General features: G+C 29.5%; 6 protein-coding genes and 1 long non-coding RNA gene across 9 annotated transcripts; 4 read left to right on the top strand and 3 right to left on the bottom strand.

The window, feature by feature from the left end:
• Nucleotides 1–7,401: 7,401 nt before the first annotated feature.
• LOC146888967 (uncharacterized) lies at nucleotides 7,402–11,304 on the bottom strand. Of its 2 annotated transcripts, none has more exons than XR_014994503.1 (4): nucleotides 11,163–11,304; nucleotides 10,801–10,922; nucleotides 10,620–10,705; nucleotides 7,402–8,303 (listed from the first exon to the last, which is right to left on the bottom strand). It is a non-coding gene; the product is annotated as an uncharacterized LOC146888967 (long non-coding RNA). The 2 variants fall into 2 exon arrangements; XR_014994505.1 differs by having other exon boundaries at nucleotides 11,120–11,259.
• LOC114173371 (putative inactive patatin-like protein 9) lies at nucleotides 11,121–12,687 on the top strand. The gene is made up of 2 exons (XM_028057718.2): nucleotides 11,121–12,159; nucleotides 12,319–12,687. Exons 1-2 carry the CDS (start codon nucleotides 11,233–11,235, stop codon nucleotides 12,502–12,504), a joined length of 1,113 nt encoding a protein of 370 aa, XP_027913519.2. The 5' UTR covers nucleotides 11,121–11,232; the 3' UTR covers nucleotides 12,505–12,687.
• Nucleotides 12,688–31,292: 18,605 nt separating this feature from the next.
• LOC114177824 (ARM REPEAT PROTEIN INTERACTING WITH ABF2-like) lies at nucleotides 31,293–39,533 on the top strand. The gene is made up of 22 exons (XM_028063390.2): nucleotides 31,293–31,389; nucleotides 31,474–31,559; nucleotides 32,685–32,714; nucleotides 34,124–34,336; nucleotides 34,434–34,621; nucleotides 35,193–35,365; nucleotides 35,532–35,652; nucleotides 35,726–35,800; nucleotides 35,901–35,995; nucleotides 36,172–36,247; nucleotides 36,339–36,446; nucleotides 36,894–37,022; nucleotides 37,317–37,385; nucleotides 37,535–37,594; nucleotides 37,700–37,823; nucleotides 37,913–38,058; nucleotides 38,150–38,213; nucleotides 38,319–38,395; nucleotides 38,515–38,579; nucleotides 38,649–38,766; nucleotides 38,864–38,988; nucleotides 39,079–39,533. The coding sequence occupies exons 4-22, from the start codon at nucleotides 34,129–34,131 to the stop codon at nucleotides 39,164–39,166; spliced, it is 2,109 nt and encodes a 702-aa protein (XP_027919191.1). The 5' UTR covers nucleotides 31,293–31,389; nucleotides 31,474–31,559; nucleotides 32,685–32,714; nucleotides 34,124–34,128; the 3' UTR covers nucleotides 39,167–39,533.
• A 1,213-nt stretch (nucleotides 39,534–40,746) lies between these two features.
• On the top strand, nucleotides 40,747–45,015 carry EMB3129 (GTP-binding family protein). Its single transcript, XM_028066447.2, has 9 exons — nucleotides 40,747–40,980; nucleotides 41,145–41,294; nucleotides 41,387–41,503; nucleotides 42,518–42,661; nucleotides 42,751–42,837; nucleotides 43,266–43,381; nucleotides 43,850–44,031; nucleotides 44,277–44,334; nucleotides 44,446–45,015. The coding sequence occupies exons 1-9, from the start codon at nucleotides 40,861–40,863 to the stop codon at nucleotides 44,567–44,569; spliced, it is 1,098 nt and encodes a 365-aa protein (XP_027922248.1). The 5' UTR covers nucleotides 40,747–40,860; the 3' UTR covers nucleotides 44,570–45,015.
• A 536-nt stretch (nucleotides 45,016–45,551) lies between these two features.
• Nucleotides 45,552–48,081, bottom strand: CYCP1;1 (cyclin p1;1). Of its 2 annotated transcripts, XM_028066468.2 has the most exons (4): nucleotides 47,686–48,081; nucleotides 47,307–47,396; nucleotides 46,396–46,800; nucleotides 45,552–46,060 (listed from the first exon to the last, which is right to left on the bottom strand). In XM_028066468.2, exons 3-4 carry the CDS (start codon nucleotides 46,791–46,793, stop codon nucleotides 45,805–45,807), a joined length of 654 nt encoding a protein of 217 aa, XP_027922269.2. In that variant the 5' UTR covers nucleotides 46,794–46,800; nucleotides 47,307–47,396; nucleotides 47,686–48,081; the 3' UTR covers nucleotides 45,552–45,804. The 2 variants fall into 2 exon arrangements, with proteins under 2 accessions (XP_027922269.2, XP_027922260.2); XM_028066459.2 differs by lacking the exon at nucleotides 47,307–47,396 and having other exon boundaries at nucleotides 47,686–48,077.
• Nucleotides 48,082–60,261: 12,180 nt separating this feature from the next.
• LOC114179390 (GRIP/coiled-coil protein) lies at nucleotides 60,262–62,402 on the top strand. The gene is made up of 6 exons (XM_028065719.2): nucleotides 60,262–60,441; nucleotides 60,520–60,657; nucleotides 60,771–60,884; nucleotides 61,253–61,477; nucleotides 61,559–61,723; nucleotides 61,887–62,402. The coding sequence occupies exons 2-6, from the start codon at nucleotides 60,535–60,537 to the stop codon at nucleotides 62,214–62,216; spliced, it is 957 nt and encodes a 318-aa protein (XP_027921520.1). The 5' UTR covers nucleotides 60,262–60,441; nucleotides 60,520–60,534; the 3' UTR covers nucleotides 62,217–62,402.
• A 756-nt stretch (nucleotides 62,403–63,158) lies between these two features.
• LOC114195272 (uncharacterized) lies at nucleotides 63,159–65,761 on the bottom strand. Its single transcript, XM_028085688.2, has 5 exons — nucleotides 65,582–65,761; nucleotides 64,275–64,775; nucleotides 64,104–64,181; nucleotides 63,920–63,991; nucleotides 63,159–63,498 (listed from the first exon to the last, which is right to left on the bottom strand). The coding sequence occupies exons 1-5, from the start codon at nucleotides 65,627–65,629 to the stop codon at nucleotides 63,322–63,324; spliced, it is 876 nt and encodes a 291-aa protein (XP_027941489.1). The 5' UTR covers nucleotides 65,630–65,761; the 3' UTR covers nucleotides 63,159–63,321.
• Nucleotides 65,762–72,089: the final 6,328 nt, after the last annotated feature.

The raw sequence follows: 72,089 nt of genomic DNA, 5'->3' as shown, positions 1-72,089 counted from the left end.
ATTAAGGAATTAGGGTTTGAGTAATATTGTGGGTTGACATTAGCATATTAATGAAGAGGATGTTAAATTGTAGTTGCATGAGAGCATAGTTGGTGAATTCTAACCCCGGCAATATCAAGTCATATCATTTCTAATCTTTTCCATTCACTAAGTGTCTTTAACTTCCAAAGTTCAATTTTAATTATTTATGCAAAGTTTAATTTCATACATTAAAACTCAAAATATGGATTTATTCGTTAGTTTAAATTAGTCACTAATTACGCAAATATTTAGTATACACGAGTCTCTTGGGAAACGATATCCCGATCTTACCGGTTACTACTTGCGCGACTTGGTACACTTGTCAAAGTCCTAACAACTTGCAATACAAGTTTTCGAATAATAAATCCTAATCAGAGTATGGGATTGCACTCATCACCTTATGTTGCTCACATAATGTGTTAGTCGCTCAAGCAACGTGGTATATAGCTCAAGCGACAAGTTGTAACTTTAGCAAGAGAGATGCTAAGACAATTTTCTTTCCTTTGAAAGCATATCATTCATGTGTTCTATAGTCAAGCAATATGTCTTGTGGCTTAAGTGTTGTGTTGGATATTTCACACATGGTTTAGGAGCTCAGGTGCTACGTTGGGCAATCAAGTTCTGAGTTAGCTACTCAAGCTACCAAAGGCAGTGAAATTTTTTTATGAAACTTGTTAAATTCTTCCAACAAGTGGATGTCACCCAAGTAATGAAGTGGTTGTTAGAGCAAGGAGAGAATGGAGAGGTTGTTGCTTTAGTTTATTTTTTCTTAAGTGATGGTTGTTGCTTTTGGATTCATTTTACTTGTGTCACTTAAGCGAAAATAGAGGTTAGTTGATGAGGTTATTGAACCGAGAGGAACTCACTTAAGTAACATTATGTTGAATCGATGATGTTATGCCTTGATGTTATGATGTCTCACTTGATAATACATCACGCTTTATGTTATAATGTCTTGATTATGTCATGCTTGATGTTTATATTAATGTTTATGATAATGGTACAATGGATAAAAGCATAGATTGATTATATATGTTTTAGATAAATGTATAATTGATGTTGAGATACATGATATGATGTATACATGTGATGTGCCAATTTGGATGATCCTTTTTGGGTGATACATCCTATTTGATCACTCATGTACATGAATATGAATTTGCTATAATAAAGTTTGATCCTAAATGAGTCACCTGATTTAGTGATTGCAAACCCTTTATGAGTAATTTAGGAATAATAAGGATGGTATCAAGTACTGGATGATAAATTCATAACTCATGCTGAGAGTATTTTGACATAGACAATATTTCAATTAGTGAGAAAAAGAAAAAGACTTACATATAAATTAATAGCAGGTATACATGTGACATACATTTTAAGAAAACATTACTGTTAATATATATTTCTACTATAATCATATTTAGTATAGGAATAATTTTTATACATGTGACACAGTAAAAGCGAAAATTCTTCCAAAAGTACATTTTGTTATGTATTTTTAATTTATTTTGTTTGAAAGATTTATATTTACATACATGTGTGTTATCATGGATATAGCTTTATGATGTGTTACAATATATTGTTTAATATTAGTAGTTAATATTACAAATCATCTTCTTTTAACTTGTTTATAGAAATTATAGGTTCATCATGGGGTTGCTTTGAGAAGTGAAGTCGCACATTTACATTGTGTTTAGATGAAGCATTTCAAAAATGTTGAGCAATTGAAATGCATTGTATTTGAATTACTTGCAATTAAATTTCCTTCATTTTCTAAATAATTTGTTTGGATAAATAAATTAAAATACCTTACATTTAAATTTCTTGTTTGGATAAAACAATTGAAATTCTTATGAGATAAAATTTTATTTTAACACTGTTTATTTTAGGTTTAATTAGTTTTTGTTCATGATAAAATTGGAAACGAGCTTGACGACCCAGATAGGCCAGGCCGACCCGACTACCCAGTTCGACCTGGTCTACCTGGGTCATTGGCCAAACTTAGCCCCACTAGGTCGTCGGACCTGCCTAACCTGTCTGGGTCGTTGGACCCGTTTGTCTAAACAAGCATGTCCGACTAGTTTGTGTCATTGGCTTGTCCGGCTCAACTAGGTCGTCGGGTCAGTCGGTACCGCCAGGTCGTTGGGCCGGTCTAGGTCGTCAGGCTGATCAGGCCCGTTTAGGTCATCAGGCCAATCGAGTAAATCTAGGTCATTCGATCACTCGAGCCCGCCTAGGTCATTAGGTCGGTCGAGCCTATCAAGGTGGTTAGGCTCGTCTAGTGGCTTGGCCGACGGGGTTATCGGGCACGCCTGATATTTTTGGGTCGTCAGGCCCCCCGACCCATTTGTGTCGTCGAGCCAACCCAATTCGTCTGGGTCGTCGAGTCCACTTGACTTGTTTTGCTCGTCGAATCGTCAGCCAGGTTCGTCGAGCCTGCCTTTGGATGAGGCCAAATTGACAACTCTACCTGAGAGTCTAGAGTTTGAGGTTGAGTGAGAAGAATTTCAAATTCTACTTATTTTGAGGGTATTTGAATTTCTACTAATTTAGTTAATTGAAATACCTCTAAAAATTACTTACATTTTAAATACTTTTTAATTTCTCTATCCAAAAAAAATATTTTATTAAAAAAATATAAATTTTTTAAAAAATAAATTATTTCGTTAAAATACTTCATCCAAGTAAATTCAAAATGCTACTACAAGGTACGCCAAGTTTGGCTTTCATTGATGAATGATTAATGTCCACTTTCAGCAACTCATGAGAGTGAGAGATCAATTGAACTTTGATAACGTAAAACCAATTATACAAAAGTGGATAATCTTATTCTTCAAACTTTGAATGCTCTCATTTGCCGCTGTTGAGTGTTGAATGTCCAATTCCGAATACCTAAACGTGATAAACACCACGGTTCTAACTTCAATCATTTTTTCGAATTAAAGACTAGAAATTTTGATGGTTAAGTACCCTTTATTTGGTGCTAACTTATAATATTATCACACGTCTAAGATTCATTGTATTAAACTAATAATAAAAGAACTAAAAGTTTAATAATCAATGGTGATATTGGGTTGTAAGTCACAACAACTATATATATAGGAAGCGTAGCGTGAAGTGAAATAGAAACTTGGTGGATTTTTTATTCTTTTTGGTTCTTTTATCAATTACTATCAATTGTCAAGGTACATATTTTTATTTGACGGTTTCCACCAAAGAAAAGGTTACGTTAATTATTACATTCTAGAAAGAGAATCCGCGGATCCTTCACCCATCACGTCAATTTGAATCAATTTTCTTCCCATTCATGCATACTTATATAATGATTCATGATGTTACTTTTATTATTATATTAAAGAAAAGGGTCATCTTTAATATATTTTTTTATTGAGTCAATAATACTATTTAAAGTTTTTAAAAGGTTAAATAGTTTAGTTTTTATACAAAATTGTTTAATTTTAAAAATAAAATTAACTTTTGTATGCTTCATCACTCTGACTTTTACATACGAGGGAAATATGGAAATAATAGTACGAAACCAATCCATTGTATGTATAAATAGTAAAATAAGCGCAAAAGTTTAGATTTCAGTCACGAGTACTTGAAACATTTTCGGACAATATGGTTAGGTACGGTGATTGACTAATTTTAGGTATTTGCACTATCATGATATTGGAGGATTTTATGAATAATAAAAGTTATTCATTTTTCACTTAGTGATGTGTCGTTTTGGGTGAAATTTTTAAAAGTAACTTTTAGTTATTTTTTAAATCGTTGATTTAGGCAATTTTAGGGATGCTGGAAGTGAGTGAAAATGATGATTAAAGTTTTGTAGTCTTTTTTCACAACAAATTAAAGGAGAGACTAGGATTTCATTTGAAGAATGTCTCGTTCATTATTCTTTTGGTATCTACAATTTCTCTTGGTCTTTATCTTTTCTAGCAAGTCCAAAGACGATTAACCATCGTTCAGCTAATCCTTGTTGTCAGTATCAATAGCTGCGCATTGTCACTCGTAATTGGAAGTGTCACTGGTTTGGTCTGAGTCGTCATCAATTTCGTCTTTTTTCCATTGATGGGTTTGGAGTTGTGATAGAGATTTTGTGTTGGATGTGGAGTGGGGAGCGTCAATCCACCAATATGAGAAATAAGTTGTTTTTGAAGGTAGAATCCACAATCTTTGTACTTCGCTAGCATCTAAGGTGGTCACCGACGAAGATCGTTGCTGTTAGAGTAGTGGCTCGCGAGATCAATGTCTCCTTTTCTTGTTCCGCGTGAAAACCCTTTATGTTAATACAATATCACTATATCAATGACCACCACATTAAATATCTTTTTGTATATAACTATATGTCTTATCTTTGTAATATTTTGCACATAAGGACGTTCTTCTCCAATTAATTAGTTTCTTCAACTGTAAATTATTATTCCCAATAAAATATTAATTTTCATTAATTATTTCACGAAATCATACCACTAAAACACATTTAAAAGGGTCATCTCAATACCACAGTATCAACAACCCCATTAAATATCTTTTTTTGTTAATTTTTTTCTTTTTAATATTTTCTACACATGAAACTTCTTACTTAATTTAGTATTTTTTTAACATCAAATAATTATTCTTGATACGATATTAAAATTGTTTTAAGAAACAAACGTCCGCTGATAAATACAAATGCACATTTAAAAAATTTATCTTAATACCACATTATCAATAATTGACCCCACATTCCAAATATGAGATAAGAAATGGTAGGAGAAAGATCCACTTGTCTTATTTGTTTATGATTTTTGTGAATATTGATTTATGTACATGCTCATTAAAATATAAAATGAAGCTTTTAAACGGTTTTAATTATATTCAGTTGTTAATTAATAGTTTCTACAAGCAAAGTACACATGCATGAGCATGACAACAACAGAAATTAGTAAAATACTTTATTTATTTATTCATTTATTAAAGTTAGCTTGCATTGTTGACCTAATCTTCTTTTTTCTGCGTATATATATAATATTAAAACATTAAAATGTATTAGTGGGTAACGAACCGATTCGTTCAAAATTAAAATAATGAAATAATAGTTAACTAATTAATTTAATATGTTGAATCAAAGTTGCCTTACTCCAAAGAACCAACTAGAAATACCATACTTTTATGTGAATATGATGTGGAGTTGGCAACCGTTGATTGTTCCACGTTGGAGTAACATTATAAATAATAATCTTGATTTTTGTGTATCAGTAGAAATTAAGCTTAAGAAACCTGTCTATTTAACTAAACTAGACTCCTTTACAATGTTTAGCTCAAAATTTATTCAATATTGTATTCAAAAAATATGAAAGTCACCATGATTAGAAAAATTAAATATTAAATCTTTTCCCAAGCACTTTGAATGTGTATGGCGTGTTTTATTCGATAGAATTTCAAATATATCTGTTTGGTTTCACGTTGGAAAGACTCGGAATCAATTTTCGATACATATGAGATAATCAAAATACCGTTATATTAACGATTAAGAAGTGATATATTAAAAAAACGTATCACTAAAAAAGATACCTTTAAACGGAATTCAATAAAAAAAAAAAAACTCATTATATTTAGGAGAATTCAAATATAAACTCCAAACATTTAAACATACTAAATAATAAATACATTATGATAATTTGGTAAAAGGTATATTTTATTTTGATAAACCGTTTGCAATATAAAAACATAAAGGGGAATCACTGCGAGAAAAAAAAAATCAAAATTCGTTTGGACTATTCTAAACTTTCTACAATCATTTTAGTTGCAGACTTTCTACACCATTATTTAGTTCCTCTCCTTAGCAAACAAAAAAACTATAAATTAACTTTAGTCACTCTTATTTTCTCTTCATTCTTTCACTGACATTGTGATAAAATAATTTTTTTACTCGTACTAAACGCCAAAGTAAATGATTTTGTAAAATAATACATGAGTTGAAAAAAGGCAATAACTAATAGTGAATGCTAATAATAATCCCAACCACTAATTAAAAGTATTTTCAGTTTCCATAAGTATAGTTTTAAACTTTATTCAAATATCAAATAATCCTACCATACACAAGAAACTATTTAGTTGAGTATAATACAAATTAATGCAGAACTAGTATACACTACTTGTATCCAAATATTACCTTAAGGAAAACTTCATGAGAAATTCGTGGACTGTTTTATGATATGATTCCTATAAGCTGATGCCCAATTAAATGAGACCTTCAATAGGGCTTTTCTTCCTGCACGCCCAAATTTTCTTTCTACACCTCCTAAATTCATATATCCCAATTTTATCCCTTATAAATTTGTAATCAAATATGAGAAGTTAACCTTCTCTTCAACTTCTCCCATTGTGGTGGGGTGTGTTGCGTTTGAGATATTTTTCAGGCTACGGAATGCATAATTCAAAATACATTATCGGATTTTGAAAACATGTTTCATATTAAACATTTTGTAATATCTTTGTAAATATGTACATTTTGTTTTGAACAATCCCGAATATAATTCCAAGTCCGGTTCCGGTGTGACATTACAAAAAGACGAACATATTTTCTGGAATATCTGATCCAAAGTGTTTCATCATATTTAGGAGTGTATTCCGAATTGTTTAATCCGGAAGTGATCATTTGCTTAGTTCTTAAAGCCCCAAACCAGAAAAGAATAGTTCAGATGATCCCAGCGATCTTGTACGGGCTTTCCTTCTCTCGCCGGTGCCAGTCTCTTTTCTTGACCCCTATCATCTTTATATTTTTATAATCAAATCTTTTGATAAAATTTAGGAATGTTAAGATAAAATGTTAAATATATTTTTATTTTATAAATTTTTATGTAAAATTTTAATTTATTATCGTCTGAAACTTTAATACATTTTAATTCTCAACTTTAACGTAGTTCCTTTAAACAGATTTTATAAATCTATAGATTTGTACAAATGGATTGTTATTGTTTGTTGTGTTCTGTTGCAGTGATTTAGAATGTGAAGACAGATTTATAAGATTGTATAAAATCTTCATCCTTGCTAAAATGCGAAGATTGGAAAGATAACAAATGATTTTACCATTTAACCATCTTTTATACTTTCTTTATTTCATAATATTTCAAATATTAATAATTATAAAATATATTATTTTTAAATTATAATAAAAATAAATATTATTTATAATTATATACAATTACTATTATTTTGATTATTATTATTATTAATTTATTTATTATTATTACTATTATTTTATATATATATATATATATATATATATATATATATATAAATAATAAAATAATAATAATAAATAATATATTTATATGCATAATGTATTATGAAATGTATATAAATCCACACAAATTCATCTTCATACCCTTTCTCAAATCCATCTATCCATATAAACACAGTCTAAATGAATTAATATAATCATTTTAACCTAATTACATTGTTTTTTTCATGTGTCAAATACGTTTTTCAATATGTTTAAACGGGAACATATAAGATATCATAAACAACTCAAATGTTAGCAAAAAAGACGTTTACATATTTTAAATATAAATTAAAGTAATTGGATTAAAAAAACTAGGGTTAAATATGTTTTTGATCCCTTAACTTTCAGTGAATTTTGGAATTAGTCCATTTTGAAACTTTGAACCAATTTAGTCCTTCATCTTTTGAAATACGTAGATTTAGTCCTTTTAATCAAATTTTGTAAAGTTTATTTGACATTTCAAGCGCGTTTCACAATAGTATTTGACTTAACATTAAAGCAAAAATGTGTCAAACAATATAAACAACTCAAATACAATCCTAAAATGCGTACGAAATATCAAATAAACTTAACAAAATTTGATTAAAAGGACTAAATCCACGTATTCCGAAAGATGAAGGACTAAATTGGTCCAAAGTTTCAAAATGGACTAATTCCAAAATTCACTGAAAGTTAAGGGACCAAAAACATATTTAACCCAAAAAACTATATCCATCAATTTCTAATGTTTACGAAACAAACTATATTAAATTTTGAAATAAAAACAAATTTTAATTTCACATCAAAACTCAAAAATTAAAAATATTATATATATTTTTTACCTACAGAAAAAAAAAATGTTGGGAGGGAGAGGGTGAGGGGGGCCATGGCCCCCTATACGTACACTATGGTCCGCCCCTGCCATGCATCATCTTCCATATCCTTTCTGCATCACGTTTTTCAGCTGACACAACTTTTCAATCCATTGTCAATCCTCACACCCGAAGCCTACATTGCTCAATCAACCCCCCTTCACCAGAGAAGGTGTTATGAAGGTTAACTTCTCATATTTTATCATAAATTTATATATATGAAATGCGATATGTCAGTTTAGGGAGGTGCAGGAAGAAAAGCCTCCTTCAAGATCCAACAAGTTTATGCACACAGAAAATACCAGAAAATAGTCAGCTTTTATATGTTGTGCCTGGGCCAAAGCCTGCCTTGTAGGTTGACAGGGAAGACTAGCCCAAAAAGGCTGCACACAAATGAAATAGGCCATCAGCTGATTATATTCCCTACTGGGCTACTATTCTCACCCTTCTTTCGGCTCTTTCACCCTTACTTACTGTTCTCTTTACACTTCTCACCTTTACTCCTATTTATTTCATACTGAGGTGGGTTCAACAAAATAATAGATTTATTAATATTTTGAGGTACAAATAAAGAACTCTACGCATAGATCACAACAATTAAATTAATTAATCACCTTTAAATCATTCTTCTGTCATCCTTTTAAATAATAAATACTTTCAATTGAATACAGTGTAAGAGTAAAAACCTTCTTGAACTTCTACAAGGTGATATATTTTCTTAAATTTCCAATATAAGTGGTACAGTTGTTTTTGAAGTAAACTGCGAGGTTTTGTAGTAGGTAAGAATGGGTATAACTCTTGTGGGTTTTGTAGTAGGTAAGAAGTGGGATTTGTAGTAGGTAAGAATGGGTATAATAACTCTCGTGGGTTTCATTTGCCAGTGAACAAGTGTTTTTTATCAAATTTGTTTAAGGAGTTCAATGTATATTAAGTTTGAACAAATTAATATAAAAAAAAATTTACTTAAATTTTTCCTTTTAAGCACCCCGTTGTCTAATTGACCAACTGGTTGAAGATTAGAGTAAAATGACAAAAAATATTATGTTTGTGTCTTAAGTATCAATATGTTTACTAACTAATTCACGAAGATAATTTATAGTGAAATCATTTAATTTCAAATAATAGTTTACTTAGTTTATTTTTGTAACAAAAAATTAATAATTTTTTTTAAATATGTTTTTGTCTCTTAATTTTTCGAATTTTTTTTTTAATTTTTGTTTATTTTAGTTGTACTTTAAAAAATATATAAATTTAGTTATTCTAACTAAATTTTATAAAATTTATTTAACATTTAAAATTTTTTTTTCTGTCAACATTAAAATATAAATTTATTAAATGAGATAACTAATTCATATACTATCACAAGATGATGAATATAAAATATTAGATAAATTTAATAAAATTTATTTAAAAATTTTAAATTGACATATTTTTAAGATTGAAAAATTAAATTGAACTAATATTTAAAAAAGAAATCAATTACAATTGAAAATTAAAGTACAAAATCACATTTAACCTTTTTTTTTTATCAAATTGGATCCCTTTGACTCCGCCTTATATATTCAACTCAACTGATTCAGTGCCCACATGTGTAACTCTCAGGCCAATCCATGTGTTTTTTTCAGTATCAGTCTCTTCATTAACCATCCTTAGATACGCATTAATTGAAATAAGTCAGAAGTAAACACATTAATTATTATTGAATGTTGCCCAATAAAATAAATTATGATACCCCTTAAAAAATAAAGTAGAATCATAAAAAGTCATTTCCAAAGATAAAACAAATTAGTTCCAAAGACAAGTAAAATCATGACCAACATTTGGATTTGCATAGTGGAAATCATTAAAAAAAAAAAAAAATAGATGATAAGGTAACAATGAAACTGAAATTTCCTATTTTCAAAACTTCCCGAGTTCAAAATTGCTCATCTTAAAAACGAATGAACTAAAACCAAGCCCTTAAAATCATGGAGATCAAAATCGAGTTTACACAGTACTAGGGATGAAAAGTGTGATTATAAGGTAATATATTGTTTATAATTCCTTATTGTTTTCAAAGTTTTTAACTTATTCATGTGTTATATTATAAAACAACTAACAATTCCTCCAGTTTATCATTATTTATAAACTACATTCAAAATTGAAAATGTAGCAAGAAAAATTTGCTAATTTAGATAAAAAAAAAAAAAAACCTCAGTCTTGTGCATCAAAGTCCAGCAAAAGATACATGAATTAAGGTAAGCCATTATTTCTATGAAAAAATACACATCAAATTTTCTCTTTTGTGCACGTCCTTTTCCACCCAGGTGATAAAAAAGAATATAATAGTTTAAAGTTTAGTGACACGTTTGTTTTGCGTTTCTTTTTTAACTGTAGACGGTTAATTCAGACAAAACTCTACAACATTATGCTAACACAAGAATAAACAGGTAATATGAGTAGAAGCTGCATAAAAGTTTAGGAGGAAAACTCACTCGATTTTCTACGTTCTGGAAACGTCACGGAAGATTCTGAGATCATCCTCCACATCTCAGTGGTGTGCAATACAAAAAAAAAAAAGCTGGCAACAATAATTAAAATTTAAAAGGAAACTCTAACGAACTCACTCCAAAACACGAATTTATGAAAAAAAACAAGAGGAACACAATGACCAACCTTAAACATATATTAGGTAGCAGAGAAGCGACTGATATGGCGAGTTCAGCGCTTCCCGCAAAATAACACCCCACTTGCACGTGCAAACACACGTCTAACACGTAAGACTCTCACCACGCACTCTGCAACAATAGTAAACTGATGTAAGTGGCAACACGGGTAGTGTAGTGTAGTGACTAGAAGATGTGGAGTGAAATAAATAATTGTTAATCTGTGAATTAAATATGCACAACAAAAACAAAAGGCAATAATAAATAAATAGACACACTAATAAAAAAATAGAGGAAGAAAAAGATCAACGACAAGGATGAAGAAGGACCGTGTATGTAGAACCATTATAACTACCCCATTGCCAAACACACCTTTCACTCCCAACCTCTGCTTCTAGCGCACTCACCACCACAACAACAACGCACGCCAAAACTCTACACAATGGAGCTTAGCAAAGTAACGCTCGAGATCTTCTCCAAACTCGAGCAGCAATGGCTTTCCCACTATGAAGCCACTTCCAAAACCCGCATTCTCAGTATCGACGGCGGAGGAACCACCGCCATTGTCTCTGGGACGGCCCTCGTCCACCTCGAGGACCAGATCCGAGCCCATACCTCCGATCCCCACGCGCAAATCGCCGATTACTTCGACATCATCGCCGGAACCGGCATTGGGGCCATCCTCGCAGCCATGATCACCACCGACGACGGCTTTGGCCGGCCTCTCTACACCGCCCGCGACGCTGTCCACTTCGTCGCCGAGAGCAACGGTGAACTGTTCAAGCCCAAGCGCGCCGGCGTGTTCCGCCGCCGCCGCAGATTCTCATCGCGGAGCATGGAAAACGCGCTGAAGCGGGTTTTCCAAAGAAAAGAGGAAGAGCGACGGTTGTTGACTATGAAGGACACGTGTAAGCCTCTGCTCATCCCTTGCTTTGACCTCAAGAGTTCTGCGCCATTTGTGTTCTCCCGAGCCGACGCGTCCGAGTCACCGAGTTTCAACTTCGAGCTCTGGAAGGCGTGCCGAGCCACTTCTGCCACGCCTGGCCTCTTCGCGCCCTTCCATTTCGCCTCCGTCGACGGTAAGACCTCATGCGCCGCTGTTGACGGCGGCCTGGTGATGAATAATCCTGCCGCTGCGGCCGTCACCCACGTCCTCCACAACAAGCGCGACTTCCCGTCGGTGAACGGTGTGGAGGATCTCCTCGTGCTCTCGATCGGAAACGGAGCGCCGGCTAAGAGAGTAAACACCGCCGGTGAGTGCTCCACATCGACGGTGGTTGACATTGCGCTCGACGGCGTTTCCGAAACCGTTGACCAGATGTTGGGGAACGCCTTCTGTTGGAATCGTACGGATTATGTCAGGATTCAGGTACGCCATTAATGCTCTCTGTAATTGAAATTCGATTCAGTTAATCGCCTCGGTCTCAGTGAACTGAACTCTACTTCCTCATTCTAATCAAATTGCAATATAACCATTTTCTTTCACGTTGTGTATCACGGAGTTAATTGACGGCGTCTGATGATGCAGGCTTTTGGTTTGGGAGAAGGAAAAGAAGAGAAGGTGCTGAACGAGAGAGTGCTGGAATCGTTACCGTTTGGTGGAAAACGATTACTGCAGGAAACTAACGCTAACAGAATCGAGAGCTTCGTGCAACGTCTTGTTGCTACCGGAAAGACTAGTCTGCCACCTAGTCCCTGCAAGGTGCCGCCGTAAGAAACTCGCTAACGGCGTTTTTTTTAATATTTTTACGCTTTGACTTGTATCAAGATTAGGCCACGATTAAAAAAGGTCCTGAAGTTTTTTTTTTTTTATCTGTTGTTGTCGGAGTGAATAGCAGTTAATAAAAATGACATGGTAGAGCTTCCCTCTCTCGTGTTTCCGGTTTGGTTCCCTTGATTCTGATTTTGACTAACTTGGACGGGTGAAAGTTGTGTCAGACATTATTTCTTATTTCCAAACGGAGACATGATTTTTCGAGTTTTTTCTTCTTTTTTTGTTTGTAATTACGGTTTCTTTTCTGGGACATGTTTTAGTAAACGGTGATTACAGTTCCATGTGACTGTTAATTCCCAAAATGGCTGCGTGATTCGCGGATTTGGAGCACCACGACTACGCTCGTGATCAATCACTTTTTCATTTCAAGATAAAATTTGAAACAAAGTACTATCATGCAATCCAGGCTAAAAGCTCCCAAATCAAGTTTGAATTTGTTTTATTACTTTCTTCAGATTTTTTTTTTTTAATTTTTCCAAACATGTTTCCATTTTAACTTCCAACATATCGTATCAATTCTATTCTATAATAAAACAAACATTTGATATGTTTCCAACTACTCCGAGATTCTTTCAACATTAATTCATACACACCATACGAAAGAGTACTTATGTTGATTTTATAGAATTTTGGTTAAAAATGAAAGTTGAAATGTGTGAATATAGAACTTATGTTGATTTTATAGAATTTTGGTTAAAAATGAAAGTTGAAATGTGTGAATATAGAACATTCATCATCAAATATGTGATTTCTCTCTTCAAGACTCCAATCCTTATAGAGAGGACTATGATAAATGTTAAAAAAGATTTCATTATAAAATTATTAACCATTTAGTTTCTTAAATTTAAAATATTTACTCGACCATACATGAAACAGTTAATACAAGTAATGGATATATCCTCAGCATCACATTCAAAAAAATTAAACTTTAACGACCTATATTGTATGTATTACACAGAGAGAAAGAGATTGGGAAAAAATAGCAAAAATTTTTCATAAAAGAAGGCAGAGTCCAAACCAAACCCATTTGTTTTACGTCAAACTGATATCATAGGGTGTTTTGCAAATAAGCTTTTAGGTTTGATTAATTCAAGTTTTTCGGAGTTTCATTTATAGCATGGTTCTCTGAATTATCCCCGTCCTTGTTTTGGTAGGTGAGTTTAGTGATTGCAGTGTAGTACTTCTTCCCCACTGCTCATTGCTGGCATAACACACACAGCCACCCACTGGTTTCTTATGCCACGGCATTAAATAGCCTGTAATTTCAGCTGCTTTATGTCACTGTCTTTCTTGGTTTTTCGTTTTTTTTTTTCCATTGTGCTACGTGTCTGCTATTTTCACTGCCTTTTCTAACTACAGGTTACTTTACATTACGACACCTTACACAAAACCAGTGTCGCAGTGAACATATATATGCTATGCTCTTCTATTTTTTTCATCATCAAAATAACAACGCCAAAACTCACGGCTCAACCCTTTTTCATCATCATTTCCATTTCTCCCATTATTATAGCAGGTGCTACTCAGAAACTCTGCATTCAGTAAAGTCATACCGCCAAATTTCTATTATATGACTGTATAAATAATGTATGCAGGAACATTCAGTCAAAATTATAGCATACTCTATAACAACATTTCGTCTTTGTTAACCTTAAATGTGGTCTGCTTTTGTTAATATAGAATAAATCTGTTCTGTCTATCCATTTTGCTACCTTTCACCAAAAAAATCGTTAGATTGTTTTTAGCAAAATGCCTTTTTTAATCGTGTCGTTCTATCGGAAAAGCAGCTGATCAGAGTGAAGTAATATAGTTAGAAAAACAGTAAAATAATATTTCATATAGTTTTAAATATTTTTTTTATCTGAAAATAACTAATTTTTGGTTCTTATTTAAATTTAATAACAAAATTACGTCACAACTCTGTAACATTTTGCATGTCATGGCTTTGGAATCCTAAGAACTTATCTTAAGAACTTTAGCGTGGCAGAGCTAAGTTACATCTTTTCACTGATTTACCAATTGGATGCTCTCTCGTAGTAGGAACAATTTAAGGCGTTCATGTGAGTGCGAGAAAACAACTAATAGTTTTATTTATAATGGTAACATGAGATATTATAATACTCTACAAATCACAGAAACAAAACATTTGTAATAAAAATACATTAATTTTTCGGTGGAATCTAGCAAAATATTAGAAAAAACGTGAGCACACATGCAAATGTTTGAAGTAGATATTTGATAGTATAATGTGACAAAATTTGAGAAAATAATTTAGGGTATGAAAATTATGAATGGGACATTTAAGGCACGTGCACAACACATATAACTAGATTTGATTAATCATAACCGACAAATTGAGTGAGATTTGTCCTACTCGTAGGAGGGGCACGAGGGCTTGATGTTATGCCTTTCAATAACTCAAATATGAGAGTACACTTATGTTGGAGAAAGTAATGGCAGTTCTAATGCTCCAACTACAACCTTACTCTCTCAGGATTTAACTCATACTTAAACTACATTTCACCATACAAACTCAAATTTCTAGTTTAGGAATTTAAGAATGACGTGGAAACACTATATTCAACACAAATAAATACAATTAGAAATTAACGACCTCAAAGTGAATTTGAAGATCAAAATTCTATTTTTTTTTTTCATATGAATTTGATTGTGATTAACGTAACCAGTGGCATAGCTTCATTGGGGTGACGTGATTTTCACCCTTGCCTGATCCATGGAAAAAAGATAGTAAAGTTAGATTAGTGTTTATGGTGATTAAAGAGTTCACATACAAGTAAAGAATATAAGAGTAAGAAAAAGTTCACACCATTTATTTCGTGTGTAAATAAATTTTAGTAAATTTGCGTAAAGATTAGACATTAAAATTATATTTAATTTAAATAAAAGATTAAATATGTTTACAATTTATAAATTTAGATGTAAAATTATAATTTATTTTATTTCAAATTTTTATATATTTTAGTTTTCAAATTTTAAAAAATAAATAAATATAATTATTTTAACGGTGATAATTTTATTTTTTTGCTTTAAAAATATGGTATTTGAGCATGTCACTTTAAAACATCTTTCAAAACATAAAACATAATTATCGCATTTATATTACAAGAAGTATATTTTTTAAAAAAAATAATGTCAAACTATATTAAAATTTAAAATATAAATGAGTTAGAAACTAAACATATTTGGCCCTTAAACAGTTCTCAAAGATCAAGATCTACTGCCACATAGATTCAAATAGATACAAGTTCAATATAAAATCGGAAGAAAACAAAATTATGATATTGTTTTGCTAAAATAGTATATATTTTACACTATGGTTTAAATAAATACCAGATAGAAGAAAAAAATAAAAAAATAATTGTAATATCTTTCTTCTGGTTAGCATTGATTCGAAAAAAAAAATTGTTCTTGAAACAACAAAAGATCTTGAGCCCCAAATTTTTGCAATTCGTGCTTGGGGAAAACCGAGAAGAACATTGTTATATATATATATATATATATATATATATATATATATATATATATATATATATATATATATATATATATATATATTTTGCTTTTGTTTTGTATACTTATTTTTAATGCAGATATCTGTGTAAAACAATGAAATGCAAATGTTAATTTTCTTCTTTTCTCACTGTTAGCATTTTATTTGTCTTTTTAACAGTAAGCATATTTATTATTGCGAAATTTTAATCTTATGACTCTATTAGTTAGCTTCTTTTATTATTCGAACTTTTGTTAATTTTTTTCTTTTTTGGTGACAGACAAACTATTAACTGTTTTTCTTTATCCCTTGGGTTCTTTCAGTATTGTTGGAAGATAAGACTTCAAATTGTTTTTGATTGAATTATACAGTGTAATTTCGGCGTAGTAATAATTGTCACAATACAAAATTTATTTTCACATTCATTCTAACAATATTTCAAACATTTTATAACATATTACCCATCTTCAATGCTAAATAACCTAGAATTCTTACCAGTTTATTTCAAAAATCAAACAATGTCCGGGTTCCTTTCCCATAAATTTTATTTTTACATAATTTTTTTCAAAGATAACTTTCAAGTATATAAAAAATCATTTCAAAACAAATTAATCATTTCTAGATGTACACCACTAAATCTTTACCTATGTACTAGAACTTTTCTTGTATTTTTCTTTTTTAAATGTAAAGAATGAGATTGCAGTAAATTTTGCAAAATCTCATTAAATATTTGTAAGAAAAGTTTTATAAAACATGAAAAATTATAACAGAACTAAATTATAACAGTAATTTTTTATTTTATATAATATATATATATATATATATATCAATAAATATAATACAGCTTTACAAAAATTTACAAATAAATCCACTTTATAAAAAATTTAGTATTAAATAAAAACTTTTTTGTCATTGAAAATTAAAAATGATGATTCATTATTTTATTAGTCAATGGAAGAGCCCCATGGTTTGACGGCTTAAAGTTGGGTGCTTGATGTGGTCGCGTGGCGGGGTACGTAGGGCAAATGTGTTGAAGAACAAACAACACCTGGACTCGGACAAAATACTAAAGTGGGTCAAATCTTAGAGAGATCCCTCCTGTCTGATTCACTTACATTATATTTCATAATTCGCAAGGTAATTTCACATATTTTATAGCAATTAAATTAGTGTTTTAAATTTAAAATAAATATTTCCTATTTATTAAGCCCATTTCAAAGTGAATATAATTATACCACTATGATAATTATGTAGAAATGATGCAGAGTAATTTTGAAGAAGTAGATGGATTACATAGAGATCCCCTGACTGGTTTACTCTTTTCCCGTGTATGCTGTCTACAAGTCAGAATTGTGCAAGAATTTGAACCATTTTTGTCCAGGCCTACCTGAAACAATTATACCTCTTCTCTATCTCTTTCTTTTTATTCCACTCTTGTTATCCTGATTAAATCATAGCCTAAATCATAGCCTCCTTGAGTTTGTCGCTACTTTCTAGAGTTCTAACATACTCATACATTGCCATAAAACTCACTTATACAAACTACTAAAATTTAGATAGACTTGTTTATAATTAACAAAACCAAATTTTGAGAGGAACCTAATCTAAGCAACAATAACATAATTTGTATTGTGGAAAAAATATTTCTACAAGGTCTTGGATCTTCACTTTAATATTCTACAAAGGTTCACTCAACGTTTTTTATTCCTATTGATTTTCTAATTTCAAGTTCTATAATTCATCTTGACTGTCTGGATGGTACTAACATGAGGTACTCTGATGTTCAAGTCAAATAAAGTGTATTTATACTTTTATGTTAAACTTTTATCTTTTCTGATGACCTAATCATGACCCAAACATATCATAATCTTCGTTTAGTGCTTAATATGTGTTTTAAGTTGCTAATTGTGTTTTACCTTCAATTAACGATTTTATTTGTTGATCGATTATCATCATGACCAACCGGTCAACAAAGAGACTAAGAATTTCATATTATACAAAAAAGTTTTCTCAAGTTAAAGATTTTATAATGAACTAAAAATTATATATAACTTTTATTTATAAACATCATAATTAATTTAGTTTAAAATATATTAATAAAATATTAGTGGTTCTTCCATCTTCCAAATTGTCAAGCCTATCAAAATTAGAAACATTAATTAAGAGTAGAGATGTCAAAAATATTCGTACTTGTGGATGTATGCGGATAAAACACGTAACATGTAGGAAATGGATATGGTAAATGAATACCCGCAAATAATGGGTATGAGTATTTTTTTTATACCTGCATGTTAACAGCAGGCATGTGTATCGTAGTATTCATACCCGTTGACACTCATACATGCTATATTCTAATTTAAATTAAAAAACACATAATTAAAATACTCACATATTGATTTTGAATGAGTTATTTTTTATCAATTGGTTTAAGAAAAATCTCTATTTATATGTAAATTGTTATTCAACACTATTTAAATGCGTTATTTGGACTTTGTTTTAAATTTATAATTGTTATGTATTATATGTTATTTGAATTTATGGTTAAAATATATTAAATTTATTAAATTTTTTTGTAAATACTTGTGAGTATTCGTGAATATTCGTGGATATTAAAAAACATATACGAGTATTCTATGACAGATATCCACACATCTATATAGATGAGTATGAAGTAAATATTTATCTCATATTAAGATATAAAAGTTACTATCAGTACTTTACTCATCTCATTAACATTCATAATTTAAGAGTTAAGAATTCAATCTAATAAGAAGAAGTGTATGAATTAAAAACACATACCAATGGGGTTGTAAATTTCATTTGATAAATAGAATATTCTCTAAAACATATCTGTATGTTTCTTCCTGTGTTGTTCTAAGAACATGCGTCACAGTATAACAAAATCTGTACTTGGTTAACTTTGTTATTGCCTTTGAAATTATTATCTCAACCTCGATTATAATCCGTAAACTACCAAACACAGGTTTGAAGTTGAAAGCTTGAATAGATCAGGCTAATTATTTCCCGTCTTTACTTATGACAATGTCTGATTAGAATTTATGTATAAGCTTTAAAAACTTTACATATTTTTTAATGGCTTTTCATTAATGCTTATTTAAGGGCTGTTCATTCTTTTGGTAAAGTAGATTCTAAAGTCGGGCTATGCTTTAAAGACATGCTCATAATTTAAAATGCAGCATAATGGGTTCTGCATCTTTAACTTACGGTTAGTTTGGTCCATCCATTGCATTTATTAATTTCTTTATTTATTGTAGTTTGGACCGAATAATTATTGAAAATATTAGAATAAGGAGACTCGGAATTAATGTGGGGATAAAGGATAAGCTTACTAGGTTAAGTAATTGGTGGCCTATCTTGTTCCTAATGACGAATTTTAGTGACGGCCAATATTTCAAGAGAATTTGAAAGAAAAGAAAAAGTTAAGTCATTAAAATCCTATCTCTAAACTGAGACAAATAAGTATTCCGTAAAGTTATTTTGTTTAAAATATTAGTCTAAATTGAGATAACATTTTAAATTGAAGTTAAGAAAGAAGCAAAGGAAGAAAATGAAAGTTTGTTAGTTCATTTTTTTAAGTGATAATTTGGAGAAATAAGATTGATCTCGTGAGATTTATAAAATAGATTTGTGAGATTGTGAGTTCAACCTTTTCAACTAACAAGAACTAACTGCTAATATCATCGATAAAAAAGAAAGAAGATATAATTATTGATTTGGTATCCTAATTGTTTTTAGTTTGTTTAATTTGGTTTCCAAATTTTTGAAATCTTCAATTTGGTATCCTTATTTTTTAAAATGGATCAATTTAGTACTATACCAAATAACTTGATCAATGATACATTAATAGAGAGACTAAAATGATGTTAACTACATCTAACAAACAAATCAATCCAATTAAAAACTTCACCCAAGTTTCTATTGCACCGTAATAGTTCACCAATATACAAACGGTGTTAACTGGAATATAACATGAGGTATCAAACTGAACCACTTTAAATAATAAGAGTACAAAACTGAACCTTCTAAAAACTCAGGATCAAATTGAACATTCCAAATATTCCGGGACCAAATTAAACAAACTCAAGAAATTGAGAGACCAAATCAATAATCATAAAAAAAAAAAAAAAACTGTTTTTTAATTATTTTTTCATTTTCACATAATTAAGATTAATAATTACATGCAAAATATTGTTTATTAGTGTTCACATTTTGGTCATGATTTTGTTCTATTTAAGAGATGTCTTGGAAATTAAATGAATAACATATATTAATTAGCTTTAACTTTGTTCTTCTTTTTGGAAATCCCATGCATTTCCTATGAAACCAAACTGCACCGAAGTTTTATTATGTAATTATTTGATACAACAAAATGCCAAAAGAGTAGGGAATCACAATGATCTGATGCGTCCAAACAAGTTCAAATCAGTGAGTCACGTTTGAGGCAGATGGATGGCACATTGAAGAAATCCATTTGTAGGCTCAAAAAGAATAAAATCTTATAGACGGCGTCACACACTATTTCACTATTTCTTAGGAAGGAACATATGAGATGTGGACATTTTCTTTCAGTCAAAAAAGCTATGCAAGTTTTACCTATGGTGAAAGTCAAGCCATTTATGTTCTCATTAATAACGTAAAAGGAATAAAACATATTGGTTGGCATTTTTCTTTTAGGTGGATATATATAAGTTAATGATTGGATAATAATATGAACAACCTCCTTTTATTATGATTATATTCTAATTTAATTAAAAAGTAGTTTTGAAGTTTTATGATTAAACTAATTCATTGTATTCCCAAATTGTATATCCTTAAGGAAATAAGGAAGAAGCTAAAGAAGAAGAAATATTTTAAGTTGTACGATATCTCCTACATTTATATGTGAAACCATATCACAATAATTGATGTGATCATTCAAAGCCATTCAATAAATTAAAATAAAGGAAAGCAAACAATATCATCTAACAAGTTGTAGATTAACATAAACAAAAAATATAAAGGTAATCTTTAATGTGAATCCACTCAATGATGTTCTTCTAATAATAAATTGTGTAGAACAGTTTAATAATGTTTCTCTCCATTATAGAGTTTTTCACAAATATTCTTAAACTTAATCCGTAAAAGATACTAATAGATTTAATTCATTGAAACAAATATTATTATACAATTCAAAATGTAATCCGAACTCGATCAGAACATTTTAAAATGAAATTTTACGTAATCTATGAAAACCACCAATTATACAAAATTAAATATGGAGATACCACTCGCAACTTATAATAACCGCAACAATTACAATTCAAATCCTAAATTATCCTCGACGTCCATGATCATGCACTCACTAATTGAAAACATTAAGCATCAAACTTTAAACTTGTACACCAACAAATAAAAAAGGTAGTCATTTCAAACAAACCAAATCACAAATTTAATTTGAAATTACCACTTAATAATTTAAACAAAAAAGACATTTATATAATGAATAGTTAATTATACACACATGCAATGGCGGAGCTTAGTGGGAACGATGGGCCTTGGCCCCTCCCCAAATTTTTTTTATATTAATTTATATATAATTTATTTTTTTAAACACTTTAAAATATTTTAATATATTTATTATTTTAAAAATTTTTATACATTTATATAAAAGTGTTAGTATTTTTAATTTTTTTATTATTGATTTTTAAATGTGATTAATTATCACATATTTTTTTTAGTAATTACATTTCACATTTTTTTATTGGACTATGATAAATTATTATTTAGTTTCAATTTTTTTAAATAGGTATATTGATGAAAAATAAGAATATATTTATTTTTTAAAACTAATAAAAGGAGAATTATTTGTGAAGACGAAAACAAGACAATACAGTTATATATAATGAAAATTTGTGAAGACTTATCGAATCAATATATTCACATTAGTAAAATGAAGGATGAATTTATTGTTGACAATGTGGTTATGTACATTGAAGGAAAAAAAATAACTGAAAATTTTAATTTTAATTCAATTATAGATGAGTTAAAAAATCTAAAAAAAAAAGGACAATCATTCATATATGTATGACTTATTTTACAATTACAATTATATTAACGTATATATTCATTTTTATTACATGAGTGAATTTAACATATGTAAATCTTGAATGTATTATTTTGACTCCTTCAAACATATTTTTTAAGATCTGCCACTGCACACACGTTTACTTATTAAAATAATAAATTAAAATTAACCACAAGATTGTGTTCTTTTTTTGCATGGATTTATTATTAAGAGACACATATTTATAATTTTATTTGTGTTTGTTTTAACATATGTGAAAGCGATGGCGAGAGCAAGAGCGGATTTAAGGGACGAAACCTTCTTTGCAATATCACTTATTAGAAAATGAAAGAGGGAATCGATTCTTTTTATTGGCATTGATTCCATTCTTTTTCAAATTGTTAAAATTAGTTTTGTCTAAAAATTAGGTTTATATATTATAAACAATAATAATGAATATAATTAATTACTAAATAATAATAATAACATAAATAATTATATCATTATTATAAAGGAAAAAAATAATCTCATATTTTAATGTATTAAAACATTTATTTATTCTATTATATCTATCAAACTTTTTGAGAAACTTCACTTTTAATTCTATTCAATTTCAACTCCAAAACTCCTAAAAGAAATAAATTGTACACTCAAATTCATGGATTCACTTTCTTTTAAATTCATTTTCACAGCAAATTCACATTCTAAAACTTCATCCCCTAAGGCAAGGTTTGGCTTTGTTATAACGAAATGAGGATTTTACTGTATTCACCTGTTCCACTATTAATTAGAAAAAAAAAATATTAAATTTAAGAGAGAAGAAAAAAAAATATCGGAAGATCTTTGTTCCAAGAATATCAGTCGCCGAGGGCATTGATCGATATTCTTGATTGAAGATAGACACTATAACACCTCAGAGTACTACAAGGTACTGTCCTAACAACTCTGTCCGAATACCAGTTTCATGTTCATGTCAGGGCTTGCATTCTTACACTGGGGCTCCACCCCATTATTCAATCTCTCAATAAAATCGTGCTCGATCTTTCTCAACCCCTTTTCTTCTTTACGCAGTACATTTATAGATTTAACTACACTTAAATGGTGTGGGCAACAACAGAACTTCACTCAACAACTGTCATCTAAAGTTACCTTCCTCTCTGACACCTTTGTTCTTGGCAATGAATTGGTTCTGGGCACGGTTTAAGTGAGGGAGGAGAAGGACACAAGAGTTAGATGCATGCAATCAATTACCATAACATTCTATGATCAATTCAAGCTCCATTACCGCGTAAATTCTCTCAGCGTCTGCATTTACGGTTACGTACTCTGCAAACAAATGTTTGATAAAATCCCCCACTTCATATTATTGCACACAACGTGTTTGATTGTTTCACCGACACAAGAGGCACCTCTTTTTATCCTTATTCTTTTAAAACTTTGCTTTTCTTTTAGTAAAGCTTTCTCCATTTTATGGGATATCATATCTCACCTAATACTTTCATACACTTTGTTGTGTGGATAAACTTTCATTACCCTACGATAAATATAAATAATAACATTTATTTATATATATCATCATTGCATGATTCCAATAGCTAAAAGCTTTGAACCAGCCATGTACACGTCTCAGCCCCCTTTTTCCTTTTTTTTTTTTTATTTCCTTATTCTGGACTTTGTACTTAAATCTATCTATATCACATAAAATATATTATCTTAATTTGTATCCATTGAATCTTATTATACTCCAGATATATACTCAAATAGTAGTTTATTATATATATATATATATATATATATATATATATATATATATATATATATATATATATATATATATTCAAAAAGGTTATGTTGTCATGTATCAAACATTAAATGTATAATAGTTTATTATATTATTGTTTCATCTTATTTTATTTATCCTGCATTAGAGGATCAAACCATGTAAATTCTAGGTTAACTCTTGCTTTAATTTATATATATAACTACTATTTTAATATACTTTATCCTACTGATATTAAATTTATAGTTTATATTCCTACAATCAATATGCAAAGCTGAAAAAAAAATGGTTAAAACGATCAAATCAACCTGAATTATAAGTTGGTGAATATTTACAAATGAAAGCTTTATGGATATTTAATTGTGTTGGTGAAACTTTTTCACAAGGATGTTTAATTTAATTTGTGTATTAGTTACATGTATTTAATTCCTACCGATATTTTTTTTTTTTGTAAAACTTATCTCTATATATTTTAATACTATTAATGTTGAAACTATACTATGTGTGCATCAGCACAGGTGAATGATACAGTAAGTAATGTTGTGGAACAGTTCTTGAACTCATTTCTGAGCACTCATCACAGAACCATTTCTTCTTTGGGTGTATTATGTGACACTCCTTTTGCAACATCTGCCAAATATAGTTTTTCATACAACTTTTGTATATAAATGCAACTTTTGGGACAACATAACTTTGATATGGTATATCAGTGATTGCATGCTTCTAGATAAGTTTTTTTTTTTTATTATTTGTTTTACCAATTCTATCTCCAAGTAAAGTAGACTTTGCATCTTGTGCTTGTAGATTATTTATGATTTTTTACTTTGATTCTTAATTGTTTTATCTATAATGGATTTATCTTATTATTTTGATTTATTCAGAAACAAAATATCAGTATTAAAACACTTAAAATTTGATTGTTAAAACTTCTTGTCATTAAAAACTCCATCTTAAGATGGTTTAACTCAACAATATGTGAGCAAACATTACATATCTTTGTATATTTTTCGTGTTTCACAAAAGTTAACTTTACAAGAAAGGATCTTTGATTATTGGGCAAGATTATTAATTGTTTGCTCGATAAAACAAAAACAAAATCTTAGTGAAATTAAAGCAGTCTATATATTAACACAAATTGGATAGTCAAAATGTAAGAACATAATTCATTATTGAATAACACAAATCCAAAATGTTATACATAATTCTAAAAAAAAAATGTTACATTTAATTATTTAAATAGCATGCTGTTTTGATGCATAAATATTATTTCAAAAATGTTTAAATTTATATTTTTCATATACAAACTAAAGATTAGTTCTAGATCAGTGTTAGTTGCTCAATTATCTTCACAAAATATCATCATCTTACATTTTCACACGACAAAACTTCACCAACTCTGCTAACCCTTTTTTCATCATTTAAAACTTATTTTCACCGATTAACAACATGAATATTGAGCTAATCAAGACCTAGTGGACCATGAGGTCCAGTAGAAAATTACAGCAACTTTAAGAAATATCCTATCACGTGTGTTATTCATATATATGCATTAAACCTTCATTAAGGAATCTTCTTGAAAACATATGATCATTCACTTCTTGGGAAGCAACATCTATGATATTTTTTTCGTCCATTATAATGTTTTATGTGTTTCATTTGGAAGTGTAAAAATAAATTGTAACTTGTCAGTCAATCTTATTTATTACAGGTATGGTTTGTATTCAATTGAAGTCTTCTTAGAAGATGTGTATGAAAATGTTCTCCAAATACTCTTTTTCTCATCACAATCTCATCTCCACATTTCTTTTTCATTTTTGTTGTCGTGGCTTTTGTTTTTTCAAATTCCAATTTAGAACTCTTAAAAGTCAATTTCATCAAATTAAATTGTTTTAATGTACACACTTAATTATTAATTTATCTTATCTCAATTCTTAATACCGTTTATTTGAAAAAATATATATATTATTTTTCATGTTCTCCTTCGATATTTAACTATTTAGTATCCACCCAACTTACTCAAATTATTAAAACAAATTTTCTACTACATTTTATAAAAATAATAAAAGTTATAATTGTTTATATTTAGCATAATAGTTTTTTATTTAATATTTTTATAAAATAATTAAATAATATTTGACACAATAAAAACCCAAAATTTAATATTAGTATATATATCTCGTGTCCCACAAAAACATAAATGAAAATACCTTTTTTGTGAAGTCAACCAAACGCTTATATTTTATAAGACGCATAACGACACATATTTCGGTGTAAGATTTTCTTGTATATCCTGAACATTTTACATTTTACTCTTATATTATTTTCTTACATTGAAATACAAGACTTTCAGATGACACACATTTTAATGTAAGATCCATCATTACAGTATGATAAATTTGGATACTCATTCCAATACTATTGAACATCCTAAGTCAATAATAGATTCGAGTCATACATAGTATTAAATTAATATTATTCATGAAAATTTCCTGTAAATGAACCTATATTAAAATACATTGAAAGTTGTTTACAACTTTTGCGTGATACATGACATGCAATATATTAAACTATAGAGGAGGTTAGATCCAATTCAAACAATTGACACTACACTTAGAATATACTATAATTAACTGAGTTACTCATAAATTTTAGTTGTGTGGGTTTTTTTTTTATGTGGGTACACACAACCGTACAAAGAAGAAAAGGACAAACTAAGATGTTTGGGGCAGTGAAAAATGGCTGCAAAGGTGGTTCGCAGATACAGCATGTCCTTTCGAAACTTATACGAAACTTCTTTACCCTCGCCGACAATTCACAATTACGTACACAGCTTCACACTATACACTACTTACACTGTTTATATAATATATATTATTTACTTGCAAAATGTTTTATACTGCTGAATTTTGCGTTTTTGGAAGGTTTCGAAAATTTATAGATCAATCCAAACATACGTGATAACTACTTTAAATTTATTGGAGAATTTTAAAGACATTGCAAAATTATTTGGCCAAATAATTACGACGAAGGTTCTTAGAAAGCTTTCATTTTACTGATATATTTTTGTGATTTAAAAAATATTTTATCTTATAATTATTAATTTTTTGAATAACTATTATACTTTTGAAATATTAGATTTTATAAATAAGAAGACAACTTCAAAGTTTAGGAATTGATATTTTTCTTTCTTAAAATTAAATTAACTTTTAATCATAATATAATTTTTATATTTGGTGGTATTTGCTTATTTACCTGAGATTTCATGTGCTTTGTGTTATTTGGGTAAAAGTGAAAGCTAATGATATTTTCGATTATTGGAATCTCGTCATCTAGGGTGTAACATTTTATATTACTTTGTCTAACAGCACAACACTTATATAACTTTCTCACAACTTCATTTTCACGATTTAGACTACTCTCATTTCGTTTACCGCTATTACGAAAATTGCTTTAATTTTCGTTTTAGAATTCCAAACTGTAATTCATAACATATTTAAATTAAATAAATAAAGATAAAGTTTTCTATTTTTCTTTATAATAATTAGCGAAAATGCATACGTTTGTGTGTTCGCATTCTTTAATTTTTACAAAAATTTGAATTAAAATCAATAAAAATATATAATTAACTTTTAAAATAGTTAAATATAAAATTAAAAAAATAAAATATGTACATAAAATAAGTTTTTAAAATAACGGTTAAAGATAAAAAAGGTTTTTAAAATAACAGTTAAAGATAAATTATTTATAAAATAACTAATTTTAAAACAATAATTAAGGATAAAACAAGAATAACAAAATATGGACACAAAAGAGTGTATCATCTTGATATAGTGTTATAGATTAAAGCTAAGCTATTTATAAAATAACTAATTTTTAAAATAATAATTAAGGATAAAACTTTAAGAATGAAATGTAAACACAAAAGAGTGTATCTTTTTATATATTGTTATAGATATTATTATAGATATCCATGATAATTAATTTTCACAAAATAGTTAGAAAACTCATTATACAATATTACAATATATTTTGTGTGTTTTAAACATTCTGTTCTAAAACTTTTACTCCAAAATTTTGTTCCAAAATTCATGTTTTGGAAATTTCAAAAAAAATTGTTCTGAAATATTTCCCAAACAGATAATCCAAAAATATGTTTTTTATGAAAGTAAAAATGGTTTTAAAATTATTGAGTGAAGTTAAAAAATCCGGGATACAGGAAGCCTTCAATCTAAAGTATAATTGCATTTATTTGGGTCCGGGAAGCCTGACCTTGATCTTTATTTAAAGGCCCGTTTGATCCCAATGATTGTCAGTTGGGCTTAGAATACAATTTCCTCTTCTTCTATTTACACTTATCCTTTTGCTTAATACAGTCCTATTCATGCTCTTTATTTTTCTTGTTTCGTGTTTCAGAAAACATTTCCCTAAACACACTTTTTAATTTTCTTAGCATTTAAAGTATATTTCATGCAACAGAAGAATAAATAGAATGCTCCAAATACTATTCTCTATATAATTAAGAAAATAAAAAATTATTTCGAAAAGTACATTGCCAATGGCAAGCAAACGTATTGAAAAGTATTTTGTAACTCACTTCTTTACATTTCAAAGAAGCGTTTTATTTTTTTCTTAATATTTTATAAATCATTGTTTGTTTTCCATCAATAATTAGTAGTCTTTTTTTTTGTGTCTTACAAGCTATTGTTAATATTTTTTTTTCCCTGTTTAGTTGACACCTCTTTCTTTGGAATGACTTTGTTGACGTTGACCTGCTAACATGATGTAAAGAAAGACATATATTCGTTTTCATTCATGTCATTAACTTAACATAAATAGAAATTTATAATTACTTATTGTTTAACAAAAATTTAATAAAGTAAATGAAACGAATAAGATCAAACATCATCAACACGTAATTTTTTGTAAGAGTGGCAAAATGGGTTGGGTCTAACGGGTCAGTCTGTCAACCCGTGTTAAAAATGACGGTTTGGGTTAAAGATTTCAACTCATCATCCTATTTTGGTCTGTTTTGTCTAACCTGTCAACTTGATGGACTAAAGTATGGGTTAGCCCATCCAAGCCCGTTGGCCCGTTTTAAAAAAGTAAAATAAAATAAAAGTAATTAAAAAGATTAATTTTTTAGATTATATTTTTTAAATGTATAAATATATAATAGTATTATAATTTAAATCATTAACACCTACAAATTAAGTTTTAATTATTATTTATAATTGAATAATTTAATATGTAAATTTAATAATTATTTTAATTTATCTAATTAAAAACATTAACTAATCAATTAAAAATTTGAAAAATAATATTTTATATGTAAATATAAAGAAATTTTAAAAATTAAACAAATTAAAAAAAGTTAAAAAAAAAAAAAAAAGTGGACGGGCCAGCTCGGCCCGGTCCGTCAGCCCGTCCTATACAGGACGGGTTGTAATTGTTGACCGTTTTTGTTTGACAAGCCAGCCTGACCCAATTTTTTTTACGAACCACAGGTGGACCAGGCCAAAATGGCTCAGACTGACCCTAATTTTGTATATTAATAACCTCATTTTACATCTTATTTCGTAAATAATTATGTTTAAAGAATATTTAAACTCGTTTCTTTTTATGTACATTTATTTAATACAGAAATTTATAACAAAAATTAACAATTAATAATTGTTGATAAAAAAAAACGAGTTTAAAATTCTTTTAATGAGTGAAATTTTGAGGGATCAACTAACTTAAAAAATAAATCAATAACTAGTATAAAAACACTTAGATAACACATTTTAATAAAAACTAATATTTTAACACTTTAAACTATTTGATCTAAAATCAAAGAATCAGACACAAAATACTACCTAAAGATATTCAGTTAGCTTATAAAAACTTGACCAAATTGAGACTCATCACTGACCTAAGCACACACTGAATTATTATAAAACCACCAATGTAAGGATCAAAAAGTGCCCAACTGTCCCAATAAATTTAATAATTTTGTTTTCAGACTTCTAATTGTATAATTTAATTATAAAATATATTTCTTATATAATATATTTATTGTTTAAAGGTTATTATTATTATTATTTATTCAGTATTTTTTTTTACTTTGTATTCTTTCTAAAAATAACCCTAATATACTCCCGTGCATATAATTTATTTTACATATTACTTTATTTTTATTGTAATCTTAAATAATTGTAATATAGTTATTTTAATATATGTCACAGAAGTAGTAATGTAAATTTTGTATTATGCATGGTCTAAGTTCAGACCCTAATACATGTATGTATAAATAGAAAAGAAAAAGATAGGTATTTAATTTTGCAGTTGAAAGGTTTTGAACCGATAAAAGAAAGACAAGAGAAAGGAAGTACTCACCTAATTTATATGGTTAACACCCGTTATCACTCTAACATATCATTATTAACTTAAGCATATGAGATATTTTATTGGTGAATTTTCTCTCAAGCTGCACCTGAAGCTTGATTCAAATTACTCAACAACAAAAACGACACAAGGGTTTCAACTTCGTCGTCTAAAAACTCTTAGATGAATTCTGATAATATAAAATAAAAATAAAAATCACTATTTTCCTCTTAATTCTTGTGTTTGTTTGTTTCGTTTTATTGTTATACAGTGCATATATATTTATACATTTCCATTCTATTGAAACAAACAATATACTATATATTTTTTTAATTATTATTTTTTTAATTATTTAATATAAAAAGTATAAATTTTAAAATATAAATTAAATTCAAAACAAATTATATTTTTACGTATAAAATTTAAATTTTTAAATAGTATTACATTAAAACAAGTGATTTTACTAGAATCCAACATTTAGTTTAAATAATTTTATTTAAATTATAAAAAATTAATCAATTAATTTTATCACTGGATTAGTGATTGTACATACTCTGCCCAAATCTTTAGAACCCAACAAAGAATTATATGAGGTTACACTTTCAATGAACATAGATTTCAAGATACAACGACAAAATCTTAAGTTTTATATGTATTAGTATCTTGTATGTATGTTAAATCGATATTTATAAACTTAACAATCCTATAAATAGAGCCCTCAAAGTGGTCAGAATTTGTGGGTTAACCCGGCCCACTACGGGTTTGGACCGGGTTGTGTTAATTATTTTTGTACAAATTTCAGTATGGGTCAATTTTTGACCCGGCCCATCAAGAACCTGGTTCACTCGGGTTGAATCCGTGGTGAGTCAGGTTGGCCCACCAACCCGCATGGTGACAGACTTGGGCTTTGCAATGTTGATGTTGGACTGTTTTTTTAACCAAACTGGTGGGTTGGCAAATGGAAACCTAACTTCACTACAAATAAATAGTAAGGAGACTGAAACTGTATCTAACTCAAGGACCAACATCAATTGCGACTCAACAAGCTGATAAATCTGCATCTCTCACTCACTGTTAACTTGATTTTTTTTTTCTTCCATTCTTCTGGTATTATTTATTGATTATATAAGCAATCACTTTATAACCTCATGTTTTCTTCCCAGTTGTAATTTTTCCTATTTTTCTTTTCAGTTCAAGTGTTCACCGAACAATTAGGGTTCGTGCTCTGCATCATGTACCTGTTGATCTACTGAAGCTGCTTCGACAACAAATCCAAGGTATAACTAGTTTGCTGAAAAAAAACATTGCATTCTATAAAAGATTGGGTTCTTTTTTATTTTCATTCTTCTAGTATATAATAATGTTTTCATACTTTTCTTGAGATGCTTGTGGGTCCTATTGCACTCTTAAAAGAACTATTTAAATACTTTGAATATTATCCACATGAAATGCATACAAAATACCTTTTTAAGCTTTAAATATTTAAATGCATAAACAAGTACTTCTTTAATATTTGAATATTAAATAGCATGATCAATACTTGAAGTGCATGATTTATATAAATACAAAGTTGATATGATGAAATGGAAAAAAATGTTAACTTCCATAATTTATATTTATTGGTTTGTGTTTTTATTACATGCAATTCTCTCAAAGAATCAAATAATTAAGTTCTTACCATTTAAAATAATTAAGTTTATACTTTTAAAGTAAGTTATTTACTATATAGTTTTCATATTTTTTAATTAATTATTCAAAAAATATATAAAATAGTAATAATATAAATACACATACAATAGCATGAACTTTCCTAATAAATTAATAAATTCATAAACACGATGTTTTGAAAACTCAAATTTAATCATATAATAAAATTACGCTCATAGTTCAATTAAATAAAATTATCAATCAATCAACTGAAATTTCTATAATAATTACTGTTAACAATATACGAGGTAAGTGAAAAAATTCAATATACCCATCTCCATTAGATCAAACAGCATGCCATAAAGTTGTTTACAGAGCATAAAAAAAACTGACTATTATAATTTTAACATTAAATTAATTGATCATTTATCATTTTAAAACTATTTTATTCATTTCAAAAGTCAATTTATCACAATTTTAATTATGAAATTAGTATACACCCTATTTCAATGGATATCCTTATGTCTTAAAAACCTATAAGGCTATGCTCATATTAAACATCCTAATTGTTGGATTATGTGTGATTGGATATAAATTTTAAATTATGCTAGAAAGCTCTAACAATCCTTAAGCCCTTTATATAACTTACCTATAATTATTTGCATGGAATTGTGCACGTGAGTTTGATCTAAATCATCTGTAGTTTTTTAGAAAAAATGCACGCTGAAAATTCTTATTTATTATTGTATTCACAGGACTCTCGCTTAATCTGAAAGTTTCTCACGGTGAGTGTTTACTTTGTTAAATATTAGTTCATACTTCATAAAATATTAGTCATTCTTTTAGATTTGAATGAATGATTAATGATGTTACATTGTACAATTATTACAAAACAAAATGAATTCTGAAACAATAGATTATCAATATGTTAATGATAATTTGCATGATTCTTTACCACCAATCACATAAGAGAATGAGAATGAGTGTACCGATTTTGATAAAAAAAGTAAGAGATATAGGAGAACTAGGTTTAGGATCATTTTATAAAAATTGGTATAAAAGATGGTAAAGAAAAGGCGAAATGTAATACATGTGTTGCAGAATATGTTTCTGGTCGTACCAAAGTAGGGATCTCATCAATATTATGTCATTTGTAAAAGTGTATGTCCTAAAGAAATTAAAAGACAATAACATAGAAAAAATGATAATTGATCATGCTGGAAAAATTAATGTCTAGGAAAATTGACTAAATAGCTGTAAATAACTTTATTCAATGACTATTTTAGTTTAGGGAAATTGACCAAAAATCTATAAATACTACTTAATATTGGAATAACTTACCTAATTCATACATTTAATATTGGTTATATCAGAAACAGAAAATTATTAAGTTAAGCAAATGAGAGTATTTTGTTAATGATTTTTCTTTCAAGGTGCACTCAAGCTCAAATCAAATTACTCAACAACAATAACGACACAAGGGTTTCAACTTCGTCGTCTAAAAACTCTTCGATCAATGAATTCTAGTAATAACAAATAAAGATTAAAATCACTATTTTCCCTCGATGTTTGTATTTGTGTATTTAATTTTATTGTTATACGGTACATATATATTTCTACATTTCCATTCTATTGAAACAAAAACAGTTATGTTTTTTTTTTTTTAAGAAGCTAAATGATATTTTTTACTGATCATTTTATGATAAAAGATTAAAGTGGAAGTAAATATTTTCCCAAAAATAAATTAAACCGAGAGAAAGAAAAACTTTTTCAAAATCTCCATTAGACTATATTTAACAGAGTAATAACTAATTAATTATGTAATTTTTTTAAAACACTTTCCCTGAAAAAATCACAAATATCAAATATGTTACCTGATTTTTTGTAACGGCTCAAATGAAAAGTAAAAATATCATGATGCCCTTAGTTAGAGGAAATTTACTAATTACTCAAATGAAAAAAGAGTAAAAATTCATAATTTAAGATAATTCATATATTCAAATTTATAAAATGACAAGACAGGATGTGCTGCAATGATCTGGCGGGAAAGCTAGCGCCAAAACTCAAATTAAAACAAAGCCTTATATAAGAGACCCATGGATCTTGTTCTTTGATGGTTTCTTTCGAAGTCTGAGATTTCCCTCCAATTTTTTTCCATCTTCTACCTTCTGCATCTCTTTTATCTCTTTTCAAGATTCCATGGAAAGCCCTCACTCTCCGTCAAGGGGCTTGAAGCGTAAGCCGGAAGGAGATCTAAGCCCGGACCCAACGGATTCGGAGGCGCCGTGCCTCACGTCAAAGATCAGGAAGAAGATTCTACATCAGGTTTCTCTCCTTAATTCCGCTGCCTCAGATTGCGCCACCGTTAAGAGAGCAATTTACAACCTATCTGTACTCGCGGAAAACGGTACATTTGTGTTTTTTCGTTGTTAACTGCTTTGATTTGTGCATGTTCTGTTACTGAATCTAATGTTTTTCTTTCATTGCTGCTTCTTTTTCATCAGAGGATCTTGCAGATGATGTACTTGATTGCGGTACTGTCCCTGCTCTGGTGAGGCATCTTCAACTGTCAGATGCAGGGAATGCTGCTGATGATAAGCCGGATAAATGTTATAATGACGGAGTTACCGAGCATGACAAGTTTGAGGTAGCCAAAGGATGTTCGCTCATGATTGAGCTTCTGGCCGTCAAAGTAATTAATTTCTACTATTCTTTTCACTTTAGTAATTGAGCAGTTTGGGTGATTTTCTTGGAAACATGTAATGGTTGGAGACATGTAATGGAATTTTGATTGTTTGCCTTTGATTTTCCATTGAAATTAGAACCTGTCTCAATCTGTATTGTATAAAATGACTTGTATTAGGATAATGGAGTATTTATTTATTAATGTTATTTGTCATATATCGGATGGAGAACACTTATATACTATATTGTAGGACATAAATTGTTGTTTTTAACATGTGATTGTTGTTTTTAACATGTAATTGTTGTTTTTAACATGTAATTGTTCTAGTACTGTTGTTAGTGTTTATGTGCTGAAGAGAAATGACTTATACTTTTAACAAAGTGCGTAGCAGGTTTGTGTTGGTTTCTTAATGTTTCAACTAGAATGACTTTCACTCTTAGTCATGACAATTTTATAGAACGACTAGTCAATTTTAATAGATGTAATTGTTGACTATTTTAATACATTTTTCATTGTTTAAAGGTTGGTAACATTTGAATTCTGATTTTATTTTTGCTTTACTTTCATCGTGAAACAGCAAGAGCATCAGGACCTCATTGTAGGTGCCGGAGTCTTGCCTTGTCTAGTAGAATCTTTAAAGAGACACAAGCTCGGTACTATTTCTGAACCACTCGTTAATCTTTTAAAGAGAGCAGCTGATGCAATAACAAGCTTAGCTCATGAAAATGATGATATCAAGACCCGTGTCAGGTTTTTCTCTCTTTTTTTTAATCTTCAGTACTTTCAATAATATATATATATATATATATATATATATATATATATATATATATATATATATATATATATATATATATATATATATATTCATTCTACAAATGTATTCGTTATCCTTATATAGATATGTTATATTCAGGAGGGAAGGTGGTATACCTCCTTTGGTTGAGTTGCTTGAAATCAATGATGTTAAAGTGCAGAGAGCAGCCGCACGGGCCTTGCGAACCCTTGCATTCAAAAATGATGGCAATAAAAATCAGGTAGTTAATTTCCTGCATTAAAGATGTGATAAATTTTGTTGTCTTGGTTGTTTACAAGATATAAAAACTGCAGATAGTTGAATGCAATGCATTACCCACTCTTGTACTAATGCTTGGATCGGAGGATACTAAATTACATTCTGAGGCGGTAAGATGCTTGAATGGCTTTACATGATTAATGTATTTGTTAGTCTGTTGTTGCTTGCAGAGTTCCACTACTAACACAACTTAATTTACGCTTTTTGTAGATTGGTGTGATTGGAAATCTGGTCCACTCTTCGCCAAATATCAAGAAAGATGTTCTTTTAGCTGGTGCTTTACAACCTGTCATTTGTTTACTAAGGTATCGTTGTGCTTCAATCTTAGATTTCTCTGTTAGAAATCAATAGAAGAAAAAATATATGCTTTTCAAACATTTTAGTAATTTTTTGAAAGTGAGTTATTGCTTTATTGTTATTGTTTAGTAATTTGTACTTTTCCTTCTAAGTAACCTTCGTTAGTCTATAATTTCAATTATAGTTCCTGTTGTTCGGAGAGCAGAAGAGAAGCAGCCCTTTTACTTGGTCAGTTTGCAACGACAGATTCGGATTGCAAGGTAGATTAAGTAGTTTTGAAAACTTGTAAAACGATTAATCAGTTGCTACTAAAGTCCACTTATTGACTTCCGTATTTTTTGGTTCATACAGGTTCATATTGCCCAACGAGGGGCTATTCCACCATTGGTTGATATGCTGAAGTCTTCTGATGCTGAGCTTCAAGAAATGTCATCTTTTGCACTTGGGAGGTTGGCACAGGTGATTTCTAGAATCAACAAACATTTAGCCCTGTGGTTATAAAACGTAATATAGAATTGAAGAATCCAAATTGATTTTTTTATTATCATAACATAACAGTGCCTGATCAGCCCGGTCTAGGATTGTCAATTAATCAAGTATTCAAATATAAACTTTGATGAGCATTATACTCTTTACCCATGGTACATCATTTTTTGGGTAACATATTCCTCAAGTTACCTCTGATCTGATTTCTATAATAATTAAAATAATGATTATCTATAACTTTCGTAGAGTTGTTATGCGTCACTATTTCGAATTGATTACTAAAGTTGTGTGTTTATAATGTAGCATACGCAACCTTGTATGTTTAAAGTTCTTGGCTTCTGTAATATTATGCACTGGTTTTTTTACTCTTGCCATTTTCTATCATAACTTTATATTTTGCACATGTCGTTCCAATGTTAGGACTCGCACAATCAAGCTGGTATTGTTCATAGTGGAGGTATAGAGCCTTTGCTTAAACTTCTTGACTCAAAGATGACGCTTGTCCAACAAAATGTTGTTTTTGCTCTCTATGGTCTTGCTGATAACGAGGTGAAGTTAATCTCCTTGTTCATTTCTCCGTCAACAATGTTTGTTGTTCTTTAAAATTATTATAGAGTGGTGAATCTTTATTAAAATATTTTGGAGAGACAATTTATTTGTAGATGCAGAAAAAAGATTTAGAGGCCACATATACAAAATATACTGTATATATGTGTGTGCATGTATGTATGTAAAAGCAATTGGAGACGTAGTCTCTCACATCCGAGAAAGCTCCGCCACTGCATTGATGCACAGTGATAATATGATATGCTGTCACTGATGTAACGACTTTTTTTATGATAGGACAATGTTGTTTGCATTGTTAAGGCTGATGGCTTTCAAAGACTGAAGACTGGAAATTTCAAGAGTCAAGTATGTTGATTTATTCTTCTTTGTGATAAGAGTAATAAATTTGCACTTAATACATGATTACATTTCTAAATGATAACTTTGTAATTAATGGAATACACAACTCCTCACTCACTAAGTGGATTTTCTTGTGATTGTCACTTAACTTGCAGCAAACTGTAGAGTGTGCAGTGAAGGCGTTAAAAAGATTAGAGGAAAAGACTCAAGGGCGAGTGAGTTTTCTTGCAAACTCTTTGCGGGTGACTTGTATATGTTTTCCATTTATTTTAATTGTACCGTATTGGATAGTTTTTTTTATATCTATTCCTCTTTGGCAGGTGTTGAAACACCTAATACGTCTTATGTGCTACCCTGAAGAAAAGGTTCAAAGACGTATAGTTATTGCTCTTGCGTACTTATGTTCTCCTCGTGATATTAAAACTATATTCATTGACAATAGTGGTAAATAATTGATATCTGCATTTTCTTTTTATTTCTCACTCACCGTATATTGTACATGCGTTTCATTCAGCATTACTCTAAATTTCCAGGGTTAAATTTGCTGATGGACATGCTTAAATCTCCAAACGTAAATCAGAAGGGTGATGCTTCAGCTGCGCTTCACAATTTAGCTGCCAAAGCCCATACTTCTGTTGTCTCCCTTTTTGAACTTCCTCCTCGATCACCAAATCAACAGGTACTTTACTCTTCTCTTGTGGGGCTTAGCACGTTTTCGTTGACGTTTTCTTTGTCATAATTTTTTTGTTAACCAATAATATTTGCTGCAGATGTACTTGGGCGAGGAATATGTAAACAATCCAAAACTTTCTGACGTTACATTCCTGGTTGAAGGTGGAGTATCTGCTGTGAAATTTTCTCCTGTTATTAATTTTGTTTACTTTCTATGCTCACTGGTTTCGATATACGATCTAATGTACTTTGTTTTCCTTTCTTCAGGTAAAAGCTTTTATGCTCATAGAGATTGTTTAGTTTCTTCAGACATATTTCGGGCTATGTTTGATGGCAGTTATAGGGTAAGCATTAATTGATTAGTTGGTTGTATTGTGCTTTGGTTTTAAGTCCTAAATTTTTTATTTAGTGTGACATGGTCTACCAATAAAAGAATTTCATCCCTTTTTGAATTCTGGTGCAGGAGAGGGAAGCAAACAATGTACTGATTCCAAATATAAAGTGGAATGTCTTTGAATTGATGATGAGGTGCATTTTTAGCCATCTTTTCCTTTTCTTTTTGTAATATCGCAACTAATTTTACGTTGATACTTCTAGATTTATATATACTGGAACGGTAGATGTCAGTTTGGATGTGGCTAAGGATCTCCTCAGAGCGGCAGATCAGTATCTTCTGGACGGTCTTAAGCGTATTTGTGAATGTGCTATTGTTCAGGTACACCAAAATTGCGTTTCATGATTTGTTTCTTTTATATAGAAAGCTTTTATAATCGCTTAATTTTATCTGAAGGCTAACCAATTTAATTTTATAGGAAATTTCAGTGGAAAATGTTGTACCACTGTACAAGATGGCTGAAGACTTCAATGCTGCTTCATTAAGAAATGCATGCATACTGTTTATGTTGGAGAACTTTAATGTACTGAGTCGTGAACCATGGTATGTTATAATTTTTACAATCTGGACAGTACTTCCAAACTTCATTTCATTCATCATTCTAATATATATTTTCACCTTTTCAATATGCAGGTATAGTACAGTGTTACGTCACGTTCTACCAAACATATGCATGTTCTTCTCAGATTTACTTGCCAAATCTAATCCAGCAGACTTGTGAGAACTCCTAGATTTGAACCATGACTGGAGGGAAAGGCGAAACAATGTACAAAGCTGTAAATTTTAGTTGGATATAGAAGGCTCAGTGATGGATCTTTTGAGAGAGCGGGTATAATCAGATCATTCTTTATTTTAGTGTATGCAGTGGGGAATAGTAATTTTGTTTGATTAAGTAAAATATATTAATTTATTATTTTTACAGTCATGAACTCTTCACCTCAATGGAATCCTCCTTAGGATCTGTCTTTGAAGGAACTGCTAAGGAAAGCTGACTTATATCCAAAGTCGTAGTCAAATTCATGAATGTTATCTCAAGCTGTGAACAATTGGGCAGTCTTACAACTGAATTGAAATTTCATTCTCCAAAAGGCATGCCTCTATTCCATTATGAGTGGCCATCAAACTTTAGAGAAATATTAATATTATTAGTAATCATTGTTCTAATTCTTGAACTTTACTAAATCTGACAATAAGCCACTATAACTGCTTTTTTAAATTCAATAATCACTACGTTGTAGCAATTAAATTAGTAATTAATAAAGTATTTAATTCTGAATATCTATGATATTTCTATTAAATTATTACATACAGATATTGAGACTTGGGTAAAATACTTGCAATCATTTTCATAAAAAATTTGCAAGTAATTAGGTGCTGAATAAAATATGTATCACATAATATATTTTATCATTAAAAGGAATTGATTGAGTTAAAATAATTGAACTTTCTTCTCCGGAGAAAGTTAGAGGTGAAAGTTTTACATCGTTTTTTTTTGTTTTATAATTTTGTTTTTCCAATTTTTTTTACCTTTTTTTTCTTTCTTTCTTCTGTTGGAAACAAAAACACCATTAGAATTTTTTTTCCATCATGTTTATTTTTATCTAATTGTTGGCCTGTGTTTGTCATACTCTTTGAAGTGATTTTCAGCATCTCTTTAATCCATTCATATTAAATTCGTATTCTTTTCATCTAAAAAATTCTAATAACACTAACTCTAACAATGAATAAGTAATTTCAACTCATAAAGAAGTATATTTAGGGATGGCAGACTTCTAGTTCGCTGTAAAAAATGTCAGTTTGAATATTTAAACCCGTTAACTTGCAGACCCTACATAACTTGGGAACGGGTAATTTGTCCCATCTCATCTCACAATCCACATTAAATTGCTTTTCTTTTATTTTTTTTATGTTATATAACTATATAACTATATATATATATATATATATATATTATTTTTTTTTTATTTTCATAATCATCAATATACAAGTGCAGATTTTGTTTCATAAATTATTTTAATATTATCTTTCATAATATGTTTCCCTACTTACTTATAATAAATAATAAATTATTAATTTTTTTGTAATTATTATACTTGTAATATATCTTTGTTTCTATAAAATATTTAAACTAAGATTAAAAAATTATAAACTTTTTTTTAGTTTTTAAAAATTTATATGAATCATCATGTAAACTTACAAACATTTGAGACCTATTAACTCAAAATACAAATACTTATACCCAATTTATATGAATGGCCAACCTGAGCGTGTTACATAAAGAAAACCGAAGTGTTCAAAGATTTTGGTAAGATAAAAAGAAAAAATCTACTCTCCTTTCAATTGACACGTCTTTCGTTCTCCTTCAGTATTATCCCAAACAAAAGAGTTGAGAGTGAGTAGTCGAACAGCACAGTGATGAGTGTTCAGTTATCAGGTTTATGGGTCCCCAACTCTCCGTCAATTCCCACAAACTTCCTTCCCAACCGTGGCAGATTCTCCGTATCGGCTCTCTCATCCCAATCCCCCACTATTCAGGCAACCCTTTTTCCCCTTTTCACTCAGCTTTCTATCTTTTTCCGATACACTTTCACCTCCCGAGATTGCATCTCGCGGGTTTTGTTATTTGTGTATGTGTTACTGCTTGAAAAATTCAAGTTTTCATCTTTTTTTTCGTAATATATTCAGTTTTTTTGATGCAGATAATTGGTGTGGGAGGCCCCAGTTGGAGGGATAATGGATATGGCAATCCCAGCGGCAACTTATTTGATGGGTTTCAAGAAGAGAGTGATCATTGGAGTGACCTGGACACTGATCTTTATCACTGGACAAAGACATTGCGCCCTGTGCAGGTAAGGTATTTGTTTATGTGTCTCCCCATTAATACGCACTGTGTACTGTTGCATTAGTGCAAAATTTCATATTCTTGTGGGGCATGTGGCAGTGGTTTCCTGGTCATATTGCAAAAGCAGAAAAAGAACTGAAGGAGCAGCTCAAGTTGATGGATGTTGTGATAGAGGTGCGGGATGGACGAATTCCCATGTCCACAAGTCATCCACAGGCAAGTATCTTTCTTTCTTTTTTAAAATTTAAAAATATTAACTTTGTTAAGTATCCGCCTAAAATTGACATGAATGATGTTTGTGCTTTACTTTTGTTGATAGAACGATAAAACTATACCTACTCTTATGCTATGAAGAAGGCGGCATATAATATGCTAAAACTGGCTTTGAAACTTTCATATTTTGCATTGATCGTTACACATTACAGAACCCAAATTAAATAGCTAGCTAAATGAATGACAACCCTATAAGTGTCATCATCTAGTGTTTAGGGAATTAAGATTAACGTAAAAAATAGTAGTATAAATAACTTCTCAAGCCCAACCAATAAAATCATTTAGCCATTTAATTTTATCTCTTGTTATCTTGAACTATCGTTTAAATAATAGTATAAATAACCTATCGTTTATCCTTTGCACCCATTGTTATCTTGAACTAAGAGCCTATTTGAACAAACTTCTCAGCACACACAGAAATAGGAAGTAAAGTGAGTTAAACTAATTCAATATATGAAAATCAACTTCTACACTTCCCTTGTGGGAATGTTGGTGGGGAAAAAAAATTTGAGGTGCATAACTTGATTCCTTTTGTTTTCTTGTTCTTCTTGAGAAGTATATCCAAATTAGCTGTGATTGCTTTAGTAGAACTTTTTTATGTTTTCCTCACTCCTTCGCATTATTTAAATCCAAAGAGGTTTTCTTTTATCATCTTCAATTTGGTTGAAGAAATATATACTTGTTTCTTGCAGTTCTATATTGTTGGTCTTAGTGTCTTTATTTAACAAGTAATTTAGTTATAAAGTGTTACAGTCATTTTACTCAGTTTCTTTGTTTTATGAATAACAGTTTATTTTTTTGTGTCTATCCTAAAAATTTTTACTAATGTCACAGAATTTTGGGACATTAAGTCTTAGTACACGTACGAGACATTACATCCCAATACCATATTAAGGCCACGTGTTCTAGGATGACTCATTCCTAGACTTCATCTTACTGTTACTTCTTCTTTTGTAGATGGATGTATGGCTTGGAAATAGAAAGAGAATTTTGGTTTTAAATAGAGAAGACATGATATCAACTGCAGATCGCAATGCTTGGGCAGATTATTTTACTAGGAATGGCACAAAGGTTGTCTTCTCCAATGGGAAGCTTGGAATGGTATTGAAACAATATCTTTCTTTCTACCATAGCTCTCCGTATTCTGAAGTTTCATGTACAGGATGCCTGATCACGTGTTATCAGTACAGGGAACGATGAAGCTAGGCCGATTGGCAAAGGAATTAGCAGCTGATGTAAATGTTAAGCGTAGAGCCAAAGGTCTACTTCCTCGAGCGGTGGGTTCCTCCTAGCAATTGCATACCCATTTTTTATTGTCTTTTCTTTTGTTCATTTTCTTATGCCAAGTCTATAGTAAAAGTCCTACTTTTCTTTCTCAAAGGATAAGGAAAAAATACCTTTTATCTGAGAAAGAAATAAATGTACTGTGTGCACACTAGCTTTGGCTTTTCTCTTTCTCACTTGTAACTTAAAAGGGCTACTTTTCCATCTAAAAAAATAACACATGGTTTCCTAGAGAAAGAAAGAGATAAGTACCTTCTTGTTTTCACAAGTCACAACACTCTTTCTCATTGATCCGTTGTTCTCTAATTTAAAATGTGCTCAGTAAATTGTATGATAAATAAAAATTTGCCTGATTGTTGTCATTCACTTGAATGTCTCCCAAATTATTATTATTTAAAGAATGAATGCTACTGTTTAATAGATTCGAGCTGGAATAGTTGGATACCCTAATGTTGGAAAATCATCTTTGATCAACCGTTTGTTAAAGCGAAGAATGTGCCCAGCAGCTCCCAGGCCTGGAGTTACAAGAGAGTTGAGGTAGGTTATTCATTTTGTTTTACTAAATAGTTATTTTTATTGAGAATTTAGGAGCATTTAAAATTTGCAGCAATTTTTTTTTATTCATAAATTAATTTGTTTTTTGTTTAACCTATTATTCAAACTAGCTTCAGTACTTTTAAGTTTGTATGGCATCTATTCTTTATTCTTAAATGACAACTAAAATGAGAAAAAAGGAATGCACTACAAAATCTCATGGATGCATCCTGTCCTCTGAATTTCATCAGTAAATTTTATCCCAAATGTTGAAAATTATAGCTTCTGTTTTTTTTTTTTTGCTCAACTGACGAAAACGTTAACGATTTACATAGTACATTCTGTTCAAGTGCAAATGGCTTCAAAAATCAGTTTCCTACAAAAGTATGCTGCAACTAATTTGTTCCGACTTGGTTTCTCATTATAAGTGCTGAATATGTAATTTGTCATATTTCTTTCTTAATGTGATAGGTGGGTTCGTTTTGGGAATGATCTTGAACTGCTGGATTCTCCTGGGATACTCCCAATGCGAATCAGTGATCAGTCAGCTGCTATAAAACTCGCCATATGTGATGATATTGGAGAGAGGTCCTATGATGTGGCTGATGTTGCTGCAATTCTTGTGCAGATGCTCACAAAGCTTCCCACAGTAGGTATGTGACGTGACAGAATCCTATTTTAGTTGAGAAAAACTTCTGTTTCTAGAACTCAGTTAGTGGTTTTCTTTCTCATGGGTACCTTATGATATTAATGTCAACTGTTTCACTGACATTTTACGCGATATGCTTTCCAACGTTTTTTCTGTTTATAAAGTGATACAGCGCTGTGGTCAATATTGCATTGTTTGATATCTCTTTCCTCTAAAACTACGGATTCTCAGTCTTTGTTTTGATTGCAGGAGGAGACACCCTTCGTAAACGGTACAAAATTGATGTAGATAGTCAAAGTGGTAAAATGTATGCGATTTTTTTTTAATTCACATTGATACATGTCTTGCATTTAGAGTTTAGACAGTGCTAATGTTTCTTCTTAACATAATACAGCGTGTTTTATTTACTAAATTGCAGATTCATAGAGAAGCTTGCAGTTCGAATATTTAATGGAGATGTTCATCAAGCAGCATTCCGTGTCCTAGCAGATTTTAGAAAAGGTAAGTTTGGTTGGACGGCACTGGAGAGGCCCTCTAGGTGAAAACACATGTTTGCATAAAACCAGAATTCTCCGAAGCTTGATTTGAAAATTATGAGACTTCCTGGAACTGACTGCAGAAGACAACTCCAGATGAATGTGGATATTGTGGTTATGAATGGATGGCATTGTGGAAGAGAAAGATGAATGTTCCCATAATACTACATTTGGAGCCTTGAGGCACACGAAAGAAAGGATTGAAAGCCATTTTTTGCTATGTAATTTGGTATCATGCATCACCGTGTCTGTATATAACTAGTAGTGTGCTTTGGGATGGGAGTTTGTATGCATCAAGCATATTTGGTAGTATATATTTAATCATTATAGGGAGATGTTTTTAAAAATTAGGGTTGATGCTTTTACTTTTTGAATGATCTTCTAGCTCATATTGCTAAATAGATAAACATGGTTGAGCCAAAGCAATAAAATGGTAAAGACGAAATGGTGTAGCTTTGCGCGGTTACATACATATACTACCTGATCTTGCCCCCACCTATCTTTCAGGGTGCAGTGGTGTAGCTTTGCTCTTGCGGCCAAAAAAAATCACATTCCGTGGAGCTGGAACACGGTACCGATTATGGGTCTAGGATTAATTATATACCATGAAGATGTAATACTATTAAAAGATAGCTTTGATAAATGACTTTTGAACCAATGGCAATCCGATAATCTATTCATTTACATTCTTAACCTCATAATACTTTAAGCCACTCACCTTTTTTATATTTGGTGATTCTTTGTCTAAATCTCAAGGAATAAAATCACAATGTTTGCCAGCATAGTAACACTTACCTTGAGAAGGGGGAAAAGTGGATACCAAGTGGGAATATATGAATGGTATATATACTTCGTCCATTGGAGTTTCGGAGATCCTTAGAAAGTGCCGCTTATTAACAGTTTTGTGCTGTCAATAAGTTATCTAAAGCGTTGATGGAGTCCACTCTTTACAGTGCTTACCGTCAAGGCCATAACACATCCAACCAGGTACTAAAGCAAAGTCAAATGAATTGTAAGGAATAAAATTTCATCACAATCTCTGTGGTTCCAAGCTTGCAATTACAAACAAGGGGCAAACAAAATACAAAAAAAAAAAAAAAAACAAGTAAAACCAACCACAATCGTGTCCGTAAAAGAATGGTTGAATTGTATACAACAATCTTTTCTCTCTTTGAAACACTTCAAATTTCAATGTCCCCGTTAATTGCGGACAGCTATATTACATTGTTGCAGCCATATTTTTATCTTGCAATTGTGGAAGCACAAGTAGGGTCGTCTTTGTTTGACCAGCTTTCTTTAATTCGACAAGCCTGCATTGGCCTTTCAATTTGTAGTGTTTCTGCTGCTTCCTTTTCCAATTGCCTACAATATCTTCCAAACGTGTCTACACTAACCTGAAGTCTAAAATCTACTCCAAACAGAAAACTCATCTCCAACCTGTTTAATTCAGATGTGCTCACTCCCCCAACTTTTGCATAGTAAGCATTATTGTAGAATCTGTAAACCAAACGCCAAAGTAAGCTAACAGCTTCTGCTGAATGAATCAAATATAGACAATGACAACAACTACTCAAAATGGTGAAAGTATGAAAAACCATTCTTTTTCTTTAAAAACATATTTTTTGTCAAATATATAATTGATTCCCCATACTTAACACTGTTAAGGTTGTCATTATCAACCGACTATAGCAGTTACTGATAAATATAACCATATCAGGCCCACAAACAGATAAGTTTTACATATAACATTTCCATATCACCACAAGATACATAACGCATACAACGACAGCTAGATATTATGTGCGCTTGTTCAATTTAAAACTTGCACTTACGCGTCATCTATAAACTTTGCGGCTAGCATAATGCTTGTTATCAAAAGCCGGTGCACATTAAGTGAAGTCAATTTCATTTCTGTGTGCTGAATAAATCTATCCACATATATGTGTGCCACAACAAAGCAAGAGGGGCTGCAACCTGAGTACTTGAATATACGATCAATGTACTTACGAACACTCAGAGTAGGAGCTCTTAAACCATGAAATACTGTGACAACATCTTTTATGTGATTTGCCTCCAATAGCGTTTCATTTCTCAGAACTAATCTCTCAAGAACAGAAGAGAGAAGTGATAAAACCCGAGGAACTCCTACTCCTTTATCTGTTTCCTTAAGCCCCAATGAAAGGTACATATCTGAGCTTACATCCTCAGTTTCAACCGCAAGACTCCCCATATCCAATCTGCAGACAAATGAACATGATAGACTTAGCGTTGAATGTCAAGGCACAAAAAAGAGAAGCAACAATATTAATAGATTCAAAGAGAAAAAGTGTGTGAGCTAAGTTCAGCTGAACATTTTCCCAAACACGCCACAAGTGCTTAGAACAAAAGAATAACAATCTATGAACATAGCCAGAAAAAGAGTTCTGCCCCTCCCTCCCCAAAGAAAATAAAACTGACTCATCCTATGTGTTCCAAAATCTTCTGATCTGAAGTACTCGGAGAGAAGTTCTAATCCTATATATAGTCTCAGTCAAGACACAACTTGATCTTTCGTTAGATCTGAACAACCCCTTCATTGATTATCTAGCTCGAGCAACCTAAAACATACTATTCCCCAGATCTCGAGTCTCTTGTCCCAAACCACGAACCAAAAACAACAAGTCCACTCCACTCGAACCAATTCTCTATCTCCTTAACATAAACAAGAATTGATAATTGTCTCAACAAACAAAGAATAACATACCCAATTTGTTCATTCCCGTAATCTCTGCATATCAGCCCCACCCAGATCTCAAAGTCACCAACTTTACTTCCACCCCGCCACCCCCAGAAGCTAAACCGCAAAGATTGCCGCAAATTTCGTTACAGAGACAAAACTTTTAGCTCGTGTCAGGTAAACACACTCCACAAAATCCTCCCCCCAGAAAACGAGAGACACACAGAAAGAACGAAGAACAGAAAACAACCCAGCCTTGACCAACGAAACCAGCCAGAGAAAAGTGAAAGACAAGACTAAAAAACAGAAACAAGAAATCCCCAGCAGAAGGAAAAGAAAAAAGCAACCTACGCTGCAAGTACAATGCAAGTAGCGAGGAAAAGAGGTAAAAAGATGTGAAACTCACAAGATTGTGAAGTACTAAGGGATTGCTATATCTTGCGGTAGGGCTGTGTGGTGTTTGTTCTTCATAAGGGTGAGGCAGAGGAACAGTGGTGCTGCGAACACAGATAGATCATGTCTTTCTCCCCACCCAAACGGACTCCAACATTCTGTGTGAACAGAAACAGTTGACAGTGTTGTGTCTTTGTAGGATTTGTTCACACAACAACACAACACAACACAAGGATTTCTTCCTTCAATTAATCCCGGAACCTTCTTCCTCTCTCAACAGATAGCGTCGGTAATGTATGCATTCCACCACTGTCATATCATATCATGCCAAAGCCAACATGTCCCAATACCATTCATGTTCCACAGGAAACTCTTTTTAATGCTTTCAATTATATAATTTTAGTCCCACCTTCTTTGAAACAACTTTCTTAATATATATGTATTTTATATATACATATGCACCCGTTATTACAAACTTTTCCAACATCACAAATCCTGTTATACAGGAGTTTATCAATGTAAAATTAACCAATTGACATTTTTTTTTTAAGAAAACAAAGAACTCATAACCACAACGGATTATTTTTATATAATTAAATGAGACAATAATTCTTAGTTAAAAATATTTTACTAGAATATCAGTATAAATTTGTTTTCTGAAGATTAAAGAATAAATGAGATCCATATTGTAACAAAAAAAGAGTTTATAGGTGTTGTGGGTACAGTGAAAAATTGGATATGCTAGTGATGTCACAGAAAGAAGAAACTAGCTTTATACGCAATTTGGCCATTGTTAAAGCACCACAATACAAATAAAAAACAGTCTTTTTTCCAAAATGTTCTTGCTGCTACCACACATTTATAGATACATTTTTTTCTTTTAAATTTATTTGATTGAGATGCGTAATGAACTATCATGTCCTATAGTGGAATCTGAATACAGTGATTCTGGATAATTTAATCTTTAATGTTACATAAAGCAGACAAGAACATCTGTGAAAGGTCAAATATTCCCACAGGAAAGATTAAGAATTTAATTTCAACATGTTAATAGTATTAGTATAAATGCACGTTAGGCGATTTTAAAGACCATAAGTGTATAGTTAGTGAGTCATAACCGATTATGATTAAGAATAACAATGATGATAAAAAAAAAAAGTGGAAGATGATAAGAAAGATAAATGCCTTGTGACTCAGTTTTGGTCACTAAAATATTTGCTTTTCACTTTCTTTCTTTCTTGCCGTACTTTTTTTTATTGCTGCTTATTTGGACCGCGCTTTTCACCTTTTTTTTTTCCTCAATCGTTGTATATTATTTTTCGCTAAATTTCTCAAAATAAAAAATGTCTGAACAATGCATTTGTTTGTTTGTGTGGTTGTGCAATCGCTTTGTAGGTTAATAGCTTAATTAATCTCTTGTTTTATATTTCATAATAATTTCAATAAAAAAAATGGTGTTACGTCGAAATACTACTTTCCTTTGGGACCAATAATTTTGTCAATTTAAATATAATGACAATAACGATTTTGAAAGGCAAAGTTATAATGTGAAGAAAGTGATGTAGTTTTTGTGTATTCACGAGTGATGTAGCTATTTGCATGCCACGACATCGTTTTATCATTTCTTTCTGGTACGTACGTATTTCTTTTGTACAGTTGTTATTTAATATTGCGTTAAAACACTGCCAATAAGTTAAAATGTTTTTTGTATGATACTTTATATGAGACAAAATTTCAATATATTAAAAACTAGCTATGTACGATATTTGTATTCGTGAATTTTGTTTGGCAGAAAGAAGCTTCACTGACTTGTGTCTATTTTATGTTTATCAATTTAAATTCTTAAAATTCATACATAAAATGTTGTTTAGTTTATTGAAACTTTTTAGATGCCCTATATTAAGATTAAACTTGAATTTTAGATAAGTTTGTCTAAACATTCATTTGATTCATGATTTTGTATCATCTAGTGTATTCAACAAATGTGGAAACATAATTGAAAAAAAAAATGAAATCATGTGCGTGACTCATAGTTCCTCATGCTTTAAGAAGAATCTTGACCTACCATTTTCCTTCAATATTTGCCATCATAATCGACGAAGACACCTAATGATCTGGACAGGATACTGCTGCAACCATCATCACCATTTTAAATAAGTAATAATAATGTTGGTTGAAGGTGAAACAAACATTTTTTATTACTATTTTTCGATTATTCAATCACTGAAATTCCGTATTATATTTATAGCAAAAAGTCAAATCTTTTTATTTTTTTCTATTGGTATCGGATAGGTTCAATATGGTATATAATATAATTAGTGGATGATTTCATAGTTGAGTTTTTAAGATATGCAAAAGGACGGTTTTCATGCCATTTACTAATGTAGACAATAGTTTGTGTGCAAGTTCAAGTTCAATAATGCAATGAGAAGTTTCCATGGAAGAGAGAGGAGGAAAAAAATCACTAAATGTATTTAGGGATGTTAAAAAATTTCCACAGATATATGCGGATAAAATACGCAATGGGTAGAGAATGAACATTGTAAATAAATATATGCAGGTAACGAGTATGAATTTTTAATACCCAAATGTTAACGGGAGGGTACAGTATCATAATATCCAAACACATGGATATTCGTCGACGCCCATACATGTGGACACTCGTACATGCTATAATCTCATTTAAATTTAAAGAACATGATTAAAATATTAAAATATTGATTTCAAATGAATTATTTTTTATTAGTTAATTGTAAAAAAAATTATTTTTTTAAATTGTCATTCAACATTATTTAGATGAATTATTTGAACGTTGTTCGAAAGTTATGAATATAATGTATCATATATTATTCTTTTACACTATTATTCTATGGCAGTTTTTTTTATTAAATTTTTAAAAACTTGTTAATTATACTAACAACTAAAAGTTATTCATGATTTTTTTTTCATTAATCATGTAAAGTCTTTACAATAAATAAAATAGACCCTATGTTCGGGACAAGAGGAGAAAGAAAGTCCTTTTATATATATATATATATATATATATATATATATATATATATATATATATATATATATATATATATATATATATATTGGCTATTAATCGATGATGTGAGAGTTAGGGTCTCTTTAATTCCTATTCTTGAAAACTGTTTTTTTTTGAGAAAAAAAAATCACGATAAGAATAGTTTTTGAAAACAACTTTTACAATTAATATATTAATTACTTTTAATATTTGAGTAAAAAAAATTGAAGTTTATTATTATTTTAATTTAATATGTAGTTATGTATATTTTCATTTCTCTTGGCTCATCTTCTACTTTCCAAAAAAAAGAAATCTTGAAAATTATTTTTAAAGTCTAAATCTAAAAACAAAGTCAAATATATCTCTATAATATAAGATTTTTAAACTTATTAAGCAAGTTGGTGACACTATGATTAATTGTTATCCAAAATTTAAGCTTTTGATGGAGTACACGGTGTTGATGCACAAATGAGACAATCACTGAGACAGCAGAAATATGCGATGTTATGGCTGGCATTGTGTCGGTGCTCACAATACAAACAAATCAAAGGTGGTGGTTGCTGTGCTATATTCAAATGAACTTTGGATTTATGACATTAATAATGTTGAAAAAGCCAAATGGTTCAATTTTTTCAATTTAACTATTATTTTTAGAAAAGTAATTTTTCACTCTTCAAAAAATTACATATTATATCATAAAATATAAAAGAAAATTTTCAAATTTAAAATAAAAAAATCATTATTTTTTTATTTATGTTATCATCATGATTCAGTTATGGTCAAAAGACATGAATAATAGTGTACGACTAAATTGCCGATGATTGGATATGAGGTGTCTCCAATTTTGTCACTCATGTAACACGTCCAATAAAGTATATAAAATAAAAACAATATATACTACTATTGGAAATTGCAATTAATTAGTAACTTTAAGTTAGCCATTGAAAGTTTCTTTTGAAATTTTGTGTCATTCTTTAGAGAAAATATCTAAAGCTAAAACTTATTTTTGCAAGTTTTTTTTTTTTAAAACAAAATTATCGTTAAAAAACATAAGAGCAGTACTGAGAAGGAGATAGATAGTAAGAGACGATAATTTCTTGAGATCAATGTCAGTAATTTGGCCATATATAATTAATTAGTAGGTAGAGAAATAAATATTTAATCAATCGGAAGGAGAAATAAAAGATTTACGAAAAGTGTGAATTCTCCAAAAGCTCTTGTAATGACAAAAATTAACCTTTCTTTTTTTGACATTTTTTTAGAAACTCATGACCAAAAATAATTAATTAATGTAATCACTAATTTAAATATCATTTTATAAATTAAAAATTATATATATATATATATATATATATATATATATATATATATATATATATATATATATATAGTCCGATCTCACACTTATTTTTTTCAAATAAAAATTGGGAACAAAGTGTGTGAATGACTAACAGTATTACTTTCCTTTTGGGGCTTCCAATCCAATTTTGGCACATCAATCAAAAGTTGGATTTGCTTTCCCATCTTCCAAAATGTGGTTATTCTTCACGTCTCTTTCTATTCTCATTTTAACAAGATATTTTAATCATAATTTTATATAAAATACAATAAATAATATTTATAAATTTTAAATAAAGTTCAAATAACCCTTTTAAATAATGTTTAATAACAATTTTAAAAAAATAATTTTTTTAAAAATCAAATGATAAAAAATAACTCATTCAAAATTAATGTATTAATATTTTAATCATTTTTTTAATTTTATTTTTAAATTTAAATTAGAGAATAATGAGTACAGATATCCACATATATAGATACTATGATACCTGTATCTGTTTCTGTTAACATGCAGATATAAAAAATACTTGTATCTGTTATCCACAAATATCTATTCATAATATTTATTTTTCATTCATTACGAATTTTATCGGCATATACATACTGATATTTTTTTTTTATATCTAATCATAGATAAAGAAAACAAAAAAAAAAAGTGGAATCATATAAGAATTTTGTAATAAACCTTCCTTATTTCTTTTCATTGATCATTTCTACAAGCAAAGGACTTATTCTTTTTTAAATAAATATTTCTTTTCCAGGTTTTCAAAGTACTCAGAAATTGAAATAAATATAAATTTAATTAACTCACCAAATTATTTAGAGTTTTAATAGTTTCTTATAAAATCAATTGTTTGTTTTAAAAAAAAATCATTTTTATGACTATTAGTAAATATAAATTAGCTTTATTTTACATGGTTTTTTATTTAATTTATAAGAAATTATCCAAGTCCCTTTTCGCACCACAACCCATGATACTGCAATATGAAGTAATGGACCTATCCAGCCACCTCCTAATACAACTATTGGGCTTCATCAGATAATCTCCTAAGGGCTGTTGCTTCCTACATCCCCATCAAATTCCTCTCTCTACCCCCATAAGAGACTTCGAAAAATCTTTTCCATAATATGAGGGGATGATTAATTTCTGAAAAATTATTTCCATAGTTTATAGTATTTCAGAAAATAAATTCTAGAAGTGATAGGTGCTGGAAGAAATATGACAGGTTGCAGAAGCAATAGTCTCTCCTAAAATACCAATTGGGCCTCGTCTAAGTCCACAATTCATTAGGGCATTCACCTTTGCCATTTGAAGTGTACAAGATTAGCATTTGGGTATTCTATTTATAGTCCATTTTGCATTTTAAAATACTTTTAAAATTTTGGAACGAATCTTCTAATAAGTAATGTTTTAGATTACATATATACTTTTATATATATATATATATATATATATATATATATATATATATATATATATATATAAATTTATCTTTTTTTATGTTCACATTTGTTTTTCAATTTTATTGTTTTTAAATTAAAATAATTATTTTATTAATTTTATTTTTTTAGTAACTACCTTTTTTATAAATTTAACTAGTTTTTATAATTTGACCATTTTTTTAAATTTAATTATTTTCTTTAATAATAAAATTATCTATAAAACAAATAAAAACTATTTATAATTAAATTATAAAAATTATATATATATATATATATATTTAACTTTATAACAACAATAATAATAAATAGTTATTATAATTTTGTTATTTTTTACTATTATAAAAAAAAATTGAATACCAAACGCACGTAGCATATATGATTTTACTGGTTTTTTAGGATGTGTTTAATAGTTAATACATTTTGAAGAGTAAATTTGTCAAGAGTAAAATTTTCAAAAACTTTGGAAAAAATAATAAAAATTAATTATATAAAAATAATATATAAATTATTATTATTATTATTATGTTTAGTGGTAGATCTTCGACAAATATTTTAAGGATGTCAAAATTTTTATATAAAAATATAAAATTTTTAAAAGATGCCAAATATATAAAATATATTAAAATTAAAAAAAATATTTAAATGATATATTAATTTATATAAATATAAAAAGAAATTGGGAGGGCCAAGGCCCTATGTCATAACAAGGTTCACCCCTGATTATGTTTACCTCAATTTTTTGCAAAATTTTGAATGAAGGTGAAGAAAGTTTTTAAGAAAATTACCTCATTTTTGTATTTTTTTACATTAAATTTCAAATTTTGCACATATGCACTTTCTATACTTTCCTAGTTGGAAACAAACACAACATAAAAGTTTATATAAAGTTACAAACTAAAATTACTATTTCTACACTTTACAAAAACACTCATGATTGATGTATGAAATAAAGAGATACTATATGTGAAGATACTTGTGATAATGTGATATAGTATTTGATAACATTTATTTTGTTTTATTTTACATCCATAAACTATAATTGTTTCTTTGTTAGTTCCTCAAGGACAAATAATTCAGTGTTAGTTCTCCAATTAAGGATATAACTTTTTCAGCAAATGTACTAAGTCTATTGTAGCACAACAAGGTTGTATCCATAGGGATTTGGTAGTTAAATTAGTGATCTATAATCTACTCAAGCTTGACAATAAAACATCAACAAATGTGTGGTTTTGGCATTGCTAAAATATATTAAAACTAATATTGAGAGAGGTGATGCTGATTACGGTGTTGGGATTAAACTTGGCTCTTAACTTTACTGTACTGCCTTTAATTATCTTTAAATTGTGTTTTTATTTCTAGTGTTTATGGAAGTACACTTCACTTGTAAATCTAACCTTGTGTGTGAGAGTTATAACCTAAGGATGTTAGACATAGGATTTTCTAATTCAGGTGGAGGAACTCTTGCTTTAAGAATAAGACTCTTTAAACCAACTAAACCCGCATATCCATGTTTGGTATATGTCAAAGATTAGGAGACTTGTTTATCTAAACACTAGACCAGATGTCTCTACATTTAGTGCTGATGAAGTATGATATTGCCAAATCACCACGGAGTGTAGCACAAATTAAGTAACCAACACATAGAAATAAGAACACAATACATATATAATCAAGTACAATATAAAGAGAGTTTATAAGTTACATTCAATCCAAACTATGAAGGATTTAGCTGCTCATAATGATGTATACAATAGGAACTTGGAGTAGTTTTCCTCCTTCCATAACTTTACAAGAATATATAATACGAACTAAAGTAGTCTAAGAGTTTCTCTCTCTAAAACAAATGTACAAAACTAACACAATAATCCTAGGGACATGCCTTGAATTTATAGAAATTTAGGTGCTGCTCTAGCTTCCAAGATTAAAGTTTAGCCATGGAGGTTTCCTTCATGAATGAGTTTCTTCCAAAGTTTGGGTAATCAACTTTGGAGGTCAACAATGGATGTTTCCTTGCCATGGATGTTTTCTTTTGATGCTCAACTTCAAATCTGGTGGAGCTTGATGTTTCCTTTTAATGAAGGTTTCTTAAAATGTGACTCAACACTCAAATTTTGCTGCTCAGTCGTAGGCTTAAAATTTACTTTTCTCAGTTCATCTTTCTAGCTTGAGTTGCAACTTTTGGGGTTTACCCCAACTTTATAAACACAAATATATTAAATTTCACTTTTTATAATTTCTCCTTACCACATTCTTTATTTATATAAGACCATTCTAATGATTTTTAGATTGATTTAATAAAATATCTAAATAATTTGTAATTTAACTAATACTAAACATTTATCGGTGATTATCACTCGATCTACATTTTATATAGCATTATTAATAAATAAGAAATTAACACAAGATATTTCAAGAAAAGTTAGTTTTTTTATGAAAATCAAATAGATTATACGGAATAAAACATTATGATGAATAGATTATGTTTTGAGACATTTCATTAAATTTGATATATATTATGAAAGTTAAATGAAGATAATAATGAAAAATGATTTAGTAGTAAAATTGTAGTTTGAAAGATGATTTTAAATAAACTTTGTCTATTCTCATCAAGGAATTATGACGTGATGTAAGTCACCAATAAATAAATTATAGAAAAACTGCAAAAATTTAAAGTTTTCACAAAAAGTATAAGACTAAACACTGCAAAATGAAAATTCATAAATAAAATTTTATTTATGGTCAATGTTCACACATAATCAACTATATATTGTTTCTTTTACAGTGAAAATAAAAAAATATTAAAAATACACATTTTGAACGAAAATGAATCCCTGCAACTATAAACGAGGTGTATAAATAAATTTTTATAAAAAAAAAGGATAACATTTCATAATGCAGAGTATAAACCTTTTTCTAATCGTAATACTTTTAATTATATTTTATGTTTATCAATTTAAATTCTTAATTGTTTAATGAATGAAATGTTGAGAGGGGGAGCTTCCTCAAATTCAGTGAAGATGATTTTGATGAAGTCCAAAGCTATACAAACATGTGCATCACTGGTTTACGCTTAGTCCTGAATTTAATCTCTTACATTAGGTGTTGTATATCTAGAATTACATGTAAAACAAGCTTGAACTGAATTAAATCAGCTATCAAACTCTTGAATGTGTCAAACACTGAACTAAATGGATTAAATACTTAACTAATAGATTATATGAGGGCACTGCACTGATGCAATGAAAATACACCCATGATAATCTATTAGGTAAATTCCTAATCCATTAATTACTGCAGCAGAACTTTTGAAATCAGTTTTAAAACACAAAGAAATAACTGAATTACTTGAGAGACCAACTGAGAGATTTATTTTCTGAGATCAAGATTCACAGAGTTCTTGTGCTTTCTTGGGAGATCATTCAATTGGACATTCAAGAAGATTGATGGTGGATTCAACCTTGGTGGGTCAAGCTTGGATATAGGATCAAGTGATAAATCTGCACATCCAATAGGTGTATTCGTTCCTTATTTCTTTTCTATTGTATTTTTGTTTACAGTTGATTCATTGTGTGAAGTGAAGGTCCATGTGCAATTGTATGGATGCATTGCATCTAGGGGGAGTTCTTGCTTTGTAGATCAAGCTCCTTAGTCTTTAGGGTCTTGAATTATATAGATGCTCTTGTAATTCTTGTAACTCTATTGATTTAGTGGAATCCTCCTAAGTGGGTTACTTAGAAGAATACTGGACGTAGATTCATTTTGAATTGAACCAGCATTGTGTTCTTTGTTTCTCTCATCTCTTATACCTTTTCTAATTGTTTTAATTAGTCTATTAATACAGAATTAGAAAACTGGTTATTTGGAGTTATAAAGATTGAAGAAACTTTCAAGATCAATTTAAAATTAGTAAAAGATTGAATAACCAATTCATCCCTCTCTTAGTTATGTTATATTAGACATATCTGATTTAACATGAAATGGAAATGGATAGATGGATGTACTTGAAGAATATTTCAAAGTTCTATGACTTCCGATCTCAATCATATATATATATATATATATATATATATATATATATATATATATATATATAGGGCTGGGCATAATTTACTAAACTATACTAAACTATAGTTAATTGTACTATATTAAACTAAAGTATACTAAACTATTCATAATAATAATTGAACTGTACTATAAAATAGTTCAGTTTTAAGAAACTAAACTTATGATAAGTTAACTAAGTTAACTAAGTTAACTATTGAACTATAGTAGATTGAAATAGCAAAATACCTCAAATAAAATATTGGTATTAGGATAAGAATTGGACTTATGTGTTTTATGTCTTACGTTCTATTCTTTCTCTTTCATATTGAAATATTTATTTTATTTTGTCTTAATTTTTTTCTTTACTCTTTCTTTGAGAAAAATATAAAATATTTATAATTAATTTATTAAAAAAATTATAAATTAATTCAATATCTTATTTTATTTTGAATGAATTTTACTATGTAATGTTATTTTTATGTTATAATTTTACAGAAGTTATTTTTAAAAATTAAATTTTGTGACAGCTAACATTTTTATAATTTTTTATTTATATTAAAGTTTTTTGTAACTTAAATATTGAAATTAGTATAATAAATATAAATATTGGTACTAACATATTTTTTATTTTAAAATCTTATGTAATATTATTTTTTAGTTTTAAAATATTTATTATGTGGCATCAACTTTTTTAAAGAGAATTTATTTTAAAAAATTCTTAAAATATTAATTTTAGAACTTCATAAAATTTCTATAACATTTTTCACACAAATATTAATGAATATAAATGTTAAAGAAAATATTAATTTTGAGAATTTTCTAAAATAAATTCTTTTAAAAAATTTTACGCAACATAATAAACATTGTAAAAGTAAAGAGTAATATTACATAAGATTTTAAAATATAAAAAATAATTTAATACCGATATTTATATTTATTATATTAATTTTAATATTTTAATTACATTTTAAGTTATGGAAAACTTTAATATAAATAAAAAATATATAAAAATGTTAATTGGTATATTGAAGTATGATGCATATTTCAAGTATTATTTTCTAAGCACTTTCAAATTATAAACTTTAAATTATTATTGTGTAGTACAATCATATGTAATTAGTGCAATTCGATTCAAAATAGTATAATTCAGTCCAAAAATAGTGTAATTCAATTCAAAATCAATGCAATCCGGTTCAAAAGTAGTACAATTCAGTTCAAAAAGAGTGAAGTTTATTCAAAATCAGTGCAATTCGGTTAAAAAATGGTTCAAAAACAGTGTAGTTAAGTTAAAAATTAGTGCAGTTCAGTCCAAAAAATAGTGTAGTTCAGTTCTGACGTAGTGCAGTTCATAAAACAGTTCATTTTGTAATAGTTCAGTTCAGTTTATATTATAGTGCAGTGCAGTGCAGTTCAGTCCAGTTTATTTTTAAGAATAACAGTTCAGTTCAGTTCATCTGAATTGTTTCTCAGTTCAGTGCAGTTCATGCGAACAGTTTTTTAGTTCAGTGCAGTTTTTGGTAGTGCAGTGCAGTTTGATTTATTTTTCCCAGCTATATATATATATATATATATATATATATATATATATATATATATATATTAAGTTCTAAAGAAATATTTAAATACTCATTAACTTTAAAAAGTTGAATTAATTATTATACAACAAAGTTTAAATTGTAATAACATTTAATTACTTATTACAACTAATATATAACACTTTTAGGATTTATTTGTTAAATTTATTCTAAATTGAACAACTTGATTTATATCAAATGACTCTAAACAAAATATTTGAAAATAATTCATATTATTATAACTAAATTTATCATAATTTGTTTTAATTTATTATTTCAAATTTTCTTATTATTATTCTATTTTAAAAATATTACATAAAATTTCATCATTTTTTATGTAATAATAATTAATTTTAATAATATACAGGAAACTTTGATTGAATAAAACTATATGGTCAAAATCAGTTTATTACAAACAAAACACTTACAGATAATTAAAGTACACATTTGTTTATACCTCCTTCCATAATTGTTGTTAATTTTGCTATACTTTATAAGAATCTAGATGGCTGCTATAAAAACAACTGAACTTCTTCTAAAATTTTCACCTCATTCATATTGACACACATAATTAAGATCTAAAGTTTCATAACATCTTTAAAACTATCCATGCTTAAAATTAAATCAGAATCATTTAAAAGAAAAATTTAGAACCAAGTTTGCATTCAAGATTAAAGATTACAAACATATTTAATATTTTTTTTCTTTATTATTATTTTTTAATTCACACAAATCAAAATAATATATAATTATGATATGAATTAAAGTTAAATTACGCATAATTGAAATTACCATAATATATATAAGTAAATTTCACTGTCAATGTTATTTTATCCCTTCTTTTAGTTATCCAAAAATTATATTTAGTGATATTGTGTACAGAAAGTATAAAATAATAATTACTATTTTTAATTATATTGTTATTAATTTAATACTTTATTTTCCTTTTCAAATCTTTCTTTTTCTACTGTACTAAGCTTACCAAAAAAACTTAAACCTTTATTTATTTTTCGTTTTTAATTCCATTAATATTTCTATACACATACTACCAAAAATGGGAAGCACCCCATATCATTAGTTTAAATCATTAATTACTTACTTAACCACTCTAAATTCAACACAATAACATTAACTACAGAGTCCCTCTCATTGAGAGTTGTCACACACATTTTCTAACGTTAAATAAACTCCATTCATTTATTCATCTATTCATATTCAAACACCATTTTCAAACTAGCCGTTGAACTCAGCTTCCTCCTTAGTTACCCTTCTCAAACTTTCTCTTCCAATCACAACCTCCTTTGACGCACCTTCTTCTCCGCTCCATCTCCACCCAAACCAGGTTTCTCTTCTCTCTTAACCTCGGAAGTTGCAAACTTTCGTGTCTTGTTTCTCAACCTTTGTTTTCTTGTTGTGATAGAAGGGCACGCGGGTTATGGCTTCTTCTTCTCCTCTGATCAGCCCTTCCTCTGATAAACGTTTCTGGAGCACTCTCAGGAGCAGAGTCGACACGCTTCTCGATGCTCGTGAACCCAGAACCTCATCTCACTCCCCCAAGGTTGGTGTCGATGCTACCTTGTACAATCCAAGTAATTTTCAATTTTTGATTGAATTCTGTGAGATTTGAATTGGTGGGATGTGTTTTTTTGTTTCTCTGTTTTATATGTGTAGAATGTGGAACGAAACAATCGGTTGAAGGAAGATTCTATGTTGCTGATGAGAGGATTTGACTCAGTTGCCAACACTCTGTCTATGTTGTCTAATAATTTGGACAATGCCCTTCAGGTTTGTTTATTTACTACTATTAATTTGGGCAAGAGGGCTTGTTTTGGTTACTATGTTATTCTTGTGCGATTTTATCGATGACCCAATGCTGAACTTAACCCTGTTCATTTTTTCTTTGGAGTCTCTCTTTCCAAATTTATTTTAATTATAAGATTTGAAATTGAGATCTTGATTAGATCCGAATTTTGTTTCACTCCGATTCGGTTGAAAAAGAGAGATTGCTACACAATAACTTGTTTGGTGAAGTTGTACTTTGATTAAATGTGACAATTTATTATCGGTCATTACTTGTAGATTTCAAATATTACTAGAATTAAATTAAGATCGCTTGTAATCAAACTTCTAGCTGATTTTTTTGTTCTTTGCAGGGTGCTAGAGAATTGGCGAATCCACCCACCTTAACTGATATATTTCACAGCAAAAATGATAAGGTGGAAAACAAGGAGGATTCCGGAGAGAAACAGAAAGAGGAGTCAAAACAAGGAATGAAAAGGAAACTTGACCATGTTGATTACTCTGAAGAAAGTGCCGTGGAGTCACAAAAGGAGAATGGGAAAAAAGTAGTGGATAGAAACATCAAGAAAGCAAAAAATGTTGGTGTTTGTTTTTAGTATACGATTTAGTTCGCTGAAGTTACCAGCTTGTTGTTTATTTATTTTATTTGCACATTGCAGCTTGCAGTTTCAATGGCAACGAAAGCAGCTTCATTAGCAAGAGAATTGAAGTCCATTAAATCAGATTTGTGTTTTATGCAAGAAAGGTGTGGTTTGCTTGAAGAGGAGAACAGAAGACTGCGTGATGGATTCGCAAAAGGAGATAGACCTGAAGAAGATGATCTTGTAAGGAATCAATCAATCACATAATCATTTCACTGCATACACACTCTTTCAAATCAAACACACTTTATTACTTTATTGTTCAAATCTATTGAATTCTCACTTTGTGATTGTATTTAGAATTATATATACATTGCACAAACTGATCTTGTTGTGGTGAGTGTAGGTGAGGCTTCAACTGGAAGCACTTCTTGCTGAGAAGTCGAGACTGGCCAATGAAAATGCAAATTTGGTGAGAGAAAATCAATGCCTTCATCAGCTTGTGGAGTATCACCAACTTGCTTCTCAAGATCTCTCTGAGTCAGATGAAGATGCTGCTATTCAGGGAACGTACTTAGATTTCTCTTCTCCTCCTCCAACAATTCCTGAAGAGGCAGGGGATGAAGATGAAGACGGTGATGATGATGATGATGATGATGATGAAAATGGAGAACCACACACACCCAGAAACGATGTCCACAAATTTTCTGCTTCACTTGATTATGGAGAAGAGTAAACCTGAATATTAGGAAGCATCATAACACCCCTTATAATGATGCTACAAAATATTCCCTGTATTTCTGCCAAAATTAAATTCCTTTTCTGATCATAAACAACAATTAGTAATAATGTGATAATAGCTCTAGAAATAGAACAATTATTAATCTAAATTATTGCTAAGTATAACTACTTATGAAACCAAGCTGCATGTTATCAGTTAGGAATTTTATTTATGCACTTACTGTTATGACCAAATGCTTCTTTAATTGACTAAACGCTGGCTATCATTGTGTGTACCTTTTGCTTCTTTAAAAAGGTTGGCTGAAGAATCGTCTATTTCTTTCCTTCATGGTTTTTAATATAACTATCTTTTTGGGGGATGAATTTTTCTTTACTAGAAAAGAAAGTCTTTGTTACGTCTAGAATTCAGGTCATGAAATCAAATGAAAATAATATCGTAACACAACTAATTAGTACAACGTAAACATAACACATTTGGTAAAAGAGTGATATTTTTGTAATATAAAAAGGACATTTCTAATAAATTCTAACGTTATCAATAAAAAATATCAATTATTTTTGAAAAAAATTACACTTTTGTACCTGTCTCAGTAATTTTATAAATCTATTTTATATTTTGTAATTTTTAATAAATTTCAATAAATAGTAATGCAAGTTAAAAGTTCTCTTTTATGTATAAACATCTTTTAATTTTCTATTTTTATCCCATCCTCCATAAAAGCAATTAACAAACTTCCTAAGAAAATGCATTAAGAGTATAATTAATAATCAAAATGCTTGAACAACCTCCATTTTCTTATTTTGATCAGGGAAAGCACAAATGATCCAGTTTATTATACCATCGCATATTTATAAGATTTAAAACATATTAAAGCCTAACTTTCTTTCTCCTAATAATAATACCTGGAAACTAAAAGAAAAAATGTATGAAGCATAATAATACCACAATTATAAAATCACTATATTAAGAAAAAGAAATCCATACAAAAAGGTTCAAAAGCCCCACAAAAGCAAGGTGGACTAGTCAAGCACATTAGGCGTCAAGTTTTTAATTTACTTTTATAATGCATCAATAAGTTGAGAAGCATTAGCTTCTTACTTCAGCCTTCCTTTCTCTTTCTCTTAATAGCAGAAGCAGAACAAACATTATGGATTGCTTGAGTTGATACATTAACAGCGGCTTCTACAGATTTTGCCAGATTTGAAATCGTATCATCCTTAACAGAATCCCTCGTTTTTTCCAGTACACCAATCAAAGCAAGGATCTCTTTTTCGTACTACAATGTAGAATTATCAAAGAGTCAGATTCAGATACATCAAGATAACTAAAAACCAAGTTACTTTCAATGTAAGGTTATACTTTTGAAACAAGATCATATGCTATATCAGTACAAAACACGACTATATATCTGCAATCACAAGAATCATTTTAAGAAATGTTTATCCATTCCATGTAAGGTTTCTTGCTCCTCAACTAGAAGTAACAGTTAATGAAAGAAATACTAAACTGCTCATGGAAAAAGATATTCCCTCAAATGTGTTATTATTCACAGTAGAGATAACCAGCGACGAGGACAAAGAAAAGGAAAAACAATTCTTTTCCAAGAGATTATAATATTGAATACAGATGCCTTATACGATAATAAGAATCAAGATGAAGGAAGTCTACGATAATAAGATAATAAGGTTGGAACATACCGCTTCTATTTTGCCCAAAGCATTTTCCAGCTTTCCATTTAGTCGTTGATTTTCTTCTATCAAAGCTTCAATCTGCATATATGTAAGGCAATAAGCAACATAAAAATAAATGAGTATCATACCAAAAGATAAGCTTAAAAGATGCATCAGAAAATTAAAATTGTAAACCGGGAAGAGAAAAAACCTTCTTCTGTGAATCAAAGTACATGCTCTTGTAACCTATAGGTACCACAGAAGGTGCTTCACAAAAGCTTTCTTCCACCTGTTATGCATTTAGCATACAAAGCCACATATCACAAGAAAATAACAACAGCGCAGAATCTTGGATTTTGAATTTAGAAAGACTTATGAAGACCTTGGATTTCAACCATCCCACGATCTTGTCAAGAGAATTTATTCTATGTAAGGCAGAGTCAACTTTTTCATCCAAGCTCTTCTCACTTTCATCTTGCTCTGGCTCTGACTCTGACTCATGCTCCTGCGGGGGCTCCAGCACCAACTCAGGCCCTGCCAAGACTTCCTCTTTCTCACTATCGCTAACAGTTATATTTTCAACTTCAACGCCAAAGTTGGCTTTGGTAGAGCAAACAATTGCACTTTTTAGACGTTCTGATCGTCTCACAGATGCACCACAAAATTTGGATTTTTTCTTAGTAGTGTACTTCTTTTGAAGTCCATGATCCTGGTTCACTTGTTCCCCTGCCAGACTCCTTTCATGAGGCCTTTTCACTCCGTTCACTAATGAATTTGGTTGCTTCTGTGGGGAAAGTCCAGGAAGATGGTTATCATGGTGAGAGTTTGATGCCCCTAGCAATTCCACCGTTCCATTGGAAGGTTGTGGTTCCACAACATTAGGCTTCAAGGAAAAATAGTGAGTAATTAGGAAATATTAAATATGATTCTTTCTCCTCATTACCAGCTTGTACACATAAAATACACACTGAAAGTCAAAATCACATCAAACAAAGATAATTAATAACAGAATCGAAAGCAGAACCAAACATAGACATGTGACACACATTCAAACAAAAAAAACTAAAAGAGCACTCTGAAGTTGAAAGCAGTTTTTCAGAAAGTGATTGCAAAAATAAGAAACAATTGCTTAGTCTGGTACTCCCACACAGACATTACATAGTTACTGGTATTCAGGTTCTAATAATTAGTTTGTCTTGAATTGAAACAAAAACAGCTAATCAAATATTGACCAGAACCATAACTTTGTCATGATCTTGGACTACATAATAATATCTCTAATTATAATAAAGAAAAATAAATAATAAAAAAAAACTACCTTTCCCTTAGAAAGTGTAAAAGTGATAAATTGATCAAACCCATACATGCACGTGTTTCAAGCCTGCTATTACCCCTTTATTGTTCTTCTTAAACACACTATTCCACTGATATGTATCCATCTATTCCAAAATATAAAACCCTAAACAACCAAACCAAAAACCCTAAGCCGATGCATGCAGCCAACACCTGAGGCAAAAAGTAAAATAAAATAAAACAATTTCGTATAAACACTGAATGCAAGCGATTATGAGACCTGCGTAGAAAAACTTTTGAGAAGTTAAAGAAAAAAAGGAATCCATTATGATTAGTGATAAAACTAAAGCATAATGTATACAAGAATAGTATACAGACATGATCTTAATGACATACCATGAAGTGAGCCATGTGGATATTTTTGGAAGAACGTCTTCGACCCATTTTTGTTGGCTGGGAGGAAATGCAATTGTGGCCAAGGACAAGGACCCTGCCTAAAGAGCAACCTGCTTCTCACAGTAGGTGTATTGGAACTTGTAGCGGCAAAAACCAGAAACTGTTCAAAATTAGAACAGTTGAGGAATGAGGGTGTATAGAGAAAGAGAATTAAATTATAATAATTTTTTTTACTTTATATGGTATAATTAATATAAACTTAAAAACTTGAAGATAAATAAATAAAAAAGGAGAATTAATTTTATTATTAAATTTAAATTTCGTATCTAATTTAATTTAATTTAATTAAAATTAAATTTCATCGGCATAAGGACATTCACAACAGTAGGAGAGAACTTGTTGATATTAAACTTTTTAATCTTTTGTAAATTTTATAAATAAAAATATTTTACAATCATTACAAGAAAAAAAAAATGTTAGAAATATCAAAATTGATCACTCCGTGAGTCCATATGAACTTCTTATTTGTTAATAAATTTAAAATATTTAAATTCAATCCAATCCACAACCGTTTAATAACTTAAAAGAGTTCACTCATTTAATTAAGAAAAATATAATTATTTTCTTTTATCTTTACAATATTAATTGGTAAAGTATTTTTACAGAAGTTTAGATCATTAAACTCTCACGTGCATTCATTTTAAAAAGATATGAAGTTCCACCGCATATCAAAACTACTGTAATTTTGATGTAACATGTCAATAAAAAAATTAGACTTTATGTATCATTATATTTCAAAAGAAATAATGAGTGCAGAAATTAAAAGATTAGCTTACCACGTGTTTAATCACGTAAGCTGAATTTTTAGTGAATCGAGTTCATTTTTAATGTGTACTTAAAATTGTAATTTTTTTAAATCTAATCCAATTTAAACCTATGATAAATTGAATTTATTCACAAATTTTAATCTATTTTGACAACTCTATTATTCGTTATAAAATTCTGTGATCTGCACCCCAATATCACTATGTAAAAACATTAATAACATATTATTTTACTTAATTAAATAATACTGCGAGTGAAATTCATATCCATAGTTTGAAAAAACAGACACCCAAAAGATACCCAAAATTTCTAATTGATTTGGTTGACACTGTTAAGTCCATTTCAGCATTAACTTTCGTCCTGTACATAGGAATGTATCACACAATTACACTAGAACATTCATTCAACTTTCTCTAGAGTGTGTACGTGGGGTTGATGTCAAACTTTGTCATCTTTGTTTCATTTTAAGGTTGGTATTTTCTATAGCTCGAATGTTGTTTTAACTACTCTAGAGACATTTTTTTTGGAAAATACTTTATTGGTGATGTTAGGACTAAGCATGATATTTGAAATAAAATATTTTGATTTATTCTTGCCCTTTTGCCATTCCTCGAAGTTTTTTTTTTGTCTTTTTAACATATTGTTAGTTATAAAAAAAATTAACCGAGAAAAATATTGAGGATATTAATTCATTTATTAGAAAAAATTGAAAATAAATTATTGTTCTATGTTGATAATCATATAAAATAGAAGACACATAGATCTATTGTCTTAAGGTTTTGGATTGGAGGTGATATTATTTTTTTATGTGATTTGACTCAGGTCTTATTGGTGTTTTGTCTATCCACTAAACCTCCTCCATCAACAAACCTATCAATTATATCAGAATCGATGATTAACTTTGGTAACTTACTCAAAAAAGAAGTACGTAAATTGAACGTGGTGTCATTGTTTATTATTTTACTTACATTTTATATTTTGCATTCTTAACCACTCTTTTATATTTGATTTCAATCTCTTTGTTTTTTTATAAGATTTATTTATGTAACTTTCCTTACTTTCTTACTTTAGTAATTTCTTTAATACATGATTGCATGGGTTTATCTCTTCTTAGTGAGTTCCATTCTCTTTTTTTCTAAATCTTTTATATTAATTTTAATTGCTTTATATTTCTTTAAATTGAATCGTATGATCTTATAATTTAGAGAGATCGACCCAAACAGAAGGGTGAGAAGGTTAGCTTGGGGCATAGGTCGAGATAGATCGTCTAAGGTCGAAGGTTAAGATAGGTTGTTCGATGTCGAAGGTTGAGACGAGTCGACTTGAACCGAATGTCAAAATAGGATGGCTTAGACAAAGGGTCGAGATGGGTCAGACAAAGACTTAAGTTGAAGGTTGAAACAGGGTAGCATGGGATGATGGTTGACACGACCTAGTTTGGGTAGTACATTGACACGAGTTGACCTAGGTCAAAGGGCGAGAAAGGCCAAACTGAGTCAAAGATTGAGACGTGTCAACCTGGGTCAAAGGTTAATTTGGACCAAAGGTCCGATCGACCTAGGTCAAAGGTCGAGACAAGTTTGTCCGAACTGAAGGTCAAGTTAAGTTGGCCCGACCAAAAGGTTCAGATGGGTTGGCTTGGGCCAAAGGTTGACATGGCTTGACCTACGTCGAAGGTTGACATGACTCGGCTAAGAGCAAAGGTTTACACGACTCAACCTAGGTTGAAGGTTGACACAAGTTGGTCTAGGTCGAAGGTTGACACATGTCGACCCAGGTTGAAGATTGATACAATTTGAACTAAACCCAAGGTTGACATGGTTATGCTTAAGTCACATTTCAACTCATGTTGAAGGTGGAGTTGAGTCAATTCGTTCCTATAGTCAAGTTAAGTCGGCCAAAACCCATAATCGAGTCGAGTCAACCAAGACCTATATTCGAGCTAAGTTAGCTCAGGTCAAAATTTAAAATGAGTCAACCCTAATTGAAAATTGAGACGAGTAATCCAAACTAAATGTCAATCTAGGCAAAAGATCTAATAAAATCAGTTCACATAAAGGATAAAGCCAAGTCTGGTTCAACCTTGTATATATTATTTTTAGTAATTACTTTAAGCTAGCCAATAGGTTAACCCGACCCATCCGACTTTTGTCACTATTTTTCTCTTGTTGACTTTTTCTTTTGAGGACATTTTATTCTTCTGGACTTCTTTACCTAACACAAACATAAGCTAGGCCGAATTCATAGCTTCACTTATTAATACCCACCTATTTTTATAATGACTCTGAAATCATTATAAGTGAGATAAAAAGTAATTGTTATTAAGAATATAATCCTTATCATTTGCCAGCAACTTTTATCGCTTGTTAACATAGTGAAACGTTGATAAAAAAAAGTGAGCCTTACCAATAATTTTTAACCTTATATTAAATCAAAATTTGTTTTTTACGTCTAAACTTATAAGTTATATATAAACTATTCTTAAAATATAATAAATAATTCATAAAATTAATCTATATATTTATATAAGTAAATCAATGTACTTAAATGCCATTCAATAAAATTTCAAGAAGTGAAAATTCATAGTTTAGAGTAATATTCAACTTAAACATATTAAATTAAACACTAGTTTTCATAAAACTAATAGTTAACAGTTTTGGTAGTCAAATATACATAGTTTTATATTTTGTATTGAAAAAATCACTTGAAAAATGATAAGGAATATTTGTTCATTGTTCATTTACTTTAGTTAGACAACTAAGTATATTTTGAAATAATTTTAAAATTAATTCAAATTTTGAAATACAGGTGAATCTTAAATTGTAAAACGTTCTTCATCACATGATTCTGTGGAAAAAAAAAAGTCATCATTTTCAAATGTTTTATTCTTTTTGCTCAGTAAGCGTACCCTATGTAGGATATTTTAAGTTCAGATCCTAATAATATATCTGAATGAAGTAATTTATTTATTTGATTAATTTCTTTTAAAATAAGACGCGTTGTTTAGTTGAAAAAATTAAAAAGAAAATTGACGTTGAGTTTTTTTTTTTAAATAATTCAAATAACTAAAATAAATAAAAAAATTAAAATTCACTTAAAATATAAAGAAAATTAAAATTTCACAACTAAATATTTTATCTTCATACACATATTAAGAAAACTAAATTATTAAAAATTATTTAAATATTAAAATTTGACTAATACTTTTAAACTATAATTTTAAAATTTATATATTAAAATTAATATTTTTAAAATGAAATTTTATTTTAAAAGAACAATTCAATTATTTTATGCGAACAAAAATGTTATCCAAACATTAAAAACCATTTATCCTTTTAAGTTAGAAATATTGTTACCCTAATATTGTCACATATTATTGCATTCACTAATTAAGTGGCTAAATTTTTTTAAACTAACAAATTTAGAAGAGTTGGATAATAACAAAATCACAAAGACGAAAACTACTTTTGTTGACAATACTTACCTACCCACATGTGCATGTGAAATAAATATCTACACATTTTGTTTGTAATTGATTTATACCTTTTCATTAGTAGTTGGTTAAAGAACTACAAATTTTGTTTTCGTTATCTATTAGTTCAAGTTATTATCTTTATCTGTCAAATTAGTTGAAACAAAAACGTGATTCAATTATTGGAAAATCCTCATACAGATTAACTACGTACTATATATTAGGATTACATTAGCATCAATATGGTAATAAGATGCACAACACGTGTAGTGTACCATAAGGTTCATAATATGTAAGCAACCATATATATATATATATATATATATATATATATATATATATATATATATATATATATATATATATATATATATATATATATATATGCTAAAAGCATAAAGTTTTGAACTTTATCTGTTAACCACACTCATTGGATTAAAGGAAGCAAAAAGTGTCGCATCAATCTAAAGTTTTCTTAAAAGCGCGGGTTTTGCATGTAATGATGCCACGAACAAATATTATAGTTTGCAAACTCTTCTTCGTATTTCCCCTGTTTGAAGTTAACCAATGATGTTTTTTTTTTGTTATCTTCGAATCTAAGTATTGCAAGTGCTGCTTTATGAGCGTTGAGATTCGGTTAAAGTCAAGCTTCGGTCCAAAATGATATTTCCACCATCGCTAGTTAGCTCATAAATGGAATCAATGCATCTTTTAGTTTCCTTTTTCGTATGTGCTTTTTCGTTTACTTTAGGATTATACGAGTCTTATCATATATCGTATATTTTAAGAAAACTATAAATGAATAACATTAACTAAAAATGAAATCGTTTGAACATTTTCAAATGTAAAAACATTAATATTTTTTATTACTTAAGTTGAACATAATGATTTGTTGTCAGCATGAAAACCATAGAAAAATATGGTTTTAATTAACGAGGGACAATGAAGCTTTTACATGAGTGAGAGATGTGGTCTAGTGAGGGGGTGTTTTAGTTTTGACTCAAGAGAGAGTTGATCAAGAAAAAGGGATTTCGTTCCTTTAAGAAAGTATTGCAATTTTCTCGTTTAATGAGAATATTGCTTATATTAAATTACGATATTGTTTATGATAGTTTCATTGGTATAATAACTTATTAAATTTATAGATAAATACTTGTTCCAAGGTTATATAAAGTTACAATTTTCTTTATTTTTTATTTATCAAGTATAACTTTTAAGTTGAAAATCATGTTCTAATTATAGTTTTTTTTTCCTTTAATTCGATCTATTTTCCTTAATTATTTTATTGTTCTATTTAGTCATTTTCTTTTATTAGTTGTTTCTCATGATTTTGATATATTTTTATTATTTCATTTGTTTCTATTTAATCATCATTCTCCTTTTATTTTATACTCTTTCATTTTCATTTGATCTATTTTTATCATTTTAATTTTATTCAGTATTTTCCCCTTTCATTTTGTTTATTTTCCCTCTTTCAATTTATCTCCCCCCTTTCATTTAATCTATTCTTATTATTTTCATTTTCTATTTTACATTTTTTTATGAAATAGATCCAAAATGAATGTAATTAATGATTCTTTCATTAGTGTATGTATCAATCTTCTTCTACTGAAAATTCCTAAAATTGACTTAAATTTCCAATGCACCACCAAAAACTTCACATCTAAATATTGTATGCAAACATTTATCTCCTAGGTCTACAATGAATACTACAAAAGTAACAACCACTAATTGAAAAGCGTCAATCTTCATTTACGTAGATATCTATTCAAAAACCATAATTTTTAACCTAAGGTACTGGGCAATATAACATTCGATGAAAGAGTCAATATTGATGATCTAAAATGGAAGCCATGCAAGAAGAAATTATGAACAATGGTAAAAGAAGTATTCATTTTGAATAAGTATACAATATAACTAAGGATAGACCTATATAGATCCTAGCCCTGTATTGCATTCACTTTCCTTTCGTTGCGTGGAGCGTGGAAAACCATAGAAATAAAAGAATGTAGCACTGGGATGGTCAAAACCCAGAACTCAACTTCCATAGTGGTAGCTCCTGGTTAAAAATTACTTTGACGCATCATACAAGAGAATCCAGTGCCTTTTCTTCCTTTAAAAGCTTATAATATCATAAATCTATATATGCTTAAGCAAATGATCCACTAACATAGAAGGAGCATAGTGAGATCTAGCTAGCATTTAAGGTTT

The sequence above is a fragment of the Vigna unguiculata genome, chromosome 1 (assembly GCF_037176805.1).
Source record: "Vigna unguiculata cultivar grain cowpea cultivar isolate G323 ecotype 2 chromosome 1, ASM3717680v1, whole genome shotgun sequence".
Classification (NCBI taxonomy): Eukaryota; Viridiplantae; Streptophyta; class Magnoliopsida; order Fabales; family Fabaceae; genus Vigna; species Vigna unguiculata.
Note: the sequence above shows the minus strand (reverse complement) of the source record. Positions and strands in the feature narration are given on the sequence as shown.

Coding starts and splice junctions, on each gene's coding strand:
- LOC114173371 (XM_028057718.2), top strand. CDS start 11,233: ATGGAGCTTAGCAAAGTAACGCTCGAGATCTTCTCCAAACTCGAGCAG. Junction 12,160..12,318: donor CGGATTATGTCAGGATTCAG/GTACGCCATTAA, acceptor CTGATGATGCAG/GCTTTTGGTTTGGGAGAAGG.
- LOC114177824 (XM_028063390.2), top strand. CDS start 34,129: ATGGAAAGCCCTCACTCTCCGTCAAGGGGCTTGAAGCGTAAGCCGGAA. Junction 35,653..35,725: donor ATGATGGCAATAAAAATCAG/GTAGTTAATTTC, acceptor TAAAAACTGCAG/ATAGTTGAATGCAATGCATT. Junction 37,824..37,912: donor TATATTCATTGACAATAGTG/GTAAATAATTGA, acceptor CTAAATTTCCAG/GGTTAAATTTGCTGATGGAC.
- EMB3129 (XM_028066447.2), top strand. CDS start 40,861: ATGAGTGTTCAGTTATCAGGTTTATGGGTCCCCAACTCTCCGTCAATT. Junction 41,504..42,517: donor TGTCCACAAGTCATCCACAG/GCAAGTATCTTT, acceptor CTTCTTTTGTAG/ATGGATGTATGGCTTGGAAA. Junction 43,382..43,849: donor GGAGTTACAAGAGAGTTGAG/GTAGGTTATTCA, acceptor TTAATGTGATAG/GTGGGTTCGTTTTGGGAATG.
- LOC114179390 (XM_028065719.2), top strand. CDS start 60,535: ATGGCTTCTTCTTCTCCTCTGATCAGCCCTTCCTCTGATAAACGTTTC. Junction 60,885..61,252: donor ATTTGGACAATGCCCTTCAG/GTTTGTTTATTT, acceptor TGTTCTTTGCAG/GGTGCTAGAGAATTGGCGAA. Junction 61,724..61,886: donor GACCTGAAGAAGATGATCTT/GTAAGGAATCAA, acceptor TGGTGAGTGTAG/GTGAGGCTTCAACTGGAAGC.
- LOC114195272 (XM_028085688.2), bottom strand. CDS start 65,629: ATGGGTCGAAGACGTTCTTCCAAAAATATCCACATGGCTCACTTCATG. Junction 63,992..64,103: donor ACTTTGATTCACAGAAGAAG/GTTTTTTCTCTT, acceptor ACATATATGCAG/ATTGAAGCTTTGATAGAAGA. Junction 63,499..63,919: donor CTTTGGGCAAAATAGAAGCG/GTATGTTCCAAC, acceptor TCTACATTGTAG/TACGAAAAAGAGATCCTTGC.